Source organism: Ovis canadensis, chromosome Y (genome assembly GCF_042477335.2).
Source record: "Ovis canadensis isolate MfBH-ARS-UI-01 breed Bighorn chromosome Y, ARS-UI_OviCan_v2, whole genome shotgun sequence".
Lineage (NCBI taxonomy): Eukaryota > Metazoa > Chordata > Mammalia > Artiodactyla > Bovidae > Ovis > Ovis canadensis.
The window spans coordinates 12,166,019-12,238,107 of NC_091271.1; the positions used below are offsets into that span (position 1 = coordinate 12,166,019).

The following is a 72,089-nucleotide window of genomic DNA, read 5'->3' on the forward strand; positions in this document are numbered from 1 at the left end:
AAGCAGGAGGTTGCATCAGGCATCCACAGAGTGTGGGACACTAGTCCATGCATCTCTGAGGTGGTCTTGTTCAAGACAGGAATGAGGAAAGGTTGGCCAGTGACAACTCAGGAGTGTGTTCACAAATTTTGATTTACATCAAGAGGCACAAAGAAGCTCACAGTTTCTGCAGTGTTGATGTGTGTGTGTGTGTTTACCAGGAAAAGGATATGGAAGGCTTGAGGACTCATCTAGTGCAAACCCAGTGATATGGGGCATTTAAAACATAGCCTGTGGACCTCTCAGTCTATGAGAATTGGGCTGGCCTGTTGAAATGATGGGTATAAATGGATCCAAGTCTGTGAAAAGGTGAAGGTCCTTCAGAAAAGAGAAGAGACTGGAAAGAGGAAGAACGGGAAATAAGCTACTGCACTGGAGACGTTTTCCTTGTGGTGCCTCAGGTCAGCCCATCAAGGGGCACAACTCACTCTCTGCATGTCGCAAACAATTTCAGCATGTGAGAGAAATGTCATGATAAGGTAGGGTCATTCACTGTGAAGGCACAGGCATCCTAGAAGAGAGGAGGTGACCTTGGCTCTGTCCATGGGCTTCCAGCCTATGTGACAGTGCAGAAAGGTGAAGAACGTGCAGAGTTGGGATATAGGGATTTCCCCCTTTGCCAGTTTGTGCCTGTGAGGAAGTGAAGATGGCAAAGAAGAGGGTGTGAACTCCTCTTTTCCTGTGAGAGCTGCAAAATTATAGCTTGTTACTGAATGACCATTGACAGGAAAATGTTGGACTCCACCAAAAAAGCAAAACAAAGCAAATAAACAAAACAAAACACACACAAAAAAATCGTGTCCAAGGCAAAGGAAAAGTCAAAACAAGACCGTAGGAGGGGTGAATTTGCATTTAGAATTAATACCTACCAGCCAAGGTGAGATTGCTCATTAAAACTTTTGTGCACCTATAACCAGGGATCCAAAAAAGACAGAGTCAGAGCTGCTTTTCAGTGATTGAGTTTCTCCTGCAGAGGTATGGGTCAGCAATGGCCTGACAGGGAAGTGGTCTGTCTGCTACAGACCTTGTTCATGCAGTTTGTGACATAAGCGCTCTCAGAGGAGGTAACCCACCAAAAAGTGGCCTAGTGCACAATCCACACATTTCAGCATAATTATTCTTAAGAAATTCTTGTACAGGTAAGGAAGTTTTAGGACTACTACCAATTGCTCAACCTGGGGATCTGGCAATGGGACTGAGAACGTGCAAGGTATTTGACCTTATAGGCCAGTTGGATTTGATTACAGAATTTCCACAGGTCTGAAACAGACAGTTTGAGGGCACAAACAAAACCTTGTATTCACCAGGAGGCAAAAGTAAGAGCAGTGTTCCCACAGGAGACTGAGCCAGACTTACCTGTGACTGTCCAGGAGTCTCCAGAAGAGGCATGGTCCATGAATGGGATGCAGCAGGGTGATAGGCCCTGAATACAAGAGTGCTTGCTCATGTACTTTTGAAGAAGGTCCCAATTACTTTCATTATTCATACCATAGTTAATCCTCAGTTCAAACAACAGGGCCTGAACGTAGCCACACCTATCAAGAGTAAATTGGATTAAAGGTTTATTGAATATGGCCCCATATATCAAAACAGGACCCAGATTCACTCATAGTCTGTCTATTCCATTAGGAAGTTTCCATAAACCTCTTATCTTTAGGGAACAAATAGCAGACAGAATGAAGTCCACAATCACAGAAAACTAACCAAGCTGATCATATGGATCACAGCCTAGTCTACCTCAATGAAACTATGAAACATGCCATGGTGGGCCACCCAGGATGGATTGGACATGGTGGGGAATTCTGGCACAACGTGGTCCATTGGAGAAGGGAAATGGAAAACCCCTTCAGTATTCTTGCTTTGAAACAATGAACAATATGAACAATATTGAACAATATGAAAAACCAAAAAGATAGGAGGCCGAAAGGTGAACTGTCCAGGTTGTTTGATGCCCTATATGCTTCTGGAAATCATTAAAGAGGAAGAAATGGAGCCAAAGGAAAAACAATACCTAATTGTGGATATGACTATGGATAAAAGTAAAGTTTGATGCTGTAGAGAGTGTTATTTCATAGGAACCCAGAATGTTAGGTTCATGAAAGAAGGTAAATTGAGAGTTGTCAAACAGAAGATGACAAGTGTGAACTTCAGACTTTCAGGAATCAGCGAATAAAAATTCACTGGAATGGACAAATTTAGTGTCAGATAACCATTCAAAAGCCCAAGTGTATATATAAATGCACAATGAAATAGACAGACATTGAGATAAAGCCTCATGTTCCTCTGAAATATTTCAGAATATAAAATGTAACTATCTAGGTGAACATGAAAATTTAATATTGAAATAAAAGAAATGCAAGAATTTGTTGGCATCACCAACATAAATTTTAATCTTCATTATCCTTCATGATCAGGCTCCTATTTGGTAGATCAGTTGTAATTAGTATGACTTTCATATAATTAAGATGGCTGATGAGTTGACCTTCAGAGATTGAGGATGTATCAGTGATTATTGACACTGGGAACCATGCCTGCCAGTTGCAGTTTAGGAAATATTGATCCTTTAAAACATACAAATATAATAGCATCAAATAATACACCTCTACTAATAGTTTTAAATACTTACCTATTCGAATTTATTTTGCTCCTCATGTAACAATACATTCTATTTCTACACCAAATACCACTTTAAGTAGCTTCAGGATTTCTCTCTGGTTCCAAGCTGGTGCTGCTAAGTCACTTCAGTCGTGTCCGACTCAGTGCGACCCCATAGATGGCAGCCCACCAGGCTCCCCCGTCCCTGGGATTCTCCAGGCAAAAACATTGGAGTGGGTTGCCATTTCCTTTTTCAATGCATGAAAGTGAAAAGTGAAAGTGAAGTCGCTCAGTCATGTCCGATTCTTAGCGACTCCATGGATTATAGCCCACCAGGCTCCTCTGTCCATGGGATTTTCCAGGCAAGAGTACTGGAGTGGGGTGCCATTGCCTTCTCCATTCAAGTTTCTAGGGGAACTTAAAACTTAAATTTGTTACACTTAAAATGTCTTAGTATCCAACTCTTCTAGCTTGTGGTGGTAGAAGCATGACTGGTAGTTCTGGCTAGTATTTTTATATTGCCTGATAGTAGGTCTTAGCATGTGTCAAGAGGAGAAAATTCAATACTGTCACCGCCTTGCTGTGTGACTGTGCCCTAAGGTCCTACTTCTTTGTTAGATTTTTGAAAAGGCATTCCTTTCTACACACTTGGTCTTCACAGATCCATCATTCCGTCTCCACAGAGTCAAAAGTGCTTCCCTCCCAGGTTGGCTTTCCAACCCCATGTTTCATCTTCCAGGCCTTATGCACACTAGTTCACCTGCACTGCAGCTTGGGGGATGCAAGACCACACCACACATTCTCTGATTCTCACTCTAGACAAACTAAAAGCCATCAGCTTCTTGACCTTGCTTCCTTTCAGTCAAAAGTAATTTAAGCTTAGTGAGGTGACTTACCTGAATCCTCAGTCTATTCCTTATTTCTCCATCTCCCACCCCAGGTCACAGGATTGGTTCTCTTCCTCTCATCCTCCTTCTCCCATCTTCCATCCATTCTTCCCAATTATGTCTAATTTTCATATAGTCTTCTCTGTTGAGTAAGGTCTTCTGCTAATATACATTTGATATTCTGGAGGAATGTTCCCTTTATAGAAGGATTATTTGTGATTCCTCCATGAAGAGAGTTGTACTCAATGTGCTCTTTTATTTTCTGCCAAATCGGAAGTTCTGATTTTCTTTCTAGGCAAACTAGGTAATTCCTTTAGACATGCCGGTAAAACAACACACATTACTTGACATGAATTAATCTTTTTGATGGGAGGTTACATATGTACTCACACAATTGGTACATCACTGACTTGAACATGAAGATAAGCACATTAATTTTTCCTGAAATTTCTGCTAATGAGGAATTGTCTTCAGCTTGAGGAAACATAGTTCTTTTCCAGATAAGAGGTGGTGCAGGAATTGGTGTCAAAATCAGTTCCTGAAAATATCTACTTATTTATAAAACTGACCTGACATTTTCTTAGAACACAGATTCCTTATTTCTGTCCTGAAAACTGTTTTAAGAGGATGTCAAATGTCAGAGACTGCCATGGGCATAATTTAATTCTTGTAAAAGAAGGTGGCAAGTGTCCAGGAATGTAGCAGTATGTAGATGGTAGCTTGAAAAAGAGAGACAAATAAATAAATAAATAAATAAGAACAGGCAGGTATATTTAGTCATACTCATGTAATCTTAATAGGTAAACCTTAATTGGAATTTAATCATAGAAAACAGAAGAGGGTTTCATCAAGTCATCTACATCTATTTAATTGTCTCTGTTACTGGCTTAGACTGTGTGTGAAAATGAGGTCATTCAGTAGTGTCCGACTCTTTCCGACCCATGGACTATAGGCTACCATTTCCTTCTCTCGGGAATCTTCCAGACCCGAGTACCAAAATGGTCCTGCCCTATTGCAGGCAGATGCTTTATCATCTGAGCCACTAGGGAAGCCCTTTGACGGTGAAGGCCATAATATATTGTGGAAAAATTTTAAAGAGATATGAATACCAGACCACCATAGCTGTTTCCATAGAAGCGTGCAGGCAGGTCAAGACACAGCCGTTGTAATTAGACAAGGAATAATGAACTAGTACAAAATAGGGAAGGAAATACATCAAGGAGATATATTGTCATCCAGCTTATTTGACTTCTGTGCAGAGTATTTCATGGAAAGTAACTTGCTGATAGAAATTGAAGCTGGAAACAAAATAACTCTGAGAAGTATGAATAACCTTAGTTACAAGATGACAACACACAAATGGCTGAAAAACACTAGGAATTAAGAGACTTCTGATGAAGGTGAAAGGGGAGATTGAAAAAGCTGGATTAAAACTCAGTGCAAAAACAAACAAACACACACACCAAAAAAACATGGAATCTGTTCCCATCAGTTTGAGATATTTCGATGGGAAACAGTTGAATTAGTGGAAGTTTTCACTTTCTTAACATCCGGTATGACTGTGTGATGTGATGGCAGCCGTGAAATTAAAGGCACTTGCCACTTGGATGAAAATATATGACCAAACTAGTAAACCTATTACAAAACTGAGAGGTTATTGAACAAGACCTGAATAGTCAAAGTTGAATTTCAGGAGTAATGTATGGAGGAGTGAGCAGGAACCCAAGATCTGACTGCCAAATATGATGCTTTACAACAGTAGGGTTGGAGAAGATATGCGAGACATCTACGGTGAGCATGGGGTTTAAACGGGTAAAGCACGAAGGAAATAATTTCTGAGCATTTTCAGAAGGACTGATGCTGCACATGAAGAGCCAATATATTGCTCTCCTGAGGCCAAGAGCAAAATCGCTGGGAGGAAGCTGATACTGGGAAAACTTGGGTGCAGGAGAAGGGAACAACAGAGGACAAGATGGCTGCAAAGTATCACTGACACAAATTTCTAGGCTTTGAAGAAAACTCTGGGATATTTGAAGGGCAGGTGAGCCCAGGGTTCCTGGTATACCTGGAGTCACAAGAGTCTGACAAGTCTGAGTGACTGAACATCAAAAAATTAGAACTGGCAGAGTTTGGGAGGTGGTTCAGATTGCATGTAATGTCTGTCATTGGAAATGGAATGATAAGTGAGATTCAGGACAATTAAAAGAACACAGCTCTTTTCAGTGTCCTTGATTTCCTCCCTCATATTTTACTTCCCACAATGTCTTTTTAAAGCTTCCCAGAGGAGGAGAAAACCTGCGGTGTCATATGGTATTCTGAGATGGAACCCTTATCCCACCTGTCACTTGGATCTACAACCTTAGCCTTAGGCAGAAACAGGCATTGTCTGTAAATATCTGCTAGAGCTGCCCATCTTCTCATGTCTTAACAGGCATGGTATGTGATTTTAAGGATGAGGTGAGAGTGAAACAAGCTTATAGCTTCTCAATCAACCTCTCTAATCTAGGGAGAAGCATCTTTGAGGTTTTTCCCCTAGTTGCCCTTAGGAATGCTTACAAGGGGTTATATTACTGAGCATGGAAGTATGTAGGAGACTGTATCCATTTTGACGTTTCTGCTGGCCCTCTGTGAATAGACCATTCCTCTTCACTTAATGTCAGGTTTTAACTTCAGATAAAGGTTGAGGACTGTGGAAATGTGTGAATGCATGTGAAAGTCCCATAAAACTGAGGACATGGAGTACACAGTTTTCCTCTTTGAATCAGATCTCAAGACTTTAGGCTTTATATATTTGCACTATCAGTGCATCTCAAATATTCATAAAATTATTATATGATGATTGCTGCACAGAGTTGAATCCAAAAGTCCTGTATTGTCATCATCTTAGCAGTTTGGTAGGACTTGGAAATTTAAGATATTATGTAAGAAGTATGTGGGCCATGTTATAACTTACTTCTATTTTAACTGTCTCTCTGATACTCTTGGGAAGGGGAAAAACAAGGTCTACCATGTGGGAACAGAATTAGAGATTGCATCCTTAGATTTTTGATTACTATGAGTGTTTTTTGTTATCAGTGAGTGTGCAGCCTCCCGTAGGAAGATAGTATCCTATTATAGGAAGGCCTGGTTGAAACTCCAGGCATATAGTTAGCCTTCTCTGGTACTGCCATATTAGCGGGTGTGTGTTTTGCTATTGCCAGACATAACTAACATCTAAGAGTACATCATGAGAAACGCTGGACTGGAAGAAACACAAGCTGTAATCAAGATTGCCTGGAGAAATATCAGTAATCTCAGATATGCAGATGACACCACCGTAAAGGCAGAAAGTGAAGAGGAACTAAAAAGCCTCTTGATAAAAGCGAAAGTGGAGCATGAAAAAATTGGCTTAAAGGTCAACATTCAGAAAATGAAGATCATGGCATCCAGTCCCATCATTTCATGTCAAATAGATGGGTAAACACGGGAAACAATGTCAGACATTATTTTTTGGGCTCCAAAATCACTGCAGATATTGACTGCAGCCATGAAATTAAGACGCTTACTCCTTGGAAGAAAAGTTATGACCACCCTAGACAGCAAATTCAAAAGCAGACACATTACTTTGCCGACTAATGTCCGTCTAGTCAAGGCTATGAGTTTTCCTGTGGTTATGTATGAATGTGAGAGTTGGACTGTGAAGAAGGCTGAGCGCTGAAGAATTGATGCTTTTTAACTGTGGTGTTGGAGAAGACTCTTGAGAGTCCCTTGGACTGCAAGGAGATCCAACTAGTCCATTCTGAAGGAGATAAACCCTGGGATTTCTTTGGAAGGAATGATGCGAAAGCTGAAACTCCAGGACTTTGGCCACCTCATGCGAAGAGTTGACTCATTTGAAAAAAACTCTGATGCTGGGAGGGATTGGGGGCAGGAGGAGAAGGGGACGACAGACGATGTGATGGCTGGGTGGCATCACTGACTTGATGAACGTGTGTCTGAGTAAACTCCAGGAGTTGGTGATGGACAGGTGTGTTGCAATCCACGGTGTTGCAAAGAATCGGACACGACTGAGCGTCTGAACTGAACTGAGCAGAAGGTCCCACTTAATTTTTGTTGGTTTATTGGGAGTGTACCATAGTCTGTAACAATGTCAGGGTGGAGTAGCTTGGTTATTATTGAAATACTTTAAACCTCTTAAACTCATCCAGTTGTCTTTCACTTTGAAAAATGAAAGCAGGCATTTGTGCCTCTTTATATTTTTGAATTAGCCAATACTTCAGCCGAAATCCCTAGCATAAAAGTCCACAGGAGAACCTAGACATGAACTCACATACACATTCTTAATGTGCTGTGTGAACACACACAAGCACAGTCTCAGTCTTATATGCTCAAAACACAATCGTGAAAGGAAACTGAAAACCAAGGACTCACAGAAGGACTCCTATGAACTTCACAGAGTACTCTGTTATTTGTTTTTAGGCTTAGGGTAGAAAGTTATTTTGTATTTGAATGATTTCACTCTAGTGCATTTTAAGTCAGAATGTTTTAAAATATATAACTTCTTCTCATGTGTTTGTTAGCTATCCGTATGTCTTCTTTGGAGAAATGTCTATTTAGTTCTTTGGCCCATTTTTTTTATTGGGTCATTTATTTTTCTGGAATTGAGTTGCATAAGTTGCTTGTATATTTTTGTGTTTAGTTGTTTGTCAGTTGTTTCATTTGCTATTATTTTCTCCCATTCAGAAGACTGTCTCAAAACCACAATGAGGTATCACTTCACACCAGTCAGAATGTCTGCGATCCAAAAATCTGCAAGCAATAAATGCTGGAGAGGGTGTGGAGAAAAGGGAACCCTCCTACACTGTTGGTGGGAATGCAAAGTAGTACAGCCACTATGGAAAACAGTGTGGAGATTCGTTAAAAAATTGCGAATAGAACTGCCTTATGACCCAGCAATCCCACTTCTGGGCATACACACCGAGGAAACCAGAGTAGAAAGAGACACATGTACCCCAGTGTTCATCGCAGCACTGTTTATAATAGCCAGGACATGGAAACAACCTACATGTTCATCAGCAGATGAATGGATAAGAAAGCTGTGGTACACATACACAATGGAGTATTTCTCAGCCATTAAAAATAATGCATTTGAATCAGTTCTAATGAGATGGATAAAACTGGAGCTATTATACAGAGTGAAGTAAGCCAGAAAGAAAAACACCAATACAGTATACTGACACATATATATGGAATTTAGAAAGATGGTAATGATGACCCTGTATGCAAGACAGCAAAAAGACAGATGTGTATAGCGGTCTTTTGGACTCGAGGGAGAGGGAGAGGGTGGGATGATTTAGAAGAATGGCATTGAAACATGTATACTATCATGTAAGAATCGAATCACCAGTCTATGTGCAATGCAGGATACAGCATGCTTGGGGCTGGTGCACGTGGATGACCCAGAGGGATGTTGTGGGGAGGGAGGTGGGAGGGGGATTCATGTTTGGGATCGCATGTACACCTGTGGTGGATTCATGTCAATGTATGGCAAAACCAATACAGTATTATAAAGTGAAATAAAGTAAAAATAAAAATTAAAAAATAAAATAAAATATATAACTTTAGTCTGCATCTCATGGGATCTTAGAATATTGTTCATGGAAGACTATTCTGTGGTTTTCTAAAGCAAGAATAATGCAGGGTAACAATATGGAAGTCACTTTTACTTCATTAGGCCCTACAGTTACTTTTTTGTTGGTTATGTTTTAAGCATCCAGTTTCATCCTCTAAAGTTCTCCCATAAACATTTCTACTTTTGGCCCCAATTTTTGCTGTAATTACCTCACTTAAAGTTTTGCTTTTACTTTTACAATTTTCAGTTCAGTTCGGTTCAGTTCAGTCCAGTCAGTTTTGTTGGAGTTTTGCGACCCCATGAATCGCAGCAAGCCAGGCCTCCCTGTCCATCACCAACTCCAAGAGTTCATTCAATCTCACTTCCGTTGAGTCTGTGATGCCATCCAGCCATCTCATCCTCCGTCATACCCTTTCCCTCCTGCCCAAAGCCTCCCAGCATTCTTTCCCAATGAGTCAACTCTTCGCATGAAGTGGCAAAAGTACTGGAATTTCAGCTTCATCAACATTCCTTCCATAGTATTTTCAGGGCTGATCTTTTTATTTATTGTTTTATATACTTGGAGACTCACACTCTGAAAGCTGTACCTACCGGGGTCTTCCTGGGACAGGCCATGCAGGCCATGATCCTGCTGAGAATATTCTTTGCCTTTCAATCACTTTGGCAATTGCACACTGTGCTTTTGCTTATACATGAAGTTTTACCTTTACCGAGGACAGTTTGGTTTCTTTGATTTTTGCCACTTGTACAGACTGTTACAATATTTCTTTTTTTCTCTTTTTTTAAAATTAATTTTTTAATTTTTACTTTATTTTACTTTACAATACTGTATTGGTTTTGCCATACATTGACATGAATCCACCAAAGATATACATGAGTTTCCAAACATGGACACCCCTCCTACCTCTCACCACACAACATCTCTCCGGATCATACCTGTGCACCAGTCCCAAGCATACTGTATCCTGCATCAAACTGCATAGACTGGCAGTTCCTTCCTTACATGATAGTATACATGTTTCAATGTCATGCTTCCAAATCATCCCACCCTCTCCCTCTCCCTCTCCCTCTCCCTCTCCCTCTCCCTCTCCCTCTCCCTCAGAGTTCAGAAGTCCGCTCCACACATCAGTGTCTCTAAGCGGTCTTGCATATAGGGTCATCATTACCATCTTTATAAATTTCATATATATGTGTTAGTATGCTGTATTGGAGAATTTCTTTCTGGCTTACTTCACTCTGTATAATCGACTCCAGTTTCATTCATCTCATTAGAACTAATTCAAATCCATTATTTTTAATGGCTGAGAAATACTCCATTGTGTATACGTACCAGAGCTTTCATATCCATTCATCTACTGATGGACATTTAGGTTGTTTCCATGTCCTGGCTATTATAAACAGTGCTGCGATGAACACTGGGGTACACGTGTCTCTTTCTACTCTGGTTTCCTTGGTGTGCATGCTCAGAAGTGGGATTGCTGGGTCATAAGGCAGTTCTATTTGCAATTTTTAAAGGAATCTCCAGTGTTCTCCATAGTGGCTGTACTAGTTTGCAGTCCCACCAACAATGTAAGAGGGTTCCCTTTTTCTCCACACCCTCTCCAGCATTTATTGCTTGCAGACTTTTGGATCACAGCCATTCTGATTGGTGTGAAATGGTACCTCATTGTGATCTTGATTTGCATTTCTCTAATAATGAATGATGTTGAGCATCTTTTCATGAGTTTGTTAGCCATCCGTATGTCTTCTTTGGAGAAATATCTATTTAGTACTTTGGTCCATTTTTTGATTGGGTCGTTTATTTTTCCGGAATTGAGTTGCATCAGTTGCCTGTATATTTTTGAGATTAGTTGTTTGTCAGTTGCTTCGTTTGCTATTATTTTCTCCCAATCATAAGGCTGTCTTTTCACCTTGCTTATAGTTTGCTTTGTTGTGCAGAAGCTTTTAATTTTAATTAGATCCCATTTGTTTATTTTTGCTTTTATTTCCAGGATTCTGGGAGGTGGATCCAGCTGTGATTTATGACGGAGAGTGTTTAGCCTATGTTCTCCGCTAGCAGTTTTATAGTTTCTGGTCTTATGTTTAGATCTTTAATCCATTTTGAGTTTATTTTTGTGTGTGGTGTTAGAAAGTGATCTAGTTTAATTATTTTACAAGTGGTTGGCCAGTTTTCCCAAAACCACTTGTTAAAGAGATCCTCTTTACTCCATTGTATATTCTTGCCTCCTTTGTCAAAGATAAGGTGCCCATAGGTGTGTGGATTTATCTCTGGGCTTTCTATTTAGTTCCTTTTGATGTATATTTCTGTCTTTGTGCCAGTACCATACTGTCTTGATGACTGTGGCCTTGTAGTAGAGCCTAAAGTCAGGCAGGTTGATTCCTCCAGTTCCATTCTTCTTTCTCAAGATTGCTTTGGCTACCGCTGGTAGCTTGAAAGGGATTGCATTGACTCTGTAGATTGCTTTGGGTACTATACTCATTTTCACTATATTGATTCTTTCAATTCATGAACATGGTATATGTCTCCATCTATTAGTGTCCTCTTTGATTTCTTTCATTGGTGTTTTATAGTTTTCCATATATAGGTCTTGAGTTTCTTTAGGTATATATATTCCTAAGCATTATATTCTTTTCGTTCAATGGTGAATGGAATTGGTTCCTTAATTTATTTTTCTACTTTCTCATTATTAGCATATAGGAATGCAAGGGATTTCTGCATGTTGATTTTATATTCTTCAAATTTACTATATTCATTGATCAGCTTTTGTAATTTCCTGGGGGAGTCTTTAGGGTTTTCTATGTAGAGGATCATGTCATCTGCAAACAGTGAGAGTTTTACTTCTTCTTTTCCAATTTGGATTCCTTTTATTTCTTTTTCTGTTCTGATTGCTATGGCCAAAACTTCCAGAACTATGTTGAATAGTAGCGGTGAAAGTGGGCAGCCTTGTCTTGTTCCTGACTTTAGGGGAAATGCTTTCAATTTTTCACCATTGAGGATAATGTTTGCTGTGGGTTTGTCATATATAGCTTTTATTATATGGAGGTATGTTCCTTCTATTCCTGCTTTCTCGAGAGTTTTTTTTATCATAAATGGATGTTGAATTTTGTCAAAGGCCTTCTCTGCATCTATTGAGATAACCATATGTCTTTTATTTTTCAATTTGTTACTGTGATAAATTGCACTGATTGATTTACGGATATTGAAGAGTCCTTGCATCCCTGGGATAAAGCCCACTTGGTCATGGTGTATGATCTTTTTAATGTGTTGTTGGATTCTGATTGCTAGACTTTTGTTGAGGATTTTTGCATCTATGTTCATCAGTGATATTGGCCTATAATTTTCTTTTTTTGTGGCATCTTTTTCAGGTTTTGGTATTAGGGTGATGGTGGCCACATAGAATGGGTTTGGAAGTTTACCTTCCTCTGCAATTTTCTGGGACAGTTTGAGTAGGATAGGTGTTAGCTCTTCTTGAAATTTTTGGTAGAATTCAGCTGTGAAGGCATCTGGACCTGGGCTTTTGTTTGCTGGAAGATTTCTGATTACAGTTTCAATTTCCGTGCTTGTGATGGGTCTGTTAAGATTTTCTATTTCTTCCTGCTTCAGTTTTGGAAAGTTGTATTTTTCCAAGAATTTGTCCATTTCTTCCACGTTGTCCATTTTATTGGCATATAATTGCTGATAATATCTCTTATGATCCTTTGTATTCTGTGTTGCCTGTTGTGATCTCTCCATTTTCATTTCTAATTTTATTGATTTGATTTTTCTCTCTTTGTTTCTTGATGAGTCTGGCTAATGATTTGTCAATTTTGTTTATCCTTTCAAAGAACCAGCTTTAGGCTTTGTTGATTTTTGCTATGGTCTCTTTTGTTTCTTTTGCATTTATTTCTGCCCTAATTTTTAAGATTCCTTTCCTTCCACTAACTCTGGGGCTCTCCATTTCTGCCTTTTCTAGTTTCCTTAGGTGTAGAGTTAGGTTGTTTATTTGACTTTTTTTCTTGTTTCTTGAGGTATGCCTGTGTTGCTATGAACTTTCCTCTTAGCACTGCTTTTATAGTATCCCACAGGTTTTGGGTTGTTGTGTTTTCATTTTCATCCATTTTTATGCATATTTTGATTTCTTTTTTGATTTCTTCTGTGATTTGTTGGTTATTCAGAAGTGTGTTTTTCAACCTCCATATGTTGGAATTTTTAATAGTTTTTCTCCTGTAGTTGACATCTAATCTTAATGTATTATGTTCAGAAAAGATGATTGGAATGATTTTGATTTTTTTTAAATTTATCAAGGCTAGATTTATGCCCACGATGTGATCCTGGAGAAGGTTCCATGAGCACTTGAGAAAAAAAGTGAAATTCATTTTTTTCGGGTGAATTGTTCTATAGATATCAATTAGGTCTAACTGGTATATTGTATCATTTAAAGTTTGTGTTTCCTTGTTAATTTTCTTTTATTTAATCTTACCATAGGTGTGAGTAGGGCATTAAAGTCTTCCACTGTTATTGTGTTATTGTTAATTTCCCCTTTCATACTTGTTAACATTTGTCTTACATATTGTGGTGCTACTATGTTGGGTGCATTATATATTTATAATTGTTATATCTTCTTCTTGGATTGACCCTTTGATCATTATTTAGTGGCCTTCTTTGTCTCTTTTCACAGCTTTTGTTTTAAAGTCTATTTGCAGATATGAGTTTTGCTACTCCTGCTTTCTTTTGGTCTCTGTTTGCGTGGAATATCCTTTTCCAGCCCTTCATTTGCAGTCTGTATGTGTCTCTTGTTTTGGTATCCATTCAGCCAGTCTTTGCCTTTTGGTTGGTGCATTCAACCCATTTACGTTTAAGGTAATTATTGATAGGTATGATCCCCTTGTAATTTACTTTATTGTTTTGGGTTCGGGTTTATACAACCTTTTTTTCTTTTCTGTCTAGAGAATCTCCTTTATGATTTGTTGGAGAGCTGGTTTGGTGGTGCTGAATTCTCTCAGCTTTTGCTTGTCTGTAAAGCTTTTGAATTCTCCTTCGTATTTGAATGAGATCCTTACTGGGTACAGTAATTTAGTCTGTAGGTTGTTTTCTTTCATCACTTTAAGTATGTCTTGCCATTTCCTCGTGGGCTGAAGAGTTTCTATTGAAAGATCAGCTGTCATCCTGATGGGAATCCCCTTGTGTGTTATTTGTAGTTTTTCCCTTGCTGCTTTTAATATTTTTCTTTGTGTTTGATCTTTGTTAATTTGATTAATGTGTGTCTTGGGGTGTTTCACCTTGGGTTTATCCTATTTGGAACTCTCTGGGTTTCTTGGAATTGGGTGATTATTTCCTTCCCCATTTTAGGGAAGTTTTTAACTATTATCTCTTCAAGGATTTTCTCATGGTCTTTCTTTTGGTCGTCTTCTTCTGGGACTCCTATAATTCGGATGTTGGAGCATTTCATATTGTCCTGAAGGTCTCTGAGATTGTCCTCATTTCTTTTAATTCATTTTTCTTTATTCCTCTCTGATTCATTTATTTCTACCATTCCATCTTCTATTTCACTAATCCTATCTTCTGTCTCGCTTTTCTACTGTTTGTTGCCTCCAGAGTGTTTCTGATCTCATTTATTGTGTTATTCATTATATATTGGCTCTTTTTTTATTTCTTCTAGGTCCTTGTTAAACCTTCCTTGCATCTTCACAATCCTTGTCTCCAGGCTATTTATCTGTGATTCCATTTTGATTTCAAGATTTTGGATCATTTTCACTATCAATATTCAGAATTCTTTCTCAGGTAGATTCCCTATCTCTTCCTCTTTTGTTTGGTTTTGTAGGCATCTCCTGTTCCTTTACCTGGTGAGTATCCCTCTGTCTCCTCATCTTGGTTATATTCCTGCGTTCGAAGTGGCCTTTCTATATTCTGGTAATTTGTGGAGTTCTCTTTATTATGGAGCTTCCTCACTGTGGGTGGGGTTGTATCAGTGGCTTGATAAGGTTTCCTGGTTAGGGAGGCTTGTGTTGGAGCTGGGTTTGTTCTCTCTGGAGTACAGTGGAGTGACCAGTAATGGGTTATGAGATGTCAATGATTTTGGAGGAACTTTGAGCTGCCTGTATATTGAAGGTCAGGGGTGTGTTCCTGTGTTGCTGGAGAATTTACATGGTATATCTTGCTCTGGAACTTCTTGGCCCTTGGGTGTTGCTTGGTTTCAGTGTAGGTATGCAGGTGTTTGATGAGCTCCTATCAATTAATGTTTCCTGGATTCAGGAGTTCTCTGATGTTGTCAGGGTTTGGACTTAAGCCTCATGCTTCTAGTTTTCAGTTTTATATTTATAGTAGCGTCAAGACTTCTCCACCTATTCAGCAATTATGATAAGACATCTAGGTTAAAGATGAAAAGTTTCTCCACGTTAAGGGACACCCAGAGTGGTTCACTGAGTTACATGGAGAAGAAAAGAGGCAGGGGTAGTTAGAGGTGACTGAAATGAGATGATGTGGGATCAAAAGAGGAGAGAGCAAGTTAGCCAGCATTCACTTCCTTATGTGCTCTCCACCGTCGGGACCACTCAGAGGTATTCACAGATTTATACAGGGAAGAGGAGAGGGAGGAAGTAGACAGAGGTGGCCAGGAGGATAAAAGAGGGAAATGAAAAGGAGAGAGACAGATCCATCCAGTACCCAGATCCTGAAGTGTTCTCCACCATCTGGAACAGAGAGATTCACAGAGTTGAGTAGAGAAAAGAAGAGGGAGGGAAGAGACAGAGACCACCTGGTGGAGTAAAAGGAGAGTCAACAGGAGGAGAGAGTGGTCAAGCCAGTAATCTCACTCTCAAGTAAAATTTTAAGTATACAAATTTGACAACAAATACCAAAAAGCAAAGGTTAAAAATCTAGAGAAGAGTTTGGATTTTCAAAAATACAATATTAAATAAAAGAAGAAGAAGAAGAAGAAGAAGAAGAAGAAGAAGAAGAAGAAGAAGAAGAAGAAGAAGAAGAAGAAGAAGAAGAAGGAGCCCAAGAATTATTGAAAAACAGCAACAACCACACAAATACTATATGTGGTCTTTGCTTTAAAAAATAGGGTCATTTTTTTTGAAAAGTAATACTAGGTTATAAAAATAAAAATTAAAGGAGAAATAGAGGACTTAAATATTTTAAAAAGTTTAAAAAAATAAAAAGAAAAAGAAAAGAAGAAAATACTACCACACAACAACATCAGCAAAAAAAAAAAAAAAAGAAGAATGAAAAAAAATGATCATAAAAATAGTAAAGATATATCTTGCCCTTTCTATGGTGTTGTGCACAGTGTGGCTCACTTCCAAGGTGGTTTCCTCCACTTTTCTTCTGTCTGTTGGTCTCTTCAGTATCTGATTTCCGTCCTGACATGGGGTGCGGGCAGTGGTGGTGGACAGCTTTTTTTTTTCTTTTTTCAGGCTCCCTTGTTCAGTTGTGCTGTGGGGAGGGAGGGATTCTGCAAACAAATAACACTGGCTTGTGCATGCAGTGTCTAAGTCCCACTGGGCCTTCCCCTGCTCATGGGGCACACCGCTCAGGCTCTACGTTGCTCCACTAGGAACAGTCTGAGGCTGGCCCTAGGCTGCATGCACCTCCCAGGTCTAAGCCACTCAGGTTTGATGCTCAGGTAGCCCTCAGAGGTGCAGATTCACTGGGGACTGCGTTTTTTGTCCTTCCCAGGTCCAAGTAGCTCAGGCATTTGGCAAGCACGGTCACTGCGACGCATCGCCTTTCCCGTCTCTGCTGCTCAGTTTTCTGGGTGTACCACTGGCGCCCCTTGTGAGGCAGATGGTGACTGTCCAGAACCCCCAGAAGTCTTAGCAAAGAAGCCTGCTTGCAGTTTGGTAGGTAAAGTCTCTCTAGGGCTGTGATTGCCCCCTTCCAGCTCTCATGGCTCTGGCTGCCTGTCACCATTGGGGGATGGTCTGTAGCCAGCTATTTCTGTTCCATCCTTTGTTCTTGTGTGGTCCTGGTGGCGTCTTATGTTCAAGCTTTTCACTTGGTAGATATCCCACAGTCTGGTTTGCTAGCCCAAGTTAGTTCATTCTAATTACGCGCAGGGTGTTCCCGCCTGGTTCTTAAAAAGTACTGCAGCCCACACCTCCCGCGCTTCTCTGCCCTGTCCCCGCTTGCTAGTGGTGGAGGCAGGCATCTGAACTGCTTTTCCGCTGGGGGAGTTACTGTTGGGCTTGTAATCTGTTGGTTTTAATTATTTATTTATGTTTCCTTCCTGTTATGTCGCCCTCTGTGTTTCCAAGGCTTGCCACAGACTCGGCAGGGAGAGAGTTTCTTGGTGACTGGAAACCTCTCTTCTTAAGATTACCTTCCTGGGATGGGATTCCCTTCCCAGGACGGAGCTCCCTCTCTATCTCCTTTGTCTCTTTTTTCTTCTTTTTTTTTATTTTTTCCTACTTGTTTTTGAAGACAATGGTCTGCTTTTCTGGGTGCCTGATGACCTCTGCCAGCATTCAGAAGTGGTTTTGTGGAATTTGCTCAGTGTTGAAATGTTCTTTAGATGAATTTGTGAGGGAAAAAGTGGTCTCCTCGTGCTATTCCTCCACCATCTGAGGACCCCCAGGGCTGATCTTTTTAGCATGGACTGGCTGGATAACCTCACAGGTGAAGGGACTCTCAAGAGTCTTCTCCAACACCATAGTTCAAAAGCATCAATTATTCTGTGCTCATCTTTCTTCACTGTCCAACTCTCACATCCATACATGACCTCTGGAAACACTATAGTCTTGACTTGATGGACCTTTGTTGGCAAAGTAATGTCTCTGCTTTGCAATAGACTATCTAGGTTGGTCCTAACTTTCCTTCCAAGTGTAATCATCTTTAAATTTTATCGCTTCAGTCACCATCTGCAGTGATTTTGGAGCCCCCCGTCCCCCCAAAAATAAAAAGTCTCACACTGTTTCCACTGAACCAGTTTCCATTATTTTACAATTAAAGTCTGAAACTCTTTCCATTATTTTGCAGTTTTAGCCGCGAATTACATAGTATATACATAAAGGAAAGAAACTTAGAATTCATATACATTGTATCCGTAATATATCGAGCCATTTTGTTTATACTTTTGAGAATTAAAGGCACCAGTATGTCGAAGCCATCTGGGAATTGATCACCAAGTTAACGGATCATGTAACCAGGCTTCCTTTGGTTAGATAATTGAATTATAGGTTAATAATATGCTTTCATGAGGAATACAAACAGTAGCTTTTCAACATGATATATGGAATGTCCTTATCCATTTATTTTCAAGATATCACAGAGGACTAAGTGAATTAATCTTGTTCTTTTTGAGAAGGACCTGCCACTCAAAGAAGAATATGAAAAAAAGATAAAAGGGAATGAGAAAGATTATCAGTATGTGGCAATGGAATGGAAGATGGAATCGACTTTAAGGTGATAATGCTCAAAGCATGCAAATTTGACTAAATAGTAACACACCTGAAATCGAAAACAAAGCCATTGGACTTTGGGCTTGAAATGATAACTAAGAGCTCCAATTTCAATAGCTCTTACAATGGCTCCAAAGTGCTCACCCCTCTAAAGCATAGTATTTTCACTTACATTTAGTGAAACGTTTCAGTGAAAGAAAAAGAGTGTGTTTTGTCGACCACTCCCTTATCCACAAAGATATTCGACAGATTTCACTGTCCATTAGCTGCAAGAATGAGAACGTTGAACTTACCTTGGTATTGTCCAAGGGAGTTACTATACCAAAGCAGTGATATGACTTGATATTGCCATTGCCATCTGAAGGAATGACCACAAATTTGAGATTGCCAATATTTCTAGGTAGTCTTCAGGAGAGTGTGGATAGTCCAATAAGCAGGGACTCTGCTCAGAAAATTTCGAAGTGAAATATATTTAAGATCAACCATTGATTTTGTTCCTTGCTTACTCCATGAGGACCATGAGTTGCATCTCTCTTGCAGGATAGGAAAGGGCTGTCATGGGCTGACTTACCACTATACCTTACTGGAAAGGTAGAAGGCTCCACCATCAGTCCAGAATAACTGCTCTGTAATGGAGATAAAATGTGGCTTTGAGAAGTAACTGCAGTTGTAGTAGCAAAGTCTTCAACGTGGCTATTAACTTGAGTGTACCTGCTATGTGAGTGCCAATTGAAAATGCTCAACGTTTTTAAAACAGCAGGTTGATCTACCACAAACTGGTCTGTTTTTCTAACTGATATTGCTGATGGGGAAGGTAAGTCACATGGAGATTAGGGCACTTGTATTAGCAAATATCTGGCTTGTATGAGGCTTTTGTATGAAAGGCACATGTAAACTTGTGGAGGCTGAAAATGCACTCTCTCCACTCATTTCTGGAAGAAAATCAGAGTTATGATCATCTTTGTTGTCCCTTCCTTTAACTAAATTCTTGTTATCACAAACTAATGAAAATATTGGAGACACATCGTTAATCCCAACTCTTCTTTGCATTCATACTAAAAGTTGGGGAATGGTTTGTTTTGAATTTTGATTTACAGTAGGTCTGTAACTAAAAGCAAAATATTAAATTATTTAGCTTTTTTATGAACAAAGGTAAAACTGACAAAGCTAAGCTATAAAAATGTATTCCTTTTAAACACCAATTAAGTAGTGTCAAATATAACACCTCCATTAGTAGTTTTAGCAGGTAACATGTTAGAAACAGTTATGTTCCTCAACTAAAAATATGTTGTATATATACAGTAAATAATACTTTAAGTAGCTTCAGAGCTTGTATCTGGTTTCACGTTGCTAGGAAAGTTTTTTTAAATGTCCAATAATTTAAACTCCAGGTGTTCTCAACTTCAAAACTTAAAAGTTTTTCAAAAATTTTCTATTTCAATTTCAAATTCCATTTTAGCTACATATATGAATATGCTTTCTAGGTCACGTTATTTAATCTTACATATTGCCAATAAGTGAGATTTTGGAATCCCTTGCTCAAAAGAGAGATGTTTTCTTCTTCCAGAAAGTCCAGTAGTGAAGCAGATCTTTGAAAACTTTGCCGCTCTTCACTAAACCCATAAAGGTTAAGCTTTTAAACTTTTAATACTATTGGTTTCAAATATTCTGAAAGGCTCCTTGCCTTCCAAGACCTCTTTCTTAAGAAGTTCTTCATTGATCACTATCTATATGCCACTCTCATCCCACCAAATAGATTCAAGCTGATAATTTGCAACTATATTTCAAAGTTTTAGGGGAAATGTGAATGAAAGAAAATCATTCAGCTCATCTGTTTCAGAGACAGACTATGTGTAGCATGGCCTTTTGATTACAAGATCCTCAGACAAAGCCTGAAAAGTATATTCTTCAATCATAGATGTCAAAAATGAGTCCCCAGTAAGTGTATAACCATACAAAGGAGATCTAATGGAGGTTTCTGAACCAGTTGATTCAGCCTTAGGAGGCCCAGCTTGAATTTCTGAAGAAATATGTGCCATCTCAGAGAAATCTTTCTTCAGGTACTTTTCTCATTTGTCTGATTCTACACACTGTAACTTCAAATGCTGCTTGGCTGGTATACAGAGAGATACTCTCTAGACCACCGCAGTGGTTCTCAAAGTCAAAAAGCTATGACATCACTAAGTCACTGGTCTCCAAGCAACTGAAGGGTAACTGTGACATCACAAAGTTACTGGTCTCCTTGGAAATAAAGGGACATGTTAAACCAGGGTTTACTTCAGCATCAACTTAAAATACAGACTGCTTAAAGAAATAGTAACCAAAGCCATGAAACCTGCAAAACCTCATTCCTAAAGAATTTTTACATGGAAAAATCACATCAATAAATCTACTTGATATCTGAAATAAAAGGTATTTATCACCCTTCTATACACACATTCTTAACATCCATTACTGGTACTGAAGCAAACTTGGGTGTATTCACTGCTGTGCAGTAAAATCAGTAAACTGACTGTGGTTTTCAGTGAAAGCACATGTTTATTATAGGACCGGGCAAGGTATCCTAGCAGTCTTTGGTGCTTCAAAGGCCCAAATCCCCAAATATCAAGGTAAGGATTTTAATGACTAATCACATACCACGGTTTGGGGGCATTCTACTTATAGTCTGTTACTGAGGATACTGGGAGTCCACATCATCAACTCTCTGGTTCCAACTACTCTGTGGTCTATGTACATGCATTTCAGCCTGGGTGGGCTTTAGCATCTCTATAACTGTTCACAGGATATTGCTCAGAATGTTTTCCATGGCCCTTGAGGAGGAACTAAAGACCTTTGACTTTGCTTAATGGATAAATCATTACTATTCTCTATCATTTGATTATTTCCCTTTGTTTCTGTTCTTTTTTCTTTTTTCCCCCTAGCTCCTCCGATCAAAATTACTCTAGGAACACTGGGAGGTCTACAGGGTTCCAGCTCGTGAAGTATTTGAATCAGCAAAAATTATGGCTATTTCCTGTTGAGATGGAGCATGGAGTTGGAAATAATTCTGAGATCTAAGGTCTATGGCTACTGCCAGGTCATCCAGGAGGATGGGGCAACAGTGCAAAATTTGGGGAGAAATCCAGAAAGGCCTAGATTTACACCTTTCTTCAGCTCAACAGCTGTCCTTCAAGGGCTCAGGCTCAGTCCATCTCCAAGAAGCAAACATCTCAGTACTGCCTGCCCTCCACAGGGGCAAGTAAGAAGATTCACTAATGGGGTTTCACCAGCAAAATCTGGTGACATTTCACCAGATTCCATTCTCGATTCCAGTCTGGCCACATGGCCTCCCTGGCCTCCTCCAGATGCAGCTAGAGGACTCATTCTGTTGCCTAAGTGCTTTCTTTCCAGGGGCATCTCACTCCCAGGGGTCCCACACATAGGGAGATCAAAACTTTCCTGGGCATATCATCCACGCCTTGCCCAATTCCACACAGGGGTCGAGTGTCTGGGGTCTGAAACCAGCCTCCCAAGCACAGGTTATGAACCTGACTGTAGCTTTGGGAATGGGTCCCCATCACGCTGCAGCTTCCTATTCTAAGATAGCAGCAGGACCAAAGCTCTCTTATGAAAATGACTTGGAAAACTAAAGGGTCCTCATCCTCCTCCTGCCCTGAGGGTCTTAGGCTGCAGACTTTACCCAGCTCCACGATGACCAGCACAGAGGGGGCACCCAGATGTGGCGAAGGGAACCAGGTTATCTGAAGATGATCTCCACCTGCACTGGCTTAGCTCACAGTGGCCTCAGGTCCTCAAAGGTCTCCTATTTTCAGTTACCCGTGTCCATCCAAGCCTGAGAGCAAGAACCGAAATGCTCCAAAAAGAAGAAGACGGTAGGTTAACATGTATTTAGGAAGCTGGGGGATAAACTGAAAGCTGTACAGCCAACCCCATCATGTGACCTCATGTCTCCTCTTATCTTGAAATCTGAACAATTTCTCAATGGCTGGACAGTGGAAAATCAAAGTGCTTAGCTGTTGCTCGGGACAAAGGACCCTTCCTCTAAGCACACTGACCACCATCCCACAGGCCCATTTCTGTCCCTTTCATGGCACAGCATGCCCTGGCACCTCTAGAGGGGACCCCACATCCAGTGTCAAGTTGCGGCAGACCCTGGTTCGCTGGATTATGGCGTCCACAGTGTGGCCCCATGGCCACTTTCGAGAGCATGTGGCCTCCTTGCCTCTTTCCAGAACACATGGCCCTGGCTGGCTCCTCAACCACTTAGGCCTTCACTCCAGCCCCTGGTCCTGATCATTTGTTTTAGGGCAGCAAGTAGAATTGCGGGTGCTTGGGGGCAAAACCCAGAAGAGCTCAAGGTCACCTTGAGGGAAAGCAGGGTACCTAAGGTGGAACAAATGTTTGTGTGGCCACGCTTAGCAACGTGGTTCCTGCTGAACACTGAGGCAAGATAAGTGGTGACTCAGCAGTGTCTGGAAAACACACGGCCCAACCAATTCCAGTTCCTGTTTCGTCCCAGGCAAATCTCCCCAGATTTGGGATTGGGAGTGGGATTCCCCCAGAGAGTTGAAAAGGGGATCATTTTAAGGGGGGGGGGGTGCTCACAGAGAGATGAGGAGGGCTGGTGCCAGTGGCCATGCCTACTGAACTGGAAGGGGAGGAACACTAGGGTGGGGTTGAGTGGGTGGGAGATGGGGGGTGGGGTGTGGGTAGGGTAGGGGGATGGGAATGGGGTGGGGGAAGTGGGAAGAGTCCCTTGAAGCTGGGTGTCCAAGAGGTGCTTGGGGCATAGGTAGACAGGTGCACACAGGAAGACACAAAGATAGAAAAAACAGGGTTCCTCACTCAGAATATTGTGAGCCCTAAGGGGTAGTAGGCTACTAACAGGGGCACAGCATTGACCAGAAATGACGTAGATAGGTGCACACTGAGAAAGCAGTTCTCAAAGGCAGCTGAGCTCAGAGGTCCTTGATTTCTGGGCCCCTGAAGGAATGCCCAGGCCCTGGATCAGGCCAATGTGACTGGAACTGTGAAACTGTCCAAGGTAATGGGATAATGCAGCACACAGGCACATGTCACAAAGCTGTCCAGGGCAAGGGCTTCAAACCCTGACCACTGACCTGCAGGTCGGTCCCTGTTATGACCAAATGCCAAAATTTGTAACCTTTGAGGCTGTCACATAGTTAGAAATGAAACCTGACATGATTGATGACCAGGTGAAAGAAAGTAACCAGGACAAAGAAAGTTGTGTGCTTACCAAAATTGGTGTTCCTGGAGAAGGAAGCTTGTACAAATGTGATATTTGGACTGTAGACAGCTGAGTATGGAAGAATTGATGCTTTTAAAATGTTTGCTTGGACTGCAAGGACCCTAAAGGAAATCAGTCCTGAATATATATTGGAAGCACTGATCCTGAAGCTGAAACTCCAATAATATGGACCCCTTTAATAATATGTGAAGAATGGACTAACTGGACAAGACCCTGATGCTGGGAATCATTGAAACCAATAAGAGAAGATGACTACAAAGGATGAGATGGTTAGATGGCATCACCGACTAGAAGGACATGAGTTTAAGGAGGTTCTGGCAGTTGGTGATGGACAGGGATGCATGACATGCTGCAGACTATGTAGTCACAAAAGTTGAGCATAACTGAGAGACTGAACTGAATTGAACTCAAATGTAGAACTACCTACACTTTTCCATGAAAATATAGTGATGCTTGTTTGCCTCCATGATCTATCTCATTTTTTATTTCAGTTTATGAAAATTTGGAAGCTGTTTCTCTCATGCGAAATTTGAACTTGTCTATACATCATATATGAATCTAGATGGTAGTTTTCTACCATTAAATGTGAAGTTCTGGATATTTCACAGAGGTCAAACATGGCACTGCTTTTTGGAGATATGGAAAACCTATAGGAAAATGGAATTATCTCTGTTGCACAGATGAGAATATGGGCACCACTGTTTCTTAATGAAGTAAGAAGTTTGCTGTATTTTTAATAATATATCCCAAAACAAATGATTGATTCCATGAAGTGGGGAATGGTTGGCTTTTACTGTTTCAAAACCTAGGTGCTAAGTCTCCATCATGGAATTTGGACTTCTCTATACTTCATATTTAAGTTCAGAATGGAGATTTTCCTATAAGAAAATGGAAATCTCTTTATTTCATATGAAGTACTGGTTCTTCAGCTACAGAAAGGTCTATGTTTCCTGTTTGCTTTTGTTTTCACGTGCCTTGAACATTTGTGTGTCTACCCACATAAGCTTGTTGTCCACGTTTGTGTGTCTTTCTGTGTGAATGTGTGTCCAACTACAGTAGATAATGATGAATGTTACAGACGGTGAGATATGGAGCAAGCAGAAGGCTGCACCAGGCATCCAGGGTGTAGGAGACTGGCCCATGAATCTCTGAGGTGGTCCTGTTCAAAACCAGAATGAGGAATGGGTGGCCAGTGACAACTCAGGACAATGTGTTCACAAATTTGGATTTACAACAGGAGACATAAACAAGTTCACAGTTTCTGCAGTGTTGATGTGTGTGTGTTTACCAGGAAAAGGATGTGGAAGGCTTGGCGACCCATCCAGTGTAAATCAAGTGGTGTGGGCCTTTTAAAATATAGCCTGTGGACCCCTCAGTCTATGAGAATTGGGCTGACCTGTGGAAATAGTCGATATGGCTATAACAGGATCCAAGTCTGTAAAGAGGTGAAGGTCTTTCAGAAAAGAGTAGAAACTGGAAGGAGGAGGAACAGAAAGATAACCTTCTGCCCTGCAGAAGTTTTCCATATTAGAAGGCTCTGGGATAGTGCTGTCTCGGGTCAGTGCATCAGGGGGCACAACTGTCTCTTTACAATGAACAATTTCATCACGTGAGATAAATATCATGATAAGGTAGGACCTTTCATTGTGAAAGCACAGGCATCTTAGAAGAGAAGAGGTTACCTTGGCTCTGACCATGGGCTTCCAGCCTATCTGAGAGTACAGAAAGGTGAAGAAAGTGCAGAGGTGGAATGGAGGCATATTCCCCTTTGCTGGTTTGTGCCTGTGAGGAAGTGAAGATGGAATAGTAGAGGGTGTGAACTCACCTTTTCCTGTGAGAGTTCCAAAATTACTTCTTGTTACTGAATGACCATTGACAGGAAAATCTTGTGTCCCACAATAAACAAAACAAACAGATAAATAAATCGTGTCCAAAGCAAAGGAAAAGTAAAAACAAACATGTTGGAAGGGTGAACTTGCAATTAGAATCAGTATCTACCAGCCAAGCTAAGAGTGCTCAATAAAACTTTATTGTGCACATATACCCAGGGAACCCACAAAGACATAGTCAGAACTGCTTTTGAGTTACTGAGTGTCTCCTGCAGAGGCATGGGTCAGCAATGGCCTGACAGGGAAGAGGTCTGTCTGCTACAGGCCTTGTTCATGCGGTTTCTGACATAAGCCCTTTCAAAGGAGGTAAACTTTCAACCCACCAAGAAGTGGCCTAGCGCACAATCCACAAGTTTCAGGATAATCATTCTAAAGAAATTCGTGTACAGCTAAGGGAGTTTTAGGACTACTACAAATTGCTCAATCTGGGGATCTGGCAAAGGGACCGAGAACGTGCAAGGAATTTGACCTTATAGGCCAGTTGGATTTGATTATAGGACTTCCACAGGTCTGAAACAGACAGTTGGAGGGCACAAACAAAACCTTTTGTTCACCAGAAGCCAAGAGTAAGAGCAGTATTCCCACAGGAGACTGAGCCAGACTTATGTGAGTGTCCAGGAGTCTCCAGAAGAGGCATGGTCCAAGAACAGGATGCAGCAGGGTGATGGGCACTGGATACAAGAGTGCTTGCTCATGTCCTTTTGAAGAAGGTCCCAATTACTTTCACTACCCACACCATAGTTAACCTTCAGTTCAAACCACAGGGCCTGAACACAGCCACACCCATCAAGAGTAAATTGGATTAAAAGTCTACTGAATATGGCCCCATATATCAGAACAGGACCCAGATTCACTCACAGTCTATCTATTCCATTAGGAAGTTTCCATAAGCCTCTTATCTTTATGGAACAAATGGCAGACAGAATGAAGTCCTCAATCAGAGAAAAATAACCAGCTGATCAAATGGATCACAGCCTTGTCTACCTCAGAGAAACTATGAGACATGCCATGGTGGGCCACCCAGGGTGGATTGGACATGGTAGGCAATTCTGGCAAAATGTGGTCCACTGGAGAAGGGAAATGGAAAACCCCTTCAGTATTCTTGCTTTGAAAACCCCATGAACAATATAGAAAACCAAAAAGATAGGACACTGAAAGGTGAACTCTCCAGGTTGTTTGATTCCCTATATGCTTCTGGAAATCATTCAAGAGGAAGAGATGGAGCCAAAGGAAAAACCACACGTATTGTGGATATGACTATGGATTAAAGTAAAGTTTGATGCTGAAAAGAATGATATTTCATAGGATCCCAGAATGTTAAGTTCATGAATGAAGATAAATTGGGAGTGGTCAAACAGAAGATGACAAGTGTGAACATCAGACTTTCAGAAATCAGTGAATTGAAATTCACTGGAATGGATGAATTTAATTCAGATGATCATTCAAAAGCCCAAGAATTTATATAAATGCACAATGAAATAGGCATTGAGACAAAACCTCATATTCTTCTTAATTATTTCAAAATATAATACAAAATATAATATGAAGGTGAACATATAAATTTAATATTGAAATAAGAGAAAGGCATGAATTTGTTGGCATCACCAAAATAAATTTTAATCGACATTTGAAGAAGCAATGGTGACCCACTCCAGTGTTCATGCCTGGAAAATCCCATGGGTGGAAGAGCCTGATAGGCTGAAGACCATGGGGTCGCTAAGAGTCGGACACCACTGAACGACTTCACGTCCACTCTTCACTTTCATGCATTGGAGAGGGACATGGCAACCCCCTCCAGTGTTCTTGCCTGGAGAATCCCAGGGACAGAGGAGCCTGGTGAGCTGCCATCTATGGGTTCTCACAGAGTTGGACACGAGTTAAGCGACATAGCAGCAGCAGCATCCTGCATGATCACGTTTCTACTTGGTAGATTAGTTTAAGTAGTAATTATATGAAAGTAACTATGTGTGATTATATGAAAGAAGGCTCATGAGTTGACCTTGCAAGAGAGGTAGCAGATGCATCAGTGATTGTTTGCCATGGAAACCTTGCTTCCCAGTTGCAGTTTAGGGAAAATATCCTCATTTGCTGACAGATTGCTGTATTAAACAGTACTGTACCTTTACGTCAGTCAGAATCATGGACCTGCAAAGGAGATGTGACATGGTACTGAGAAGTAGAAATAGTCATAGTAACAAAATTCTCCCTGTGACCTTTTGCTTAATTGTAGCTGCTCAGTGAATGCTTATGTAAAAAGAGCAACATATTTGAAACATCATTTTGATCTATAACAATTTGCTCTTTCATTGTAACTGACACTGATGATGAAGAAAAAAATCACTTTGAATTGGGACACTTCAAACTGTCCTTAGTAGAAGGCTTTTGTATCAAAGACACAGTAAGCATTGTGTAGGCAGAAAATACACACTATCCTCTAGTTTCAGGAAGAGTCCAGGAGATATGGTCGTCCATAGTACTCCTTCCTTTAGCAAACTTCATCTTGTAATCTCAAACTAATGAAGGTACTGGAGAGACATTTTTAGTACCAACTCTTCTTTTCATTCTTACAAAAATTGGGCATAGCATCTCTTAACATTTGGATTATGATAGAACTTCAACTAAAACCAAAGAAGAAAATTATTAGTGACTTTTCAAACCAAGGTAAAATAGAGAAACAAAGCCAGACTCGAAATACTAATCTTTAAAACATACAAAGATAATAGCCTCAAATAATACACCTGCAGTAATAGTTTTAAATACTTATCTATTTGGATTTATTTTGTTCCTCATATAATAATATATTGTATATCTACATCAAATACCCCTTTAAGGGGCTTCAGGATTCTTCTCTGGTTCCAAGTTGCTAAGGAAACTTAAAATTTAAGTGTGTTCCAATTAAAATGTCTTAATATCTAGCTGTTCTCAAATTGAAAATAATATAAAAAATATTTCAGCATCATATTATCTCAATTTTAAAGTTATTTTTAGCTACCTATGGTAATACAGTTAAATGGTCACTATAATAATATTTTCTATAGTAATGGAAATTTATGGAATGCCTTCCTCAAAACAGAGACTTCGTTTTCTTCTGCCAGACGGTCAGCTAACGAAGCAGATCTTTGAAAAAGTTGTCACATATTACAGGTGCTTGGGTTGTTAGAAAACTGGTGGTTTCAGTTTTGCTGAGGAGCCAGCAATCACCGGGCAGAAAAGTTATGGCCCAAACTTTGTGATTACAGATCCATCATTCCATCTCCACAGAGTCAAAAGCAATTCCCTCCCAGGTTGGCTTCTAACCCTTTGTTTCATCTTCCAGGCCCTATGCACGCTAGTTCACCTGCATTGCAGTTTGGGGGAGGCAAGAACACACCACACATTCTCTGATTCTCACTCCAGACAAACTAAATATCATCAGCTTCTTCACCTTGCTTCCTTTCAGACAAAAGTAATTTAAATTTCGTGAGGTGAGTTGCCTGAATTCGCAATCTATTCCCTGCATCATGTCCCTCTCCAGGAGACAGGGTTGGTTCTATTTGTCTCATCCTCCTTCTCAAATAGTTCCTCCATTCTTCCCAGTTATGTCTAATTTTCATATAGTCTTCTCTGTTGAGCAAGGTCTTCTGCTAATATTCACTTGATGCTCTGGAGGAACTGTTGCCTTTATAGAAGGATTATTTATGATGCCTCCATGGACAGAGTTGCACTCAATGTGCTCCTTTATTTTCTGGCAAAATAGAAGTTCTGATTTTCTTTCTAGGCTAACTAGGTAATTCCTTTAGACATCCAGATGAAACAACAAACATTACTTGACATGAATTAATCCTTTTGAAGGGAGGTTATATATGTAATCACAGAATTGGCACATCACTGACTTAATTGGTACATCACTGACTTGAACATGCAAATAAGCACATTTGTTTTTCCTGAAATTTCTGCTATTGAGGAATTGTCATCAGCTTAAGGAAACGTAGTTCCTTTCCAGATAAGAGATGGTACAGGTATTCGGCTCAAAATCAGTTCCTGAAAATATCTAGCTATTTATCAAACTGTCCTGACATGTTCCAGAGCACAGATTCCTTATTTTGGTACTGAAAACTTAACTGTTTTAAGAGGCGTCAAAGGACAGAGACTGCCATGGGCATAATTTAATTCTTGTATAAGAAGATGGCAAGTGTCCAGGAATGTAGCAGCATGTAGATAATAGCTTGAAAAAGAGACTGAGACAAAAAAAATGCAAAAAAATAAAATAAAATAAAAAAAGGTACAGTTAGTTGTACTCATGTAATCTTAACAGGTAAACCTTATTTGGAGTTTGGATCATAGACAAAACAAGGGGGTTTCAACAGTTATTCTACATATACTTAATTGTCTCTGTTACTCGCTTAGATTGTGTATGAAAATAAGGTCATTCAGTTGTTTCTGACTTTTTGTGACCCCATTTCCTTCTCCTGGAGATCTTCCAGATGTGGGTACCAAAATGGTTCTGCCCCATTGAAGGAAAATGCTTTATCATCTGAGCCTCTAGGGAAGCCCTTTGACTGTGAGGGTTACAAATTATTGTGGATAATTCTTAAAGAGATATGAATACCAGATCACTGTACCTGTTTCCAGGAAACCGTGCAGGCAGGTCAAGACACAGCAGCTGTAATTGGACAAGAAATAATGAACTGGTGCAAAATAGGGAAGGAAACATATCAAGGCTATATATGGTTATCCAGCTTATTTGACATCTGTGCAGAGTACTTCATGGGAAGTAACTTGCTGAAAGAATCTGAAGCTGGAAACAAAATTACTGTGAGAAGTGTGAATAACCTTAGTTATAAGATGACAACACACAAATGACTGAAAAACACTAGGAATTAAAGAGCCTTCTGATGAATGTGAAAGGGGAGTGTGAAAAAGCTGGATTAAAACTAAATACAAAAACAAACACACACACACACACACAAATAAGATCATGGAATTTGTTCCCATCATTATGAGATATTTTGGTGGGATACAGTTGAATTAGTGGCAGGTTTCATTTTCTTAACCTCTGGTATGACTGCGTGATGTGACTGCAGCCATAAAACGAAAAGGCACTTGCCCCTTGGATGAAAATCTATGACCAAACTAGAAACCATATTACAAAGCTGAGAGATTACTGAAAAGATCTGAATAGTCAAAGTTGAATTTCAGGAGTAACGTAAGGAGCAGTGAGCAGGAACACAAGAACTGACTACCAAAATATGGACAGTGGAAGTGAGAAATAGATTTAAGGGCCTAGATCTGATAGACAGAGTGCCTGATGAACTATGGAATGAGGTTCGTGACATTGTATAGGAGACAAGGATCAAGATCATCTCCATTGAAAAGAAATGCAAAAAAAGCATAATGGCTGTCTGGGGAAGCCATATAAATAGCTGTGAAAAGGAGAGAAGAAAAAGCCAAGAAGAAAAGAAAAGATAAAAGCATCTGAACGCAGAGTTCCAAAGAATAGCAACAAGAGATAAGAAAGCCTTCTTCAGCGATCAGTGCAAAGAAATAGAGGAAATGAGCAGAATGGGAAAGACTAGAGATCTCTTCAAGAAAATTAGAGATACCAAGGGAACATTTCATGCAAAGATGGGCTCGATAAAGGACAGAAATGGAAGGGACCTAAAAAAGCAGAAGATATTAAGAAGAGATGGCAAGAATACACAGAACTGTACAAAAAAGATCTGCACGACCCAGATAATCATGACGGTGTGATCACTCATCTAGAGCATTTATTGCTTGCAGATTTTTGGATCACAGCCATTCTGACTGGTGTGAAATGGTACCTCATTGTGGTTTTGATTTGCATTTCTCTAATAATGAATGATGTTGAGCATCTTTTCATGAGTTTGTTAGCCATCCGTATGTCTTCTTTGGAGAAATGTCTATTTAGTTCTTTGGCCCATTTTTTGATTGGGTCGTTTATTTTTCTGGAATTGAGCTGCAGAAGTTGCTTGTATATTTTTGAGATTAGTTGTTTGTCAGTTGCTTCATTTGCTATTATTTTCTCCCATTCAGAAGGCTGTCTTTTCACCTTGCTTATATTTTCCTTTGTTGTGCAGAAGCTTTTAATTTTAATTAGATCCCATTTGTTTATTTTTGCTTTTATTTCCAGAATTCTGGGAGGTGGATCATAGAGGATCCTGCTGTGATTTATGTCTGAGAGTGTTTTGCCTATGTTCTCCTCTAAGAGTTTTATAGTTTCTAATCTTACATTTAGATATTTAATCCATTTTGAGTTTATTTTTGTGTGTGGTGTTAGAAAGTGGTCTAGTTTCATTCTTTTACAAGTGGTTGACCAGTTTTCCCAGCACCACTTGTTAAAGAGATTGTCTTACTCCATTGTATATTCGTGCCCCCTTGTCAAAGATAAGGTGTCCATATGTGTGTGAATTTATCTCTGGGCTTTCTATTTTGTTCCATTGATCTATATGTCTGTCTTTGTGCCAGTGCCATACTGTCTTGATGACTGTGGCTTTGTAGTAGAGCCTGAAGTCAGGCAAGTTGATTCCTCCAGTTCCATTCTTCTTTCTCAAGATTGCTTTGGCAATTCGAGGTTTTTTGTATTTCCATACAAATCTTGAAATTATTTGTTCTAGTTCTGTGAAAAATGTGGCTGGTAGCTTGATAGGGATTGCATTGAATTTGTAAATTGTTTTGTGTAGTATACTCATTTTCACTATATTGATTCTTCCAATCCATGAACATGGTATATTTCTCCATCTATAAGTGTCCTCTTTGATTTCTTTCATCAGTGTTTTATAGTTTTCTATATATAGGTCTTTAGTTTCTTTAGGTAGATATATTCCTAAGTATTTTATTCTTTTCGTTGCAATGGTGAATGGAATTGTTTCCTTAATTTCTTTTTCTACTTTCTCATTATTCGTGTATAGGAATGCAAGGGATTTCTGTGTGTTGATTTTGTATCCTGAAACTTTATATTAATTGATTAGCTCTAGTAATTTTCTGGTGGAGTCTTTAGGGTTTTCCATGTAGAGGATCATGTAGAGACAGCCATTTTAGAAAGGACCTTTCCTACAAGAAGGCTCTAAGGCCACATATTGAACCATGGAACACTCACAGAACAGAAGACTGTGCACTAGAAAATACCAAAGGAGAGCAAGCCAGCTTCCATTTAAGACCCTTTCCTACATGGAGGTAGAGAGGAATGTGTACGACTGCCAGAGTCAGAAGGAAATAGGTTACTGGTGTCTTGGTCCCAGAGACATCCCCTCCAAGCCCTAAGCTGGTTGACATTTGCTAATGATGAATACCTGGGCTCATGGACAGTTCATACAGGCCAAGATCATGACAGCCTGGGGTCAGCTACCATGAGGAGACACATGGCACAGCTGAGACTGTGCACTCTGGCACAGGTAGCAAACTGTGTGGTTGAGACCAGAGAGCTGCATAAGAGGCATGGCCCACTTGAGACTGTGCCTTGCCCTCCAACCAGCCACCTGAGATTTTGGATTGTGGAGAGCAAAAAGCACAGAGCCAATTGTGGTCAGTGCCCTTGCCAAGCACCTAAGTGCTTGCCTGGCTGGGAAGTGCATGAAACACAGAGCCCAGGTGGGACAGTGCCCTCATGTATCAACCGGGAGGCTGAGAAGGGTGGACCCAGGAAGGACATGTCATGCTTGTCACTGGCAATCCCAGTGTGATTAATCCACCTCAAGCACCCCCACATATCCCAGAGGTATTTGTTTTCAGTACCCCACTTCACTGCCAAAACACTAAACAAGTGAGGTCGAATGAGAGGCTACCATACCCTCATTTCATGTTGAAAACCATGTACAGAGAGGCTTTCAAACAAAAGAAGGAAATATAAACAAAGAAGTGTGAATGAACCCAGAAATGACAGGTTCAACAGAATATATCTTTAATTAATACCGAGACTGTTCAACTGAGAGACAATAGTAGAATTTGACAACAAGTACAAGCTTCAGCTAGGGACTATCTAACAGTGTACTGACACCAAAAAGCAAACTTTTCCTTTTTATTGAAATCTGAGGTCTATGTCTATATGATTTCTTTAACTTTTAACAATGTTAGTCCTTTTTTATACCCTAAACTTATATTTCTATTAACTATTATTACCTTTCAAATAAAAGCACATACATCTATTCTTTAAACACTTCATATTTCTATATGAATGAATTTGGCCTTAATTTTCATTTCCTTTTTTCTTTTCACTTTTTAAATGAGTCTAATTTTTATTCCTGGTTTTTAACTTTTGCTTTGCAAAAATTGTTATCAATGTTGTACGTTTAGGAAGACAATCTTTAGGATCTGATTTCACTTATGAGGGCATCAGATTGCAGACACTCTGAAACTATAATCTCAGAAAACTAGCCAATCTTGTCACATGGACTGCAGCCTTGTCTAACTCAGTGATACTAAGCCATGCCATGTGGTGCCACAAGGATGGGCAGGTCATAGTGGAAAGGTCTGAAAGAATGTGGTCCATAGAGAAAGGAATGGCAAACTGCTTCAGTATTCTTGCTTTGAGAACCCGATGAATGGCATGAAAAAGCACAATGATAGGGTAATGAAAGAGAAACTCTCTGGGACAGTTGGTGCCCAATATGCTACAGGAGATCAGTGGAGAAATAACTTCAGAAAGAAAAAAGGGATGAAGACAAAGCAAAAACAATACCAAGTTGTGGATGTGACTGATGATAGAGGCAAGGTCTGATGCTGTAAAGAGCAGTATTACACAGAAACCTGGAATGTCAGGTCCATGAATCAAGGCAACTTGGAAGTGGTCAAACAGGAGATGGTAACAGTGAAGGTCAACATTCTAGGTGTCAGCGAACTGAAATGGACTGGAATGGGTGAATTTAACTCAGGTGAACATTATATCTAGTATTGTGGGCAGGAGTCCCTTAGAAGAAATGGAGTAGCCATCATGGTCAACCAAAGAGTCTTAAATGCAGTACTTGGATGCAATCTCAAAAATGAAAGAATAATCTCTGTTCATTTCCACAGCAAATCATTCAGTTTCACAGTAATCCAAGCCTTTGCCCCAACCAGAAAAGCTGAAGAAGCTGAAGTTGAATGGTTCTATGAAGACTCACAAGCCCTTTTAGAACTAATATTATATATATATATATATATATATATATATATATATATATATATATATATCCTTTTCTTTACAGGGGACTGGACTGCAAAAGCAGGAAATCAAGAAACACTTGGAGTAACAGGTAAATTTGGCCTTGGCATAATGAATGTAGCAGGGCAAAGGCTAACAGAGTGTTGCCAAGAGAATGCACTCGTCATAGCGAACACTATCTTCCAACAATAAAAGAGAAGACTCTACACATGGACATTATTAGATGGTCAAGACCGAAATTAGATAAATTCTATCTTTGCAGCCAAAGATGGAGAAACTCTATACAGTCAGCAAAAACAAGACCGGGAGCTGACTGTGGCTCAGATCATCAACTTCTTTTTTTTTTTTTTTTTTGCCAAATTCAGACTTAAATTGAAGAAAGTAGGGAAAACCACTAGATCATTCAGGTATGACATAAGTCAAATGCCTTATCATTACACAGTGAAATATACACTTAGTGGACTAGATCTGATAGATTTAAGGGACTAGGCCTGAAAGACAAATTGCCTGATGAACAATGGATGGATGTCCATGACCTTGTGCAGGAGACAGGAACTAAGACCATCCCCTAGAAATGAAATGCAAAAAAGCAAAATGGCTGTCTGTGGAGGCCTTATGAATAGCTGTGGAAAAAGGAAGGAAAAAGCAAAGAAACAAAAAAAGATATATGTATCTGAATGCAGAGATCCAAACTAATAGCAAACAGAGATAAGAAAGCCTTCCTCAGGGATCAATTCAAAGAAATAGAAGAAAACAGCAGAATAAGAAAGACTAGAGTTCTCTTCAAGAAAATTAGAGATAGAAAGGGAATATTTTATGCAATGATGGGTTCAATAAAGGACAGAAATTGTACGGATGAAACAGAAGCAGGAGATATTATGAAGAGGTTGCAAGAATACACAGAACTGTACAAAAAAGAGTTTTAAGATGCAGATAATCACGATGGTGCAATCACTCACTGAGAGCCAAACATTCTGGAATGTGAAATCAAGTGGGTCTTAGAAAGCATCACTAGGAACAAAGCGTATGGAGGTGATAGAATGCCAGTTGAACTATCTCAAAAGCTGAAAGATGATGCTGTGGAAGTGCTGCACTGAGTATGCCAGCAAACCTGGCAAACTCAGCAGTGGCAACAGGATTGGAAAAGGTCAGTTTTCATTCCAATCTGAAAGAAAGGCAATGTCAATGAACACTCAAACTACCACACAGTTGCACTTATGAAGTGACTTAGCAGCAGCAGGAGCACACGTTAGTAAAGTAATGTTCAAAATTCTCCAAGACAGGCTACAGCAATACATGAACTGTGAGCTTCCAGATGTTCAAGCTGGTTCTATAAAAGGCAGAGGAACCAGAGATCACATTGCCAACATCCGATGGATCATGGAAAAAGCAAGAGAGTTCAAGAAAAACACCTATTCCTGCTTTATTGACTATGCCAAATCCTTTGAATGTGTGGATCACATTAACTGTAGAAGATTCTGAGAAGGATGGAAATACCAGACCACCTGACCTGCCTCTGGAGAAACCTATATGCAGGTCAGGAAGCAACAGTTAGAACTGGACATGGAATAACAGACTGGTTTCAAATATTAAAAGTAGTATGCCAAGGCCGTATATGGTCACCCTACTTATTTAACTTGTATGCAGAGTACATCATGAGAAACACTAGGCTGCAGGAAGTACAAGCTCAATTCAGATTACCAGGATAATTATCAATAACCTCAGATATTCAGATGACACCAACCTTATTGCAGAAAGTGAAGAGGAACTAAAAAGTCTCTTGATGAAAGTGAAAAAGTAGAGTGAAAAAGTTGGCTTCAATTCAACATTCTGAAAGTGAAGACCATGACATCTGGTCCCATCACTTCATGGGAAAGAGATGGAGAAACAGTGGAAACAGTGTCAGACTTTATTATTTTGTGGCTCCAAAATGACTGCAGATGGTGATTACAGCACTGAAATTAAAAAGATGCTTACATCGTGGAAGGAAAGTTATGCCAAAGTAGATAGAATATAAAAATCAGTGACAATACATTACCAACAAAGTCTGTCTAGCCAAGGCTCTGGTTTTTCCAGTGCTCATGTATGAATGTGAGAGTTGGACTGTGAAGAAACCTGAGCGCCAAAGAATTGATGCTTTTGAACTGCGGTGTTGGGAAAGATTCTTGAGAGTCCCTTGGACTACAAGGAGATCCCATCAGCACATCCTTAAAAAGATCAGTCCTGGATGTTCTTTGGAAGCACTGATGCTAAAGCTGAAACTCCAGTACTTTGACCTCATTATGTGAAGAGTTGACTCCTAAAAATCTCTTATGATGGGAGAGATTTGGATCAGGAGAAGAAAGGAATGACAGAGGATGAGATGGCTTGATGGTATTGTCCTCTCGAAAAACATATATTTGAGTGAACTCAGGGAGCTGGTGATGGACAGGGAGGCCTGGTGTGGTGCGATTCATAGGGCCAGAAAGAGTCTGACACGACCCTGTGACTGAAGTGAAATAAGTAAGTGAACTTTTTTTTTTTTTTTTTTGCTGAGCGTATCCTTGGCAGTATATTAAAGGAACAAGTGTACTATATATATTAGAACCCGTTCAAGTGATATTTCATGTTTTAAGCCACTACACTCCTTTCTGACACTCTATCAAACAGGCTGTCACCATCGTGTATTCTCAATCCATGGGAGTCTCAAGGTGAATAAACAAGAATGGTTTGCCATCCTTAGTTCCAGGAGATCTTCCCAACCCATGAATCGATCCTCCATGTATTAGGACCTCTGTGTTAGAAGGCAGGTTCCTTATTACCAGTACTATCTGGGCAATCATGAGTTTACATACAGCTACACATATACATGCATACGTATATGTCAAAAGTTTAGATACATAATTTTGCTGTCTAGAGGTAGCAGTGTATAGTTTGCAGGAGGTATATAACTGTAGGTATTTACTTTGGCAGGATCTGATGATTTGCTAAATGTGCTTTCACTTACATTCACCTCAGAGGATGATATAATTTCCTTTGTGACTTACCCTTTGAAATATGGGTTCTTTATGAATGTCTTGTTTAATTTTTCACACATTGACAAATTTGCAAATACGCGTCCCATTTTTAAATTTTAGCTTCACATCTTGGTTTTCGGAGAACCTACTTGGTATGATTTAAAATACTAAGAGTTGTGTTATGCCTTAATGTAAAGCATATTTTTGAGAATATTCCAGATAAATTTCAGGTACAATTGGAAATATATGTATTTGTGTGTATGTATGTATATATATATAGACAGATAGATAGATAGATAAATAGATAGATAGATAGATAGATAGATACTGAGCAACGAATAATTGATGCTTTTGAACTGGGTAATTGGAGAAGACTCGAGATTTCCCTAGACTGCAAGAAGATCCAACCAGTCTATTCTGAAAAGAGCAGCCCTGGGTGATCTTTGGACGGAATGATGTTAAAGCTGAAACTCCAGTACTTTGGCTACCTCATGTGAAGAGCTGACTGATTGGAAAAGACTCTGATGCTGGGAGGGATTGCGGGTAGCAGGGAAAGGGGACGCCAGAGGATGATATGACCAGATGCCATCACCGATCCGACGGAGGTGAGTTTGAGTGAACTCTTGGAGATGGTGATGGACAGGGAGGCCTGGCTTGCTGCAATTCATGGGGTCCCAAAGAGTCAGACACCACTAAGCAACTGAACAGACCTGAATTGAACTGAGAGATAAGAATATACACATTATATATATATATATATATATATATATATATATATATATATATATATATATATATATATATATATTTACCATTCCTATTCTTGCATTGTTTAGGTCATATTCTTCAGATTCATAGTTTGCCATCAGTCTCCTGTCTCTTTGGGATTTGTACTAAACCTGTTTAGGTATTTTCACATTACCTTAGGTCCGCTGAGTCTGATGCTGGGAGGGACTGGGGCAGGAGGAGAAGGGGATGACAGAAGATGAGATGGCTGAATGACATCACTGACTCGATGGATGTGAGTCAGAGTGAATTCCTGGAGTTGGTGATGAACAGGGAGGCCTGGCTTGCCACGATTCATGGGGTTGCAAAGAATTAGACACGACTAAGTGACTGAAATGAACAGAACTGAACTGATGTCCTGTGAGGTAGAAGCCCACAGTCAACTTCTTTGAGAGTGTAAGAATCCTTCTAGAGAGAGTAAGTTTTTCTGAGGTTGTAGAGAATAGAGCACACTGTGAAGCAAGAAATTTGCCAGCCTTATCATTAAACATATGATGCTGCAGTCATCAAGTCATAAGCCATTGCATCAATAAATGTGAAACCTGGGGGAGCTCTTGATTAAATCAAGTTGCCCACTATCAAGTCCTTAGTTACTGCACCTGACACCTGAAGAAATGAAGTGAGACAGAAAGACTAGATACTACCTCTAGTTATGGTGCTTTTCAAAGGATTATTTCAAGGATCCCAGATTCTTGCATCTTCCCATTGGTAGAATATATCTGCATCCATTTACTTGAGGTGTCCTGGTTTTCTTTCATTAACCATAATATTTGGACATTCTCCATACCTATCGTTGCACCAAAACTTCTGTAAAACCTGGATATTCCTATCCTTCTTCAGAGCAATCTTTTTGCAATACTTGAGAAATTGCTTCTCATAATTAAATCCTTCTTAGAATGAAAAGCCTGATGAAGAAAACATAATTCTCCACTTTTGGACTATGCATTGTTTCCAGCCAGTAGCACACACTCTAGAACTGCAATATAAGGGATTCTCATACAGTACCTCAGGGTTAACTAGGTACTAATGTTTACTAATTCCTACTTAGCATAGTTCTGAAAGTCAAAGGTCAGCTATTACTTATTAAAACTTGACTGGATTCATGGTCTCAAAAATTGGTGACATCAGTTTATGAAAACATACAACCATATATCTTTACTTTACTTTTAGAAAACCATTCTTTTAGAAATAGTTACAAATTAGTGAAGTGAAGGAATACAAGTGTAGAGTAGAATTTATTCTGGCTAACATAGCTCTGCATTTATTTATTTTATTCATTATTATTATTTATTTATTTATTTTGCTTTTGACTTCCATCCTGGGTACACATTTTAATTGGCATGCACTATTATGCTTTTTTAAAAATTTTTATTTTTACTTTATTTTACTTTACAATACTGTATTGGTTTCGACCTACATTGGCCTGAATCCACCACGGATGTACATGCGATCCCAGCAGGAACCCCCCCTCCCACCTGCCTCCCCACAACATCCCTCTGGGTCATCCTCATGCACCAGCCCCAAGCATGCTGTATCCTGCATCAGACATAGGCTGGTGATTCGATTCTTACATGATAGTATAACTGTTTCAATGCCATTCTCCCAAATCATCCCACCCTCTCCCTCTCCCTCTGAGTCCCAAAGTCCGCTATACACATCTGTGTCTTTTTTGCTGTCTTGCATACAGGGTCATCATTACCATCTTTCTAAATTCCATATATATGTGTTAGTATACTGTATTGCTGTTTTACTTTCTGGCTTACTTCACTCTGTATAATCGGCTCCAGTTTCATCCATCTCAACAGAACTGATTCAAATGAATTCTTTTTAACGGCTGAGTAATACTCCATTGTGTATATGTACCACAGCTTTCTTCTCCATTCATCTGCTGATGGACATCTAGGTTGTTTCCATGTCCTGGCTATTATAAACAGTGCTGCGATGAACATTGGGGTACATGTGTCTCTTTCTATGCTGGTTTCCTCAGTGTGTTTGCCCAGAAGTGGGATTGCTGGATCATATGGCAGTTCTATTTGCAATTTTTTGAGGAATCTCCACACTGTTTTCCATAGTGGCTGTACTACTTTGCATTCCCACCAACAGTGTAGGAGGGTTCCCTTTTCTCCACACCCTCTCCAGCGTTTATTGCTTGCAGATTTTTGGATTGCAGACATTCTGACTGGTGTGAAGTGCTTATTCTTTACTTGTCACTAGCACAAATTTGCCAAGAACTGCTTTTCTTTCTTTACAATGTTGTATTAGTGTCTGCTGCCCAGAAAAATTAATCAGTTATTAGTAAATATATCTAAGCCTCCCTTTTGAGCAGTCCTCTCATCTCCCTCTTGGGTCTCCTCTCCTACTCCAAAACCGACTCCACTAGAGCACTACATAGCAATAGCTATCTACTACATACTTGGTATGTTACATTTGTCCTTTCTGCACTATGTCCACAAGTCTGTTTTCTATGACCTCCTCTCTTCCTACCCTGCAAACAGGTTATTCAGCACCTGTTTTCTGGATTCCATTTAAATGCATCAATATGCACCTGTATATATTTACTTCTTTATTTGGTTGCCACAAACCTCAATTGCTGTGTGTGCAATTTAATTTCAGGACCATCAATTAAACCCTGGACCCTTGCTTAGGGATCATGGTGCCTTAGCCACTGGACCAACAAGGCAGTCCCCTGTTGTAGATTTTTTTTTTTAATGATGGCCATTTGAAATGGTATGAGGTGATATGCTGTTGTAGTTTTGAACTGTGTGCCTTTGATAAATTGAGGTAGTTTTTGCTATGTTCAGGTTTTGGAGAGTTTCTATCACAAACACTTTTTGAATTATATAAAAAAATTTTCTCCAATTATTGGGGTGATCATATGGTTTTCATCCTTCACTATACATTGATGTGCAGCTACTGAAGAATATTTCCATATCTGGAATAAACGCCACACTTAATAAACATGTTCAATCCTTTTATGGTATTGGTGGATTTTTTGTTTTGCTCATATTTTGCTGAGCATATTTGCCTCTGTTCATCTGTGTGATATTGGTCTTTAGCTTTCTTTTTCTGGGTTATCTCTTTGTTGGTATCAGGGTGATGGTGACTTGTAGAATGAGTTTTGGTTCTCTTTCTACTCTAGAGTTTTGGAAGAGTTTCAGAAGTGCATGTGCTAGCAGTTCTCTGACTGGTTCGTAAAATTTAATGTGAAGCCATCTGGCTTTAAGTTTGTCACTGGAAAGTTTTCATCACAATTTCAATATTAGTGCTTGTAATTTCTATCTTCATATTTTCTGTTTCTGCTTAATTGAATTTCTGAGCATTTATTTATGAATTAATTCTTAATTTTATTGACATAGTTGTTTGCAGTATTTCTAAATGATTCTTTGTTGTTGTTTTTTTTTTCTGTGTTATCAGTTATAATGTCATCCTCTGTCATGTCAAATATGATTGATCTGTTTGTCCTTTTTTTCTTAATAAGTCTGGACCATGATTTATCTTTTTTTTTTTTCCTCCTGTCAAAGAGAACCCTTTTAGTGATACTGACCTTGGCTATTTATTTTCTTCTTCTTTTTTTTTTTTTTCTATTTCTGCTTTATTGACTATGCCAAAGTCTTTCCACAATAAACTGTGGAAAATTCTTAAAGAGATGGGAATACCAGACCATCTCACCTGCCTTTTGAGAAAACTTTTTTTTTTTTTTTTTTTACTTATTTTTAGTTTTTTATTTTTTAAATTTTAAAATCTTTAATTCTTACATGCATTCCCAAACATGAACCCCCCTCCCACCTCCCTCCCCACAACATCCCTCTGGGTCATCCCCATGCACCAGCCCCAAGCATGCTGCATCCTGCGTCAGACATAGACTGGCGATTCAATTCACATGATAGTATACATGTTAGAATGTCATTCTCCCAAATCATCCCACCCTCTCCCTCTCCCTCTGAGTCCAAAAGTCCGTTATACACATCTGTGTCTCTTTCCCTGTCTTGCATACAGGGTCGTCATTGCCATCTTCCTAAATTCCATATATATGTGTTAGTATACTGTATTGGTGTTTTACTTTCTGGCTTACTTCACTCTGTATAATCGGCTCCAGTTTCATCCATCTCATCAGAACTGATTCAAATGAATTCTTTTTAACGGCTGAGTAATACTCCATTGTGTATATGTACCACAGCTTTCTTCTCCATTCATCTGCTGATGGACATCTAGGTTGTTTCCATGTCCTGGCTATTATAAACAGTGCTGCGATGAACATTGGGGTACATGTGTCTCTTTCAATTCTGGTTTCCTCGGTGTGTATGCCCAGCAGTGGGATTGCTGGGTCATCATTTCCTTTCTTTGATTGCTGCTCCGATTTTTATCATTTTTCCCTTTCTATTCACTTTGGAAATTTTGTCTGCTTTTTCTTCCATCTATAAATTCTTTAGATTTAAGGTTATGTTGATTATTTGAGACGTGTAGTACTTATCAACTTCACTCTTTTACTGTTTTAGCATGCGCCATAACTTTTGGGTAATCATGTTTTTAATATTATTTGCTTCTAAGATTTTTCTTTCAGTTTCTTTCAGATTCATTGAGTCATCTCTTGGCGATGTAGTTGTGTATTTATTAGTCTACATGGATGACTGTTTTTCACAGTCGTCGCTGCAAAATCTAGTATGTAAATCATGGCATTGTGGTTATATATATATATATATATATATATATATATATGATTGATACAATTATCACTATCTTAAATTTACCAAGGCTTGATTTGAGATCCACTTTGTGATATATAATGAAGATATTTTATTTTCACTTTAGAAAAATGTGTATTCTGCTGTGTTTTAGTAAAGTGTCTTATAAATATCAATTAACTTTGTCAGGTCTCTTGTGCCTTTGAACACTTGTGTTTCATTTTAAACTGCATTTCTAAATTGGAGGATAATTTCTTTCCAATGTTGTGTTGGCTTCTGCTGTACAAGAGTGTGTATTAGCATATAGGAGACCAAAGTCCTTTTTTGTGTTGTTAATTGTTTATTGTTATTTATTCATTTTTCTAGGCCCTTCAGAAATGTTTCTCATCTTTTCTGAATTACATATTTTTTTGGAATGTTTTATCACCTTTACTACCAAAATCATTTTAAGGGAGCCTGGTCATTTTTTCTTTCATTATGTTCTGAGTTTTTACCACATTCCTTTGCCCACAACACATTTCTCTGTCTTCATATTTCCCTACTCACTGTGTTAATGGCTATTTCTTCACAAACTACTGCATTATAATTATTGCTCCTAGTCTATACTCCAAGTCGATGAAGTTGATTGAGTGGCTAGTGTGGGCTTTGGAGCTGGAGAGACTGACAACTATGTTCTTGAGTCTGCAGCTGAGTGTTCCCTCTCTAATGTGGGACCATATCCGTTTGGGTCATTTGTAGGTGTCTATGGGATTAGTCAGACATTAGGCAGTCTATCTGCTGATGATTGCTTGCATTTTTCTGTCTTGCTTGTTGTGTGGTGTGAGGCATCAGCCATGTGTTGTGCAAGCAGTTGGGTGCTATGCATCTGAAATTAAGAAAGAGTCCTTCAAGGAGAGTGTCACCAGTTTATATTCACTGTTGACAGGAATTTTCTGGTGTCCCTTGATCCTGGTCTCAGGGTAAAAGGTTGTAGTGGAATGAAAAGACGTAGGATTCTTGGCTTCTGGAGGAGAGGAGTACAATCCGGGACCAGAGACAAGGCTGGATCACGCAGAGCTTTGCATAGTAAAATTTCATTAAATATAAAGGAGATAGAGAAAACTTCTGACATAGGTATCAGAAGGGGGCAGAAATAGTACCCCCTGCTAGTTTTCAGTTGGATGTTTTATAGTCACTAGCAGTCTGTTAATGAAAGAAAGGAATGTTTTAAAACTCAGAGTGGTACCAGGCCCCCCTCATACATAAGATACATTTTGGGATAATCTTGGGATCAGGCCATAAAATGATTAACTTGAATCTTGTAGGAGGACAGATTACAATACAAATAGTTTTGTTCACATAGATTAGGGAAATAATATCTGAAGAAAAAAAAAACATACTGGTTTGTCAAGTGGGTTCTGAGCCATTCGGTGGAACTGACTTGAGGACAAACTTGGGGTAAAAGCATAGTACATTAGCATAGTTTAAGACAAACATATCCATAAGGAGAATTGCATTGGTTATATCAAGGTTTGAACATAGTTAACTTCAGATGACACCAGGTGTCATTATGGCAGCACAGTATTTTAAGAGAAACCTCCCTTTATATTTGTATAGAAAAGGATAAAAGTAATATTGCTAGTTTGTTTCCTCCTGCCACTTAAGAGATATAAAAATATCTGACACTTGCAGGATATTTCCTCCATTTGAAGACCCCTGGTCTTCCTGGCTGTTACCTTCTAAGGTAGTGACACCTGGAAACATCACGCCCAACTTATGCCCAGAGAACTACAATACCATAGTAATAGATTGAGGAGATTAAAAAAAGTAACATAGATAAATTGCAAATAAGTACATAATAAATAAAAGGGACCACAAGCAACAAACACAATAGAAAAGACAACAGACACATAAAGAGAACCAATCAAGTAAATCTCAAGGCAAAAACAACACCAGAGCAGAGTGCCAACTGAAGAATAAAGAAAGCAAATCTGATAAGATCAGAAAAGCCCCCACAGAATAACAGAAAACCACAGTTAATATAGAAATGCATACCAGTGCTAAAAAATGAAGTGATGCAACAGCAACAAAAGGCACAGAAAATAGGAAACCCAAGTAAAAGTAGAAATGCCTATACAAAAATAAAAATTTGTTTGGAATTATCTGCGAAGGCAAATCAATGTGTAGTAACAAAGAAGACTATAATTGAGAAAAATAGTGCACAACCAACACAGCACATCAATGCATCACAGAATATCACATATTTCCTAGTGTCTCATCTGTCAGCATCCTTCCTTAAAATGAGCCAGAGGACAACTACACCTCTTTGGGAAGTTCTCCAAAGATGGAGAGAACTGGACTCTGGGTATCTCTAAGGACACCTCAGACTCAAAACTGCTATAATTCCTGTGCATTCTTACAGCTGCCTGAGACTGGGCATTTTTTTTTTTTCATTTGACCTCTTCTCATCTTTTGATGTATTCAAGAGACACAGGGTCTGCGTCATTAATCCTGTGCATTTAATCTGCAGCATGCTCAACTGATTGGAAGATTCCCAATCCTCTTCCTTAATGACTCTGTCTCTGGATCTCAGGTGTAATTTTCATCCTTCCTCACAGGTGGTCACCAAAGGAGTCTGTCCTGAGACACCTGTGGCACACTGGGGTCTGCCGTGATGAACACAGGAGGTGGTACAGCTGCTTGGAATGCTGGAACCATGGCGGTGCCAAATAGGAATAGGAGCCAGCAACCATAGGCAGAAAAGATTTGGCCTTAATGGGATCCTTTTCTAGTCTGTGTTTGCAGGAGCATGAGTGGCACTTCTGCTGGTTTTTCTCTATTGCCTTGTAGTAAGTGTTAACAGATGGGAAGGTGAGAGTCTACCAAGCTATCTCTACCTCCTAAGTGTGACACAACAGTTAGATCCTACCTTTATGGCAGTTTGAGAATTCTCAAAAGGCATTCCCTGCTACACAACTACTTGCACATGCTCTGTCAGGCAATTTCCACATAGTCAAAAGCAGTCCTCCCCCAGGATCCCTCTAAATCCCATATTCCAGCTTCCAGACCCCATGCACACTGGTTGAGCAGCATTGCATTTGGGACCATATAGGATCACAACACACATTGTCTGTGTGACTCTCACTCTATCCAAATTATATTTCATCAGCTGTATTATCTTGTTTTCTTTTAGTTCAAAATAATTTACCCATTAGTGAAGGAGCTTGTTTCAATCTGGAAATCTTTTTTCTGCTTCTCCATCTCCCACCTGAAGCATAGGGTTTTGTCTTGCTTCCTCTTATTCTCCTTCTCTCTTCTTAATTCCTTTCTGCCCAGGTATGTATGGAAACCACATGGGACACTCTGATGACTAAGGTTTTCTGCTAGTATTTATCTGATGCTGTTTGAGAACTATTGTCCATGTAGAAGTATTATTTGTGATTATTTCATTGAGAGAGTTGCATTTCACATCTGCCTACAATTCTGCCTTCTTGGAACGTCTCTGTTTTCCCTGGAAAGCTCTATTATTCTTTTTTCCTTGACAGTAAAACAGGAAATATTAGTTTCCATGAATTAATCTGTTTGATGGGACGTTGCTTATGTACACACGTAATTGGTACTACTTTGACTTCCAACATGCAATCAAGCATATTGTGTTGTTGTTGTTGTTGTTGTTTTTAACCCTTGGAAATTTCTCGTAATGAGGAATTGTTATCAGCATTAAGAAATGCATATTTTCTACGTAAAATATAGTAGCATAATTGGGCTCAAAAAGTCAGTGCTTGACTATATCTAGCTTTTTTTTTTTTAATTCCTGACATTTTCTCAGAGTACAGATGTCTGACCACAATTCGAAGCTTACCTCCATTCAGTTCGTATCAAAGATCAGAGACTGTCATGTGAATAATTTAATTATTCTAGAATAAGATGGCAAGTTCATAGGAAATTACCAGTTGGTACGTGAATACCTAAAAAAAAAAAATGAGAGAGAGAGAGAGAAAAAAATGACAACAGCAAAAATGACCAAAAATAAAACAAACAAACAAACACAGGAATGTTTAGTTAGTTATTTAATCATAAGAAGTACACATGGATTGATGTTTGTATCATAGAATAGGCAAGGAAATAGCATACAATCATCTATATCTGCTTAACTGTCTCTGCTAATGGCTTGGACACTGCAAATAACACAAACCAAAATAATAATAATAATAATAATAATAATAATAATAATAATAATAATCTTGTAAAATTATTAGAGATAAGATATGAAAATACCTTACTTTTATCTCCTGGGAAGTGTGTATGCTAGTCAAGGTGCAGCAGTTAGAATTGGACACAGGTCAATGAACTGATACAAAATCGGGAAAGGAACAAGTCAAAGTTATATACTGTTGACCTGCCATCTAACTTCTGTCCAGAGAACACCATGAAAATATAAAAATCTAAATGAAGTTTAAGTTAGAAACAAAATTTATGTGGGAGATATGAATAACCTGAGTTATCCCAATGACAACACCGAAATGACAGAAGAAAAATAGCAACTAAGGGGCATCTTGATGAAAGTGTTTTCTGTTTCAAGTATAGACATCTGAAATGAGATTGCCCTACATAAAAAAAAGAAATTCTGTTTCACACATGAAACTCTAAATACAGATTTCAGGATGTGAAACATAAAATTCTCTATTATTCACATATACAAATGGATAATGTTTTTCCAACTTAAAATACTGAATTCTCTGTGCATCATACATGAAAGTATGGACCCAAAATACTCTGCAGAAAATGTGGAAATTTTTACAATAGAGTGATGAAAATCTCAATGCAGATTCTTTGACAGGACATACAAAGATGGCTATTTCACATATCCAAACATGGCCATATGAAACATGGACTTTTTTCATACTTTTCATTTGAAAATATGTGTGAGTTCTTTCCTTCATGAAATATTGAATGCTGCCTATTTAACATTTGGAAAACGTTTGTTAGTTTTCCTACAAGAAATGTAGTATTTTCCCTCAGATTTCATGCTTGAGCTCTGAAATTCTCTATATTTCCATCAAGAAAGTTTGAATGAAGGTTTCCTGTTATGAGATTTGGAATTCTGTGTATTACACGTTTGCCAATCTGAGGAGAAATGTTCTCTCATGAATTATGAATTCTCATTTTTTCACATATGAAACACTTTCCAAATGTATACATGAAAGATAATTTTCCATGATTCAGAAATTAAGGTCTGTGATTGATGAAAAACATCAAACAGCTATATTTCATGTATTTCCTAAATAACATATAGAGTTTACTCTATAAAATATGGGTGAAGATTTCCCTACATGAAATAGGGGATTATTATATTTTACACATGTAAAATCAAAACTCTTATGATTATACAGTGGAAGTGATAAATAGCTACAGGGGATTCTATCTTATAGATGAGTGCCTGAAGACCTATGGACGGAGGTTTCTGATATTGTACACGAAGTAGTAATCAAGACCATCAGCATGAAAAAGAAATGCAATAGGGTAAAGTTACAAGGCCTCACAAAGAGCTGAGAAATAAAGCGAACCTAAATGAAAAGAGGAAAAGGAAAACTATATACATTTGGATGCAGAGGCCCAAAGAATAGCAAGGGAGATAAAACCTTCCTCAGTTATTAATGCCAGAAAATAAAGGAATTTTTTTTAAAAGGAAATTCTGCTACTCTTCAAGAACATCAGAGACAAAGGGAAAATTTTATGCAAAGATGGGCACAATAAAGGACAGAAATGGTACAGACATAACAGAAGCAGAAGCTATTAAGAAGAGGTGGGTAGAATAAACAGATGAACTATGCACAAAAGACCTTCATGACCCAGTTAAGCACGATGGTGTATTGATTAACCTAGGGCCAGATGTCCTGGAATGGAAAGTCTAGTTGTACTTAGAAAGCATAGCTACAAACAAAGCTGTTGGAGGTGAGGGAATTCAGTTGAGATATTTCAAATTCTAAAAGATGATGTTGTGTATGGGATGCCCTTCATACGTCAGCAAATTTGGGAGACTCAGCTTTGGCCAGAGGACCAGAAATGGTCAATTTTCCCAACTGCAAAGAAAGGCAATCCAAAGACTGTCCACACAACCACTTAATTGCAAACATCTCACAGAATTGCAAATAATTGCTCAAAATTCCCCAAGCCAGGCTTTAACAGAGTGTGAACAATGAGCTTCCAGATGTTCAAGCTGGATTTAGAAAGGGCAGAGGAACTTGAGTTTAAACTGTCAACACCCGTTGGATCTCCATAAAGCAAGAGAACACCAGGACAGCCTCTACTCCTATTTGACTATGCCAAAGACTGAGTGACACAACAAAACGACATAATAAATCAGTCACATCAAAATGTGGAATATTCTTCAAAACATGGGAATGTATGCCTCCCAAGATATCTTACATTCATGTAAATATAATAAATATTTATCAACCTGGAAAAATTTCTCAGTAAATAAGAAAGATGAATTATGATATTAGTGCAGGATATAGAATGTTCTTAAGTAATGTGCAGAGCATTTGATTGTTTATTACATTTCTTTATTGGTAATTAAGTAAGCACTTAAAATGTGTCATTGTCAGGCTCTATGTTTCAGCTGATGTAAAAGATACATAAAGAGGGTAGACCCAAAACACATTGAAGACGTGATATCTCTGCTCTCCTTGCTAAGAGGGAAAACAGAAGTTCTTCAAACCCTAAGAAAAATTGAGACAAACTTGTGAGAAGGAGTTTAGCATGACTGATAGTAATTTGTGTGATTGTAGCCTCAGAGAAGGCGATGGCACCCCGTGCCAGTACTCTTGCCTGGAAAATCTCATGGGTGGAGGAGCCAGGTAGGCTGCAGTCCATGGGGTTGAGAAGAGTCAGACATGACTGAGCGACTTCACTTTTCACATTCATGCATTGGAGAAGGAAATGGAAACCGACTCCAGTGTTCTTGCCTCGAAAATACCTTGGAGGGAGGAGCCTGGTGGGCTGCAGTCCATGAGGTCGCTAAGTGTTGGACAATACTGAGCGACTTCACTTTCACTTTTCACTTGCACGCTTTGGAGAATGAAATGGCAACCCACTCAGTGTTCTTGCCCGGAGAATCCTATGGATGGGGAAGCCTGGTGGGCTGCCATCTATGGGGTCACACAGAGTCGAACACGACTGAAGCAACTTAGCAACAGCAGCAGCTTCAGAAGCACAGTATAAGAGAAAGATAATGAAATTACTAAGGAGAACAGATTTCATGTCTTCCAAGAACTTTTTAACCATGCTGATGTGCTGCAGTCACCACCAGGAACTTATTCTGTCATTATGGAGTCAGATAAGCAACATCTAAACATGAATTTGGAACTATAGAGTAGAATCGTGGTGTCAGGAAATAAAGACGGGCCTTAAATACAGCAGAACAAAAATGACCCTATAGAATACCACTTGTATTGTACATATCTTGTGCTGACCATGGGCCAGTCACTGACTATATCATGTTATCTTTGTTATCACAGTGATGGCATAATTGTCCTCAAGATTTTGGACATGCTACAATATCTATATTTTCAAGGACAAAATGAATTTATCTAATGAAAACAATCTGCTGTCTAACCTTTTAAGACTCTACCAGTAACTAATAGAATATAATACGTGAATGTACTAAAGTTCATACTGTGTATTTTCAGTTTTCAAATTTTACTTGCATCTCTTCCTTCACCCATACCGTCCTAATTTAGACACCCCTTCATTTCAGCAGGGATGATTTCCAAAATCACTTTACATCCATTACCTCTTTTCCCTTTCATTTTCTTGCTTAAAATATTATATCAGGTATCATTTATCTAGGATGCATAATGGATATTTTCTTGGACTGAAGAGTTTATAAAACCGTGAAGTAAAGTAGCCAACCATTGAACTAAAGCCACATATAACTCTTCCTTGTTTGAAAATAGAAAATGAAACTATGAAGATGAACATGTATATTTATTGTTCAAATACAAGAATTGTAGATATTGTTGACATTTCCGAAGGTGAATTTCAATCTTTTTTAAGCTCCATAATCTGACATGTATTTGATAGTCATTTTTAATTAGCATGGCTTTCATATAATGATTATTGTTAGTGAGTTTACTTGAAAGAGAGGAGGCAGAGTATAATTGATTGTTGGAACTGAGAACCATGAGTTGCCTTTCTTGCAGGTTAGGAAAAAGATTGTCATGTGATGACATATCGCTATGCCTGTCTGGAAATTAAGAAGGTTCCACCATCAGTCCGGAATAAGTGCTCTGTAACGGAGATATGATGTGATTCTGAGAAGTAGATGTAATTGCACTAACAAAGTCTACAACGTGGCCGTTTACTTGAGTGTAGCTGCTATCTGAGTGAGAAATAAAAATGCTCAATTTTTTTAAAACAAGTTGATCTATCACAATCTGGTCTGCTTGTCTGATATTGCTGATGGGGTAGGAAAGTCACAAGGAGATAGGGCACTTTTATTATCGACAATCTGGCTGGTATGAGGCTTTTGTATGAAGTTCAGTTCAGTTCAGTCGATCAGTCGTGTCCGACTCTTTGCGACCCCATGCATTGCAGCAAGCCAAGCCTCCCTGTTTATCACCAACTCCTCGAGTTTACGCAGACTCATGCCCTTCGAGTCAGTGATGCCACCCAGCCATTTCATCCTCTGTCATCCCCTTCTGCTCCTGACCACAATCTCTCCCAGCATCAGAGTCTTTTCCAATGAACCAACACTTCACATGAGGTGGCCAAAGTCCTGGAGTTTCAGCTTTAGTATCATTCCTTCCAAAGTAATCCCAGGGTTGGTCTCCTTCAGAATGGACTGGTTGGATCTCCTTTCAGTCCAAGGGACTCTCAAGAGTCTTCTTCAACACCACAGTTTGAAAGCATCAATTCTTCAGCGCTCAGCCTTCTTCACAGTCCAACTCTCACATCCATACATGACTACTGGAAAAACCATAGCCTGAATAGGCGAACCTTAGTCAGCAAAGTAATGCCTCTGCTTTTGAATATGCTATCTATGTTGATCATAACTTTTTTCCAAGGAGTAAGCGTTTTTATTTTATTTCATGGCTTCAGTCACAATCTGCAGTCATTTTGGAGGTCCCAAAAATAAAGTCTGACACTGTTTCCACGGTTTCCCCATCTATTTCCCATGAAGTGATGGGCCCAGATGCCATGATCTTTGTTTTCTGAATGTTGAGCTTTAAGCCAACTTCTTCACTCTCCTCTTTTACTTTCATCAACAGGCTTTTTAGCTCCTCTTCACTTTCTGCCATAAGGGTGGTGACATCTGCATATCTGAGGTCATTGATATTTCTCCCAGCAATCTTGATTCCAGCTTGTGTTTCTTCCAGTCCAGAGTTTCTCACCATGTATTCTGCATAGAAGATAAATAGGCAGAGTGACAATATACAGCCTTGACATACTCCTTTTCCTATTTGGAACCAGTCTGTCGTTCCATGCCCAGTTCTAACTTTTGCTTCCTAACTTGCATACAGATTTCTCAAGAGGCAGGTCAAGTGGTCTGGTATTCCCATCTCTCTCAGAATTTTCCAGTTTATTGTGATACACCCAGTCAAAGGCTTTGGCATAGTCAATAAAGCAGAAATAGATGTTTTTCTGGAATTTTCTTGCTTTTTCTATGATTCAGCAGATGTTGGCAATTTGATCTCTGGTTCCTCTGCCTTTTCTAAAGCCAGCTTGAACATCAGGAATTTCATGGTTCATGTATTGCTGAAGCCTGGCTTGGAGAATTTTGAGCATTACTTTACTAGTATGAGAGATGAGTGCAATTTTGCAGTAGTTTGAGCATTCTTTGGCATTGTCTTTCTTTGATATTGGAAAGAAAACTGACCTTTTCCAGTCCTGTGGCCACTGCTGAGTTTTCAAAATTTGCTGGCATATTGAGTGCAGCACTTTCACAGCATCCTCTTTCAGGATTTGAAATAGCTCCACTGGAATGCCATCACCTCCACTAGCTTTGTTCATAGTGATGCTTTTTAATGCCCACTTCGCTTCATATTCCAGGATGTCTGGCCTAGATGAGTGGTCACACCATCATGATTATCCAAGTCATTAAGATCTTTGTTGTACAGTTCTTCTGTGTATTCTTGCTACCTCTTCTTAATATCTTCTGCTTCTGTTAGGTCCATACAATTTCTGTCCTTTATCAAGCCCATTGTTCCCTTGTTATCTCTAATTTTCTTGAAGTGATCTCTAGTCTTTCCCATTCTTTTGTTTCCCTCTATTTCTTTGCATTGATCACTGAAGTAGGCTTTCTCATCTCTTCTTGCTATTCTTTGGAACTCTGCATTCAGATGATTCTATCTTTCCTTTTCTCCTTTCTTTTTCACTTCTCTTCTCTTCACAGCTATTTGTAAGGCTTCACCAGATGGCCTTTTTTTTTTTTTTTTTTTTTTGCATTTCTTTTCCATGGGGATGGTCTTGATCCCTGTCTCCTATACATTGTGACAAACCCCATTCCATAGTTCATCAGGCAGTCTATCTATCAGATCTAGGCCCTTAAATCTATTTCTCACTTCAACTGTATAATCATAAGGGATTTGATTTAGGTTATACCTGCATGGTCTAGCAGTTTTCTGTACTTTGTTTAATTTGAGTCTGACTTTGCTAATAAGGAGCTCATGATCTGAGCCGCAGTCTGCTCCTGGTCTTGTTTTTGTTGACTACATAGAGCTTCTCCATATTTGGCTGCAAAGAATATAATCAATCAGATTTCGGTGTTGACCATCTGGCGATGTCCATGTGTATAGTCTTCTCTTGTGTTCTTGGAAGGGGGTGTTTGCTATTACCAGTGCATTTTCTTGGCAAAACTGTATTAGTCTTTGCCCTGCTTCATTCTGCATTCCAAGGCCAAATTTGCCTGTTACTCCAGGTGTTTCTTGACTTCCTACTTTTGCATTCCAGTCCCCTGTAATATAAAATAACATATTTGTTGATGTTAGATCTAAAAGGTCTTGTAGGTCTTCATAGAACCGTTCAACTTCAGCTTCTTCAGCATTACTGTTCGGTGTATAGACTTTGATAACCATGATATTGAATTGATTGCCTTGGAGACGGACAGAGATGATTCTGTCATTTTTGAGACTGCATCCAAGTACTGCATTTCAGATTCTTTTGTTGACCATGATGGCTACCCCATTTCTTTTGAGGGATTCCTGGCTACAGTAGAAGATATAATGGCCATCTGTGTTAAATTCACCTATTCCAGTCCATTTTAGTTCTAATTTGATTCCTAGAATGTCGATGTTCACTCTTGCCATCTCTTGTTTGACCACTTCCAATTTGCCTTGATTCATGGACCTGACATTCCAGGTTCCTATGCAATATTGCTCTTTGCAGCATCGGTTATTACTTCTATCACCAGTCACATCCATAGCTGGGTATTGCTTTTGCTTTGGCTCCATCCTTTCATTCTTTCTAGAGTTATATCTCCAGTAGCATTTTGGGCACCTACTGATCTGGAGAGTTCCTCTTTCATTATCCTATTATTTTGCCTTTTCCTAAGGTTCATGGGCTTCTCAAGGCAAGAATGCTGAATGGGTTTGCCATTCCCTTCTTCAGTGGACCACATTCTGTCAGACCTCTCCACAATGACTCGTCCATCTTGGGTTGCCCTGTGGGTATGTCTTAGTTTCATTGAGTTAGACAAGGCTGTGGTCCTAGTGTGATTAGACTGACTGGTTTTCTGTGAGTATGGTTTCAGTGTGTCTGCGCTCTGATGCCCTCTTGCAACACTTGGGTTTCTCTTAACTTGGGTGTGGGGTATCTCTTCACAGCTTCTCTAGCAAAGCTCAGCTGCTGCTGCTTACATTGAATGAGGGGTATTCCTCACTGCCACCCTTCCTGACCTTCAATGTGGGATGGCTCCTTTAGGCCCCCCTGCGCTGCACAGCCACCACTCCTTGAATGTGGGGTTGGTCCTCCCAGCTGCCATACCAGGCCTTGGGCATGGGGTTGCTCCTCCTGGCCGCTGCCCCTGGTCTTGGGCTCCACCCCTCGCCTGAGATGCAGGGTAGCTACTCTCAGCAGTCGCCCTTGACCTCAAACACAAGGTAATTCCTCCCGGCCTCAGTCCCTGGTCTTGGAAGGGGTAGCTAATCTCGCTGCCACTCCTGACTGTTGAAGTGTAGTAGCTCATCTCTGTCATTCCTGTGCCATCACAGCCTGGCAGTCTAGGCTGCTGCCCCAGACCTCAGATGTTGGGTAGCTCCTCTCAGCCATGCTTAGTGCACCAGCCACAGCCACCTGCACTTAGTATGCCAGCAGCATCACAGGAGAATCTAAAAACAAAATCAACATATGCATAGAACTGAAAAACAATGAAAACAAAATAACCCAAAACCTATCAGTTTAGTTCACTCAGCCGTTTCCAACTCTTTGCTTCCCCATGAGTCGCAGCACGCCAGGTCTCCCTGTCCATCACCAACTCCTGGAGTTCACTCAGACTGTCGTCCATCGAATCAGTGATGCCATCCAGCCATCTCATCCTCAGTCGTCCCCTTCTCCTCCTGTCCCCAATCCCTCCCAGCATCAAAGTCTTCACCAATGAGTCAACTCTTCTCATGAGGTGGCCAATATGGGACACTGCATAAGCAGTGCTAAGTGAAAGGAACATGGCAATACAGGCTTACCTCAAGAAACAAGAAACTAAGTTATATAAATCAATTAATTGTAAACATAAAGCAACTAGAAAAAGAAGAAATTAAGAACTCCAGGGCAAATAAAGGGAAAAAAATTGTAAAAATCAAGACAAAAATAAATTCAAAAGAAATAAATAGATGATAGCAAAGATTTTAACAAAGCTAAAAGCTTTTTCTTTGAGAAGGAATATTAATTGAAAAAAAGTATTAACCAGAGTCATTAAGAAACAAAGGATGATGAATCCAATCAACAAAATCAGAAAGGAAAAGGGAGGAATCCCAACAGACAACACAGTAATACAGTCATAAGAGACTATTACCAGCAACTAGATGCTAATAAAATGGACAACTTGTAAGAAGTTGACAAATTCATAGAACTGTATAAATTTTCAAAACTGAAGCAGAAGGAAATAGGAAATCTTAAAGATATGTCGCAGCCATGGAAATGGAATTGGTAATCAGAAATCTTCCAGTAAACAAAAGCCCAGGACCTGACTGCTTCACAGCTGAATTCTACAAAAATTTTTGAGAAGAACTACCACCTATTCTACTCAAACTCTTCCAGGAAATTTCAGAGGAAGGAAAACTTCTAAACTCATTCTATGATGCCAAACTCACCCTAACACCACAACCAGACAAAGATGACAAAAAGAAAAAAAGAAAGATAGAAAACTACAGGCCAACATCAATGATGAACATAGGTGCAAAAATCCTTAGCAAAATCCTAGCAAAGAGAATCCAATATTCATATTAAAAAGATCATACCTCATGACCAAGTGGGCTTTGTCTCAGTGATCCAAGGATTCTTTAATATTCACAGGTCAATCAATTTAATACACCAAATTAATCAATTGAAAGATAAAAACCATATGATTACCTCAATAGATACAGAGAAGGCTTTTGACAAAATTCAACATCAATTTGTGATTAAAACTCTCCAGAAAGAAGGAATAGAAGGAACATACCTCAATATAATAAAAGCTATATATGACAAACCAACAGCAAAGAAGATCCTCAATGGTGAAAAATTGAAAGCATCCCCCCTAAAGTCAAGAACAAGAAAACAGTGCCCATTCTCACCACTACTAGTCAACACAATTTTGGAAGTTTAAGCCATAGCAATCAGAGAAGAAAAAGAAATAAAAGGAATCCAGATTGCCAAAAGAACAATTAAAAGTCTCACTCTTTGTTGATATCGTGATCCTATCCACAGAAAATCCTAAGGGCTCCACCAGAAAACTCCACCAGAAAATTACTAGAGCTAAGCAGTGAAGGTAGTAAAGTTTCAGGATATAAAGTTAACACCTAGAAGTTCCTTACATACCTGTACACTAAAGATTAGAAAACAGAAAGACAATAAGGAAACATTCCCATTCACCATTGTAACGAAAACAAGAAAATACTTAGGAATAAATCTACCTAAGGAAACAAATGGAGAAGGAAATAAATACCTATATATAGAAAACTATAAAACACTAATGAAAGAAATCAAAGAGGACATAAAGAGATGGAGAAATATACCATGTTCTGCCGGAGTCCAGTTCCAGCAGCCAGAGATTCAGCTGGAAAAGGGTGAGCGGTGTCAGTGAAAAACTGACGGTCCCTCTCATTTTTCTTGGACTGCCTTTTTATTTCAAGCTTATGATTCTCTTTTATATTTTTACAAAAGCATTAGGCCAGAGGTTTAATATTTTTAGTTCCCACTGACCCAGATTTATTTTTATCCAAAAATCACTGTTGCACCTCAAAAGGAGTTGCTTCCTCAGAGATTCTCTTATCTGCTTTTCTCATGTATCCTTGTGAATACACTGCAAATTATGCAAATATCTGGGCTGCATACAACATTCCTCCGTTTATTTCTTATTTTTCTTAGTCTTCTTTGCCCCTAGTATCCTAAGCACACTATTTCTTAGAAAGGGCTTCTGGCTAATAATATCTCTAAAATCCCTAATTTCTATAAGCTATATTAGACTATACTAACATTACAGCGATCTTTAAATCTTTAGCTTCCAACTATTTTAATTATACTTAAGCCCTAAATTCAACAAACACCTTTGCCATAAACACTTTTTTCAAAAATGGGATTCAGATAGCAATCCCTCCCATGGCCTCAGGCTGAGGCCTGAGTGCTCACCCTGGAAGGGTCTTTTGTAAAAGTCCTTGAACAAATGTCAATGATTAATTTTATGAATTACTCTTCTAGCACAGCTGAAAAAGGCCTTCTCATGTTCCTCTGAAAAATAATAAGAACCTTAATATTCTCTTCAGTCAACTCAGCCAAGGAAAGGAAAAAAAAAAAGTCAGAAACACAAACCCTAACTCCTTCATTCTAGGTCCATGCCTATGAACAAATGGAGGGGGTTTAGGGCCGTGCCTCCATTTTGTCAGTAATGCCAAACATGGCTCCCAACAATGTTCATGGTTTGCAAGTATCAATATAGTGAAAATGAGTCAGTTCAGTTCATTTGCTCAGTCGTGTCCAACCTAAAGCAATCTATAGATTCAATGAAATCCCTATCAAGCTACCGACAGTATTTTTCACAGTACTATAACAAATAATTTTACAGTTCGTTTCATTCGCTCAGTCATGTCCGACTCTTTGAGACCCCATGAATCGCAGCACACCAGGCCTCCCTGTCCATCATCTCCCTGAGTTCACTCAACCTCATGTTCATTGAGTCCGTGATGCCATCCAGCCACCCCATCCTTGGTCGTCCTCTTGTCATACTACCCCCAATCCCTCCCAGCATCAGAGTCTTTTCCAATGAGTCACCACTTCCCATGAGGTGGCCAAAGTACTGGAGCTTCAGCTTTAGCATCATTCCTTCGAAAATAATCCCAGGGCTGATCTCCTTCAGAATGGACTGGTTGGGTCTCCTTGCAGTCCAAGGGACTCTCAAGAGTCTTCTCCAAAACCACAGTTCAAAAGCATCAATACTTCAGCATTCAGCCTTCTTTACAGTCCAACACTCACATCCATACATTACCACAGGAAAAACCATCGCCTTGACTAGACAGACTTTAGTTGGCAAAGTATTGTCTCTGCTTTTGAATATGCTATCTAGGTTGGTCATAACTTGTCTTCCAAAAGTAAGCATCTTTTAAATTCATGGCTTCAGTAGCCATCTGCAGTGATTCTGAAGCCCCCAAAAATAAAGTGTGACACCATTTCTACTGTTTCCCCATCTATTTCCCATGAAGTGATGGGACGAGATGCCATGCTCTTCGTTTTCTGAATGTTGAGCTTTAGGCGAACTTTTTCACTCTCCTCTTTCAATTTCATCAAGAGGGTTTTTAGCTCCTCTTCACTTTCTGCCATAAGGGTGGTGTCATCTGCATTTCTAAGGTGATTGATATTTCTCCCTGCAATCTTGATCCCAGCTTGTGTTTCTTCCAGTCCAGCGTTTCTCATGATGTACTCTGCATGCAAGTTAAATAAGCAGAGTGACAATATACAGCTTTGATGTACTCCTTTTCCTATTTGGAACCAGACTGTCATTCCATGTCCAGTTCTAACTGCTGCTTCCTGACCTGCATACAGGTTTCTCAAGAGGCAGGTCGGGTGGTCTTGTATGCCCATTTCTTTCAGAATTTTCCACAGTTTATTGTGATCCACACAGTCAAAGGCTTTAGCATAGTCAATAAAGCAGAAATAGTGTTTTGTTTTGTTTTTTTTTTTTTCCTGGAACTCTTTCGCTTTTTCCATGATCCAGCAGGTGCTGGCAATTTGATCTCTGGTTCCTCTGCCTTTTCTAAAGCCAGCTTGAACATCAGGGGGTTCATAGTTCACGTATTGCTGAAGCCTGGCTTGGAGAATTCTGAGCATTACTTTACTAGCATGAGGGATGAGTGCAATCGTGCAGTAGTTTGAGCATTCTTTGGCATTGTGTTTCTTTGATATTGGAAAGAAAACTGACCTTTTCCAGTCCTGTGGCCACTGCTGAGTTTTCAAAATTTGCTGGTATATTGAGTGCAGCACTTTCACAGCATCATCTTTCAGGATTTGAAACAGCTCAGTTGGAACTCTATCCAACCTAAAGCAATCTATAGATTCAATGCACTCCCCATCAAGCTACCGACAGCATTTTTCACAGTACTATAACAAATAATTTTACAGTTCGTTTCATTCGCTCAGTCATGTCTGACTCTTTGAGACCCCATGAATCGCAGCACGCCAGGCCTCCCTGTCCATCACCGTCTGCCTGAGTTCACTCAGAATCACGTCCATTCAGTCCGTGATGCCATCCAGCCATCTCATCCTCAGTCGTCCCTTTCTCTTCCTGCCTCCAATCCCTCCCAGCATCACAGTCTTTTCCAATGAGTCGACTCTTCACATGAGGTGGCCAAAGTACTGGAGCTTCAGCTTTAGCATCATTGCTTCCAAAGTAATCCCAGGGCTGATCTCCTTCAGAATGGACTGGTTGGGTCTCCTTGCAGTCAAGAGTTTTCTCCAACACCGCAGTTCAAAAGCATCAATACTTCAGCATTCAGCCTTCTTCACAGTCCAACTCTCACATCTATACATAAGCACAGGAAATAATTTTTCAGTTTTTATGGAAATAGTAATACCCTCAAATAACCATAGCAATACCCTCAAATAACCAAAGCAATCTTGAGAAAGAAGAATAAAATTGGAGGAATTAACCTGCTTGACTTCAACTTCAAAGCTGTAATCATCAAGACAGTATGGTACTGACACAAAGACAGAAATATAGATAAATGGAACAGAATAGAATGCCAAGAGATAAAGACAAGCATTACGGACAACCTCTCTTTGATGAGCGAGAAAAGTATATACAATGGAAAATATGACAATCTCTTAATATATGGTGCTGGGAAAGCTGGTCAACCACTTGTAAAAGAATTAACCTAGCAATGAGATGCCATCACATGCCAGTCAGAATGGATATTATCAAAATTCTACAAAAAATTAATTCTGGAGACTCTGTGGAGAAAAGGGAATCCTTTTACATTGTGGGTGGGACTACAAACTAGAACAGGCACTATTTAGAACAGTGTGGAGATTAGTTAAAAAAAACTGGAAACAGAACTGCCATATGACATAGCAATCCTACCACTGGGCATACACACCAAGGAAAGCAGAAATGAAAGAAACACATGTAACACAATATTCATCACAGCACTGTTTATAATAGCCTGGACATGGGTGCAACCAAGATATCCATTGGGAGACATGTGGATAAGAAATATTTGGTATGTATACAAAATGAAATATTACCCAACCATTAAAAAAAGTTCATTTGAATCAGTTCTAATGAGGTGGATTAAACTGGAGCCTATTATACAAACTGAAGCAAGTAAAAATGAAAAACACCAATACAGTACACTAATGCATATATATGGAATTTAGAAAGATGGTAACAATGACCCTATATGTGAGACAGTGATATAGACACAAATGTACAGAACAGTCTTTTAGACTCTGTAAGAGAAGGTGAGGGTGGGATGATTTGAGCGGTTAACACTGAACCATGTATATAATTATAAGTGAAACAGATCTCCAGTTTGGGTTCTATAAATGAGTCAAGGTGCTCAGGGCTGATACACTTGTATGATCCTGAGGGATGTGATGGGGAAGGAGGTGGAAGGAATGTTCAGCATCAGGAACACATGTAAACCTACGGCTTATTCATGTCAATGTATGGAAAACACACTACAATATTTTAAAGTAATTAGCCCCCAATTAATATAAATACAATTTTAAAAAATGTACTTAAGATTAAAAACAGTCTGCTGGGCTTCTCCAATGATAGAGTGGCTTAAGAATCTGCTTCTCAATGCAGGGGATATGGGTTTGATCCTTCATCTGAAGAGATCACACATGCTATGAAAGTAGATAATCCTGTTTGCCCCAACTTCCTCACCTGGTCACCCTAGAGCTTCTGCTTTGTGATAGACGGAAGTAACATGAGAAGCTAGCTCACTGCAATGAAGAGTAATCCCCAATTACTACAACTTGAGAAACTTTGTGCACAGCAATGAAGATTCAGTGCAGCCATAAATAAATAAATTCTAAAAATTGTAAAGAAATAAATTCTAGATTTTTAAAGTTCTTCCATGTAATATTAAATCCTGTAGTTAATTGAATATCCAGAGGTTGAATTTACTACTGGAAATATGAAATTCCTATATTTCAATATAAAAATCAAGGGCATTGTTCCTAAATGAAATATAAATTCTCTATATTTCACATATAAGTATATTGGTATAGATTTTATTATATGATTCTCTAAATTTCACATAGAAAAATATAGGTGTCAGTTCTGTTTGAAAGTTGGAATTCTCTATAATTCATATTTGAAATTTAGGATGATTATGTTTCCTATTGGAAATGTGGAATTCCCTAATTTTGTATTAAAAACTGGATGTAGACTTTTGTAAGCAATGCAAATTTATATATTTAAAATCTTTACCATTGAGACTACCAGAGAAGTTTATTATTTTTAGGAAAATCTCCCCAATTTTCTAAATTTAACACCCAAAATAGATGTCCTATTCATGATAGCTAACTGTGATGTAAAAACTGGAAGTCAGGAGATACGTCGGGTAACAGGCAAGTTTGGGCTTGGGGTACAAAATGATGTGTAACAACGGCTAAATGCAGAGTTTGCAAATGCAAACGGTAAAAATGGAAATAGCAACAGCGTTCTTGGGCTCCAGAATCACTGGGGACAGTGATTACAGTCATGAAAATAAAAGACTGTCGCTCCCAGGAAGAAAACCTATGACAAACATTGCAACAATGCGCTGAAAAGTACAAACATCACTTTGTTGACAAAGGTCCATGTAGGCAAACTAGATTTCCGCCCCCGCCCCCAGCCTGGGGATATGTACGGATGTCCATCTTGTGTGACCCTACACAGCATGGCTTAGTTTCACTGAGTTAGATAAGGCAGGGGTCCATGTGATCGATTGGTTAGGTTTCTGTGATTGTGGATTCAGGGGTTTTGTCCTCTAATGCCCTCTCTCAGCATTTAGCATTTTACTGGGGTTTCTCTTACTTTGGACGTGGAATATCTCTTCACTGCTACTACAGAAAAGCACAGCTGCTGCTCCTTAATTTGGATGTGGGATATCTCCTCTTGACTGCTAGCTGCTCCAGTGCCACAGAGACAGAGCTCACTGCTCTAGCGAATTAGGAAAACTTAGTAATGGCCACAGGAATGAAAAATGTCAATTTTCATTCCAATCAGAAAGAGAGGCAATGCCAAAGTATACTCAAACTACTACACAATTGCCTTCATCTCATGCACTAGTAAAGTCATACTCAAAGTTCTCCAAGGCAGGCTTGAACAATATGTGAACCATGAATTTCCAGATGTTCAAGCTGGTTTTGGAAAAGGCAGAGGACCTAGAGATCAAATTGTAAACATCCCTGGATTCTGAAAAAGCAAGAGAGTTCCAGAAAAACATCTATTTCTGGTTTATTGACTATGCCAAAGACTTTGAATCTATGGATCACCAAAAAATGTGGAAAATTATACAAGAGGTAGGCATATCAAACCACCTGACCTGTCCCTTGAGAATCTGGATGCAGTTCAGTAAGCAACAGTTGGAACAAAGCATGGGACAGCAGACTGGTTCCAAGTAGGAAACAGAAGAAGTTAAGGCTGTATTGGCACCCTGCTTATTTAATGTCTATGCAGAATATATCATGAGAAATGCTGTTTGTTTGTTTGTTTGTTTGTTTTTTTAAGTAGAAGCTGGCATCAAGATTACACAGAGAAACATCAATAAATGCAGTTATGCAGATGACACCACACTTAACGGCAGAAAAAAAAAAAGGAAGATCCAAAAGTCTCTTGATGAAAGTGAAATAAGAGAGTGAAAAAAATGGCTTAAAATTCAATATTCAGAAAACTAACATCATAGTATCTGGTCCCATCACTTCATGGCAAATAGACAGGGCACAATCTTTATAATTTATTTTGTTGGTGGAGGGTGGGTCCAAATCACTGCAGATGGTTACTGTAGCCATGAAATTTAAAGATGCTTCCCCTTTGAAAGGAAAGTTATGAGCAACCTACACTGCCTATTAAAATGCAGAGACATTACTTTGCCAACAATGGTCTGTCTACTCAAAGCTATTGTTTTGCCAGTAGTCATATATGGATGTGAGACTTGGACTATATAGAAAGCGGATAAGAAGAATAATTAATACTTTTGAACTGTGATACTAGAGAAGAGTCTTGAGAAACCCTTGGACTGCAGGAGATACAAAAATTCCATCTTAAGGAGATCAGTCCTATGTGTTAATTTGAAAGATTGATGTTGACGCTGAAATGCCAAATCTTTGGCAACCTGATAAGAATTGCTGACTCATTGGGGGAAAAAAAAAACCCTGATGCTTGGAAAGATTGAGGGCAGGAGAAGGGAATGACAGAGGAAGAGAAGGTTGGATGGCATCACAGACTCAATGGGCATGAGTTTGGGTAGACTCTGGGAGTTGGTGATGGACAGGGAGGCCTGGACTCCTGTGGTCTATGCAGTCACAGAGAGTCAGATAGGACTGCAAAAATGAACTGAAATGATCTGAGCTGATGTGTGGATGTGGAAGCTCGACTATAAGGGCGGCTGACTGCCAAAGACTGAGGCTGTGAACCTGTCTTGCTGAAGGTGACTATTGAACGTCCCTTGGACAGGAAGGAGTTAAACTCAGTCAATCCTAAAAGAAACTAACTGTAAATGATCATTGGAAGGACTGATGCTGAAGCTCAGACTCCAATAATTTGGCTAACGGATTCAGGAAGAAAGACTGACACTCTATCTTGTCCTGAAATATTATTGACTCTGATGTGGGAAAGACTGAGTGCAGAAGAGGGCAAGAGAACTTGAGGTGGCTGGACATGCTGGAATCTCTTGTCTCAACAAAGATGAGTCTGAGCAAAGTGTTGCCTTGCAGGCAAGGGCAGGGAATGCTGCTGTCCATGGTGTTGCAGAGTTGGAACTGGCTGGTCACCTGAAAATCAGCAACAACTCTGTTTCACATATGTCAATCAGGAGATTTTCAAACCTGAAATGTGGAATACTCTATATGTCCTTAGGAAAATTAGATACTTCTTTATGAACTATGGACATATCTCCATTTCATTTGAGAAAGTCTGGGTGGCTATTTTACTTCTTAAACTATGAGAGATTCAATTACTCAGGCACCAAACTTTAGTACAATATGTTCACATGTGATTTAGAGTATTGTACATCTCAAATATAAGAATCAGGGTGTACATGTCCCTATGGGATATGTCATTAGAAAATCTGGGTGTCCGTTTTCCGACATTAAATATGAAATTCTCCATATTTTCAAGACCAAAACTGAGCACAAATTTTGTTACATGAAAAACATTTCCTTTTTGAAAATTTGGGTTGTCACTTTCCATATGATTGATGGAGTCTGTGGAATTCATGCATAAAAAGGTGAGTTCCAGAAAAACTTACATTAATTATGGAATGCACAGTATTTCATGTATAAAAATCAAGCCACATGTTTTCTTGCGTGAAATATGTTATTCTTAAATGAATGTTAAGGTTTAATACCAAACAAAATTATGTAAAATAATTATCCCTCAGTTAAAAATAAACACTAAAAAAGTTGGCCAAACATGGTATTCTGTATATTTTATGTTTCATCATCTAGATGTATATATTTCTAACTGATATAGGGAATTCTCTATATCTCACATATGTAAATCTGCAAGCAGAATCTCCAATATGCAGTAGTGAATTCTCTATATTTGACATAAGAAAAACTGCTGAAGGAATCTTGTACATGGAAGAGAGGGATTTTTGTTCCTTTCACATGTGGAAACCAGGCTACACATTCTCTTCTAAGATATGAACTGTACATATTTCAGATATGAAAATTTGAGTGAAGCAATTTCACATGAAATATACATATTGTCAAAGCTGTTGTTTTTCCAGAAGTCATGTATAGAAGTGAGAGATGGACTATAAAGAAAGCTGAGCAGGACAATGAATGGTTTTGAACTGTGGAGTTGAAGAAGGCTCTTGAGAGCCTTCTCAAGCCATCTAGGATGGCTTGGGGAAATCTAACCAGTCCATCCTAAAGGACATTACTCCTGAATACTATTTGCAAGACCGGCGGTAAAGATGAGACTCCAATACTTTGGCCACCTGATATGAAGAACTGACTCATTGGAAAGGACCCTGATGATGGAAAAGGATGAAGGCAGGAGGAGGAGGGACAATAGAAGATGAGAAGGTTTGATGGCATCACTGAATCAACAGACATGAGGTTGAGCAAACTAAGTGAGTTGGTGACTGACAGGAAAGCCTGGCCTACTGCAGTTGGGGCTCAAATATTTGAAAATGACTGAGGTACAAAACTGAACGGAACTGAACATGCCCCTGTCCATCAGAATAAGAACCAGCTTCCCCCCTGAGTTAGTCTCTCCCATTAGGAAGTTTCCACAAGCCTCTTATACTTATCCATCAGAGGGAAAACAGAATGAAAATCATAATGACAGAAAACCAACCAAACTGATCACATGGTCCATAGCCTTGTCTAACTCAATGAAAATGTGAGTCATGCATGCAGGTTCACCCAAGATGGACCTGTCATGGTAAAGGGTTCTCACAAAATGTTTCCCTTGGAGAAGGGAATGGGACACCTCTTCAGTATCCCTGCTTTGAGAAACCCATGAGCAGCATGTAATGACAAATTATAGCATACAGAAAGAGGAACTCCCAAGGGTGGCAGGTGCCCAATACGCTATTGGAGATCAGTGGAGAAGAGACAACAAAAAGAATGAAGGCGTGGAGCTTGATCAAAAGCAGCACCCAGTTGCAAATATGACTGGTGATGGGGTAAAGTCTGAGGCTGTAAAGAGTAATGTTGCATAAGAATCTGGAAGGTTATGTCCATGGATTAAGGATAATTGTAAGGGATCAAACAGGGGATGCCAAGAGTGAGCATTGACATTTTAGGAATCAGTGAATTAACTAGAGTGGGTGACTTTAACTCAGATGACCATTATGTCTACTACTCTGGGCAAGAAGCCTTTAGGAAAAAAAAATGAAGTAGCCATCCTAGTCAACAAGGAGTCTAAAATATAGTACTTGGAGGCAATCTCCAAAACGACAGAATGATCTCTGTTTATTTCCAAAACCAACCAGTCAATATTAGAGTCACCCAAGCCTGTGCCACTAATATTAATGCCAAGTAAGCTGAAGTAGTGTAGTTCTATGAAGACCTACAAGAACTTCTAGAACTTTCACCCATAAAAGATGTCATTTTCCTCAAAGGGGAAAGGCATGAAAAAGTAGAGACACCTGGAGTAACAGGAAAATTTTGCCTTGGAGGACAAAATAAAGCCACTCAAAAGAAATAGAGTTTTGCCAAGAGAACATATGGCTTATAGAAAACACTCACTTCCAGGAACTCCAGAGAAGACTCTACACATGGACATTACCAGAGTTTCAATGCTAAAGTCAGATTTATTCTTTTATTTGCAGCAAAAAGGAAGAAATTATATACAGTCAGCAAAAATAAGACTGGGATCTATTATGGTTCAGATCATGACCTTCTTATTGCCAATTTCAGACTTAAATTGAAAAAAGTAGGGGAACCGCTAGACTATTCATGGAGAACCTAAATTGTACCCTTTATGATTACACAGTGAAAGTGACAAAAATATCCCAGGGATTCGATCTCATAGAAAGAGTTCCTGAGTAACTACAGACAGAGGTTTGTGAAATTGTATAAAAGGTAGTGACCAAAACCATCCCCAAGGGCGGGGGGGAAGGCAAAAAGGCAAAATATGTGTCTGAATATACCCTTCAAATTACTGAGAAAAGAAGGGAAGCTAAAGCAAAGGATAAAGTGAAAGATATATCCACAGGGTAGACACATGGAAACCATCACCACAGAAACTAGTCAATTTAATCACACGAGGACCACAGCCTTGTCTAACTCAATGAAACTAAGCCATGCCTGTAGGGCCACACAAGACAGGAGGCTCATAGTGGAGAGGTCTGAGAGAATTTGATCCATGGAGAAGAAAATGACAAACCTCTTCAGTATTTTTGCCTTGAGAACCCCATAAACAGGATTGAAAAGGCAATATGATAGGATACTGAAAGAGGAACTCCCCAGGTCAGTGGTGCTTAATATGCTACTAGAGATCAGGAGAGAAATAACCAGAAAGAATGAAGGTAGCCAAAGCGAAAACAATACCCAGTTGTGGATGTGACTGGTGATAAAGGAAAGGCCCAATGCTGTAAAGAGAAATATTGCATAGGAACCTGGAATGTCAGGTCCATGAGTCAAGGCAAATTGGAAGCGGTCAAACAAAAGATTGCAACAACTTTGAAATTCTAGGAATCAGTGTACTAAAATGGACTGGAATGGGTGAATTCAACTCAGATGAGTATTTTATCTACTACTGTGGGCAGGAATTCCTTAGAAAAAATGGAGTAGCCATCATGGTCAATAAAAGGGTCTAAAATGCAGTATGTGGATACAATCTCAGAAACAACAGAATGATATCAGTTAATTTCCAAGGCAAACAATTCAATGTTATAATAATCTAAGTCTATCCTCCAACCAGTAAAGCTGAAGAAGCTGAAGTTGAATGGTTCTATGAAGATCTACAAGACCTTTTACAACTAACACCCCCCAAAAGATGTCCTTTTCATTATAGGGATCTGAAATGCAAATTAGGAAATCAAGAAATACCTGGAGTAACAGGTAAATTTAGCCTTGGAATGTGGAATGAAACAGAGAAAGACTAATAGAATTTTGCAAAGAAAATGCACTGGTCATAGCAACCACCTTCTTCCAACAACGCAAGAGACAACTCTACACATGAACATCACCAGATGATCAACACCGAAATCAGACTGATTATATTCTTTGCAGCCAAAGATGGAGAAGCTCTATACAGTCAACAAAAAAAAAGATCAGGAGCTGACTGTGGCTCAGATCATGAACTCTTTATTACCAAATTAAGGCTTAAATTGAAGAAAGTAGGGAAAACCGCTAGACCATTCAGGTGTGACCTAAATCAAATCCCTTATGATTATACAGTGGAAGTGAGAAATAGATTTTAGGGCCTAGATCTGATAGATAGAGTGCCTGATGAACTATAGACTGAGGTTCCTGACATTGTACAGGAGATAGGGATCAAGGCAATCCCCAAGGGAAAATAAATGCAAAAAAAGCAAAATGGCTGTCTGGGGAGGCCTTACAGATAGCTGTGAAAAGAAGAGAAATGAAAAGCAAAGTAGAAGAGGAAAGATATAAGCATCTGAATGCAGAGTTCCAAAGAATATCATGAAGAAATAAGAAACCTTCCTCAGCGATCAATGCAAATAAAGAGAGCAAAACAAAAGAATGGGAAAGACTGAAGATCTCTTCAAGAAAATTAGAGATACCAAGGGAATATTTCATGCAAAGATGGGCTAGATAAAGGGCAGAAGTTGTATGGACCTAACAGAAACAGAAGATATTAAGAAGAGGTCTCAAGAATATACAGAAGAACTGACAAAAAAAAAAAAAAGATCTTTATGAACAAATAATCACGATGGTGTGATTACTCACCTAGAACCAGACATCCTTGAATATGAAGTCAAGTGAGGCTTAGATAGCATCATTATGAAAACAAAATTAGTGGAGGTGATGGAATTCCAGTTCACCTATTTCAAATCTAGAAAGATGATGCTGTGAAAGTGCTGCACTCAATATGCCAGCAAATTTGGAAAACTCAGCAATGGCCACAAGACTGGAAAGGGTCAGTTTTCATTCCAATCCCAAATAACGTCAATGCCAAAGAATGCTCAAACTACCATACAATTGCATTCATCTCACATACTAGTAAAGTAATGCTCAAAATTCTCCAAGCCGGGCTTCAGCAATACGTGAACCAGGAACTTCCAGATGCTCAAGCTGGTTTTAGAAAAGGCAGAAGAACAAGAGATCACACTGCCAACTACTGATGGATCATCAAAAAAAGTAAAAAATTAAAAAAAAAACATTTCCAGAAAAACATCTATTTCTGCTTTATTGAGTATGCCAACACCTTTGACTGTAGATCACAATAAACTGTGGAAAATTCTGAAAAAGATGGGATGACCAGACCACCTGATCTGCCTCTTGAGAAAACTATATGTAGGTCAGGAAGCAATAGTTAGAAATTAAATGGAACAACAAACTTCTTCCAAATAGGAAAAGGAGTATGTCAAGGCTGTATATTGTCACCCTGATTGTTTAATTATATGCAGAGTACAACATAAGAAATGCTGAGCTGGAAGAAGTACAAGCTGGAATCAAGATTGCTGGAGGAAATGTCAATAAACTCAGATATGCAGATAACATGACCCTCTTGGCAAAGGATTGAAACCGGAGAGTGAAAAAATTGGCTTAAATCTCAACATTCAGAAAACTAAGATCATGACACCTAGTCACATTACTTCATGGAAAATAGATGGGGAAACAGTGGAAACAGTGTCAGACTTTATTTTGGGGGGCTCCAAAATGATTGCAGATGGTGACTACAGCCATGAAATTAAAAGACACTTACTACTTAGAAGGAAAGTTATGACCAACCTAGACAGCGTATTATATTGAAAAGCAGAAATATTATTTTGCCAACAAAGATCCGTCTAGTCAAGACTATGGTTTTCCCAGTGGTCATATATAGATGTAAGAATTGGACTGAGTGCCAAAGAATTGATGCTTTTGCACTGTGGTGTTGGAGAAGACTCTTGAGAGTCCCTTGGACTGCAAGAAGATCCAACCAGTCCATCCTATAGATTAGCTCTGGGTGTTCTTTGGAAGGAATGATGCTAAAGCTGAAACTCCAGTACACTGGCCACCTCATGTGAAGAGATGACTTATTGGAAACGACACTGATGCTGCGATGGATTTGGTTCAGTTGGGAAAGGGGACGACAGAGGATGAGATGGCTGGATGGCATTACAGACTTGATGGATGTGAGTTTGAGTGAACTCTGGGAGTTGGTAATGGCCAGGAAGGCCTGGCATGCTGCAATTAATGGGGTCGCAAAGAGTCAGATACAACTGAGCTACTGAACTGAAGTGAACTAAACACAGAGTTCCAAAGAAGAGGAAGGATAGATAAGAAATCCTACCTCAGTGAACAACGCAAAGAAGTAAAGGAAAATAATAGAATGGAAAAGACTAGATCTCTTCAAGAAAATTAGGGACTCCAAGGGAACATTCCATGCAAAGATGGTCAAAATAAAGACAATGAAATGTATAGACTTAACAGACATGGAATATTTAAAAAAGGGTATCAATAATACACATTTGAACTATACACAAAGGATCTTCAACACTCAGATAACAATGATGATGTGAACACTCACCTAGAGCCAGCAATACTGGAATGTGAAGTCAAGCCATCCTTATGAAGCATCAGTATGGAGAAAACTAGTGGAGCCAACGGAATTCCATTAGAGCTATTTCACAGACTAAAAGATGATTCTATGAAAGTGCTACACCAAAAATGTTAGTAAATTTGAAAAAACTCAGCAGTTTTCACAGGACTGGAAAAGTTCAGTTTTCAGTCCAATTCTAAAGAAAGGCATTACCAAGGAAAATTCCCACCACCACACATTTGCCCTCATGTTAAATGGTTGAAAGTATCGCTTAGCATTCTCCAGTCCAGGCTTTAAAAATTTCTGAACAATGAACTTGCACATATTCAAGCTGGATTTAGAAAATGTGAGGAACAAAAGATCATATTGCCAACATCTGCAGGATCATCAAAAAGGCGAGAGATCTCAATCAATCAATCAATCAATAAAATTAATGAATAAAATAAAATAAAAAAGGAAGAAAAAGAAAAGAAAAAAAAACAAAAGAAAGAAAAAATCTACTTCTGTTTCATTCTTTATACAGAAGCCTTTGACTGTGGGGATCACAAAAATAATTGTTACAATAAAAATAATAAAGTGGTGGGAAAACCAGACCACCTGACCTGTCTCCTGAGAAATCTGTATCCAAGTCAAGAAGCAACGGGCTATGGGGCAACAGGCTGCCTTCAAATCAGGAAAGGATTATTCCAGGCTGTATATTGTCACCCTGCTTATTTAAATTTGATTCAGTATACAATATGCGAAATGGCAGGTTGGATGCAGCTAAAGCTTGA

The 72,089-nt window shown here is 39.2% G+C and overlaps 1 pseudogene; it reads right to left on the reverse strand.

The window, feature by feature from the left end:
* Positions 1–1,198: 1,198 nt before the first annotated feature.
* LOC138431309 (heat shock transcription factor, Y-linked-like) lies at positions 1,199–20,552 on the reverse strand (annotated as a pseudogene).
* Positions 20,553–72,089: the final 51,537 nt, after the last annotated feature.